This window comes from Microcebus murinus, chromosome 1 (assembly GCF_040939455.1).
Source record: "Microcebus murinus isolate Inina chromosome 1, M.murinus_Inina_mat1.0, whole genome shotgun sequence".
NCBI classification, from domain to species: Eukaryota; Metazoa; Chordata; class Mammalia; order Primates; family Cheirogaleidae; genus Microcebus; species Microcebus murinus.
The window spans coordinates 11,227,964-11,300,052 of NC_134104.1; the positions used below are offsets into that span (position 1 = coordinate 11,227,964).

Below are 72,089 nucleotides of genomic sequence, written 5' to 3' on the forward strand. Positions count from 1 at the left end.
GGGGAGAGGAGGTGAGGACACACACACACACACACACACACACACACACACACACACACACAGACCACGGGAAGGTTCGGAGTAGGTGGCCGCCTGCAAGCCAAAGAAAGAGACCTCAGAAGGAGGCAGTCCTGTTATCACCTTGATTCCAGACTACTGGTCCCCTGAACCAAGAGATAATACATTTCTGTTATTTAAGCCACCCAGTCTATGGTACTTTTTTAATGGCAGCCCTAGCACACTATTAATAATGTAATGGCCATCTTGTTGGGGGGGGGGAGGGTCTGTAGCTCCTTTTATATTAGGAAACGGCTCCCTCTGCAGGGTCTTTATGTTAAAAGCCAAATGGTGCCCTGAAAACAATGACTCACATTTGGAGAGTACACAATTAAGAACAAAGTACTTAGATTCTTCTTTATAGGATCCTTTATAGAATCTATATAGAATAAAGAATACGAAATCTTTCTAGAAATCTTTGTCCACTTCTTCACCTGTAATCGGGGTTGATATTACAAATATTTAGCCACCGGTGTGGCTCCCTCCTGCATGTAAGGCATTAACCTTCTAGATGCTGGACCGTGGGGAGCAGCTGGGCCGGCGCTGTGGGTGGGGCCAAGAGGGCAGGGCAGTGTGGGGCACACTGGGGTGGGGCATCCGGGGAAGTGACTGTGTACCAACTAGGTTGGAAGATACAGCCATAAGGTTGGGGACCGGTTTGTGATCACGTAAAAATAGTCTCTTGATACGTTCTTATAAAACTGCAAATCTTCAGCTTAGCCTGTTGCTCCTAGAAATAGCGCTCAAGCAAATATGCCTTCTCAGCAGGAAACTGCTGTCCTGCTGTGGTTTATGGCTAATTCAACACCTACTCCTCGTTAGTCGGATCGGTGCTCTTATCCTCACTCTCCTCCTGGCAGACAAGTCGTGCTGCCGAGGTTGCAAGATAATTCTGGAGACCAAGGTTAGTGCGTTTCGGTTAGAATGCTAAACGTGGCACCACTTTCAGCCTCGTGTTACTGCTATGAAACGGTGGACCGTCTGAGCAATTTGTGTTCCAAAAAGCTCTCATGAGAATGGGAAAATCCCTAGAATAGTGCTTGGCGTGTAGTCGGTGTCCATAAAATGTTTTTGAATGAGTAACTGGCGACGGGACACCATGAAATGGAAGCATGGGCAGCTCCGTGTTCTAATGGGATCGCCTTTACTAAACGAGGATGTTTCTTCTATGGTACAGTCTGGGGAGGATGACGGCACGTTTTTGTAAGGTGCACAGAGCATGCCTCTTCCGGACACAAATGGGAAAAGTCAGGGTGAAGGCAGAGGACAGACTACCCTGTCCAGCCTCAGCCTCCAGGCGTCGATCTGATAATAGGAACCCAGCTATGGAATTAGGGACGTCCTGGCACGTCCAGGCTGCGTGGAGGGGAAAGAGTGTGGTCTGAACACATCGTCTTTAGAAGGACGAGGCAGCTTTCAGTTCCTTCTAACTTGAGCCCTTCGTTCGTCCCATCGTTCGCGCTATTCAGGAAGCACTTGCTGAGCGCGTGCCATGCACACGCCACTTGCAGGGCTAACAGCAGCGGACTTGAGGGACCTGCTTTCTGGTAGCTCAGACACTCATGGGGAACAAAGGACAATTTCACAAATGTTTGCAAGTGTGATAGTGTAATGACAGAGGTGTACTGGTGACAAGGCAACCGGAGAGGGGAAAGCTCAGCAACTTCCAGGTGAAGGAGTTGGAAGGCTTCCTCGTGACAGTCACCTCTAAGGTAGAACTTGAAGGAGGAACGGGGGGGGGGGGGTATGAAGCAGCATTAAGTCCTGCAGCCTGGTCCATTTGAGGAACTGAAAGTATGCCCAGGAGCTAAAGCCTCTCTCCCAGTTACTGGTCACTCTTGGTAGGTAGCTGTCTTCATCTTTACCCGTTTGATCACCTATACTAGTGGCTCCATTCCGGTAAAACTACTCTGCATCCATCCCTGGCAGATTAGTCGACTCTGTCCCTTAAGAAGAGGTCACTTATCTCCCAGCATAAACTCTTGTCTCCTCTGGATCCAACCAAATGCCTCCTCTGCTTACAATTTGTTAGTATCACTCAAGACCTTGGTTTGTCACGATTACCACTCTGTGCCCAGTGTGTGGCACATAGTAGATGCGCAATGAAATGTGTAGTTGAATGAACATGCTTTCAAAAACATGGGGACCTCCCTATGTAAGCACCTCTCTATTCTGCCTGAATCCAGCCCTCATTGTAACGCCATTGGGCACTCAATTCCATGTGTGTTGTCTGTCACCACCAAAGGTGATGCATACTCTTAATCTCTAACATCCCACCTCCCTGGAGCAACACCAGCCCCCCAGATGCCACCAAGAACAAAAGACAGCAGCTTCAGAAAACAATGCACTGAGGATCATGTTCTTGACATTGCAGAAGCAACCCTCAGTACTCTGTTCCAGCTTATTGACTCTTATTCTGCACACAATGATAACTATGTTTTGATTCTCTGTTGTCCTAGACTCCTGCAGATTAGAAATTGTAAAAAAGGAGGCATGGTTAATTGAGGGTGGAGTAGAAAGAAGGAAAAGGGGAGGCCAGCAGGATAGAAACGTGGATGATATTGACACATGACAATAGATTGCTAATCTACCATCATCATTATTGGAGCTTGAGACGGGTCTTACCAGGTTCCAATTAGGATTAGCTCAGCCACTGCTGCAGCTGTTAGGGCTAGATGCACAACACTCTTTCAGGAACATGTGTGTGGATGGTTCTACTTTTCTGCTCCAATTTACCCTTAGTAGTTGCCTTTTTGGTGTGACAAGGCTGGCTCCTTCCCTTCCCCGCCTCAATCTTAGCTTCTGAGATACCACAGAACCAGCAATACCAGTTCTGGTAAAAAACTGGATTACAACTGCCAAGTTTTCTTTTCCAACTTCTAATTAGCTGTGATTTAGTGATAATTCGATCTTGAATAACATAATCTCACCTCAATGCTTAAAATTGAGAAATTTCTTGCTTACACAATATGTGATTTTCCTTTCTCTGGCACCTGCCTTGTGGTTCAGATTTCATACCTTTACTTCCCCTTCCCCAAAGGGTCAACCCAACTCTGGTGTGTTGCCCCATCTAGGTCTTTTCCTACTTCCGTCCATAATCTAAAGGTCCCCAGAAACTTCCCACCCCCCTCTCAACCAGGTTCCTTCCTTGGCCTCTGCCCTAGAATAACTCAGCTGATCCATCAAATATGTCTGATCACACCAGTTTACATAATTCCTGTTGTCTGTATATAGACTATATATTCTTTTGCAAGATACCAGCAAATATTTAGTAATTTTATATTTATGTGCCTGTATTTTCTAAAGGACAGTGAAGGATGCAAAGAATGGAAAACTGTATTGTTTGAGCCGGAATCTGCAGGACCACAGGACAGAGAGACAGAGTCACTGAGGCTGTAATTATCAAAAGGAGTTTTATTGTCTAGCTTAGGCTAGGATCCAAGCCTAAGAGCGCCAGCGCCGTGGCCTCTTGTTCGGGCAGGGACCCCGCACAGTGTGGGAGTGAGCTTTTTATACTTAACGCGCACAAGCTGTTCACACGCTGATCATGCATCTGCCCTCTACAGTGATTGGCGTTCATGCGCTGATCATGCATCTGCCCTCTACAGTGATTGGCGTTCATGCGCTGATCATGCATCTGCCCTCTACAGTGATTGGCGTTCATGCGCTGATCATGCATCTGCCCTCTACAGTGATTGGCGTTCATGCGCTGACCATGCATCTGCCCTCTACAGTGATTGGCGTTCATGCGCTGATCATGCATCTGCCCTCTACAGTGATTGGCGTTTACGCGCTGATCATGAATCTGCCCTCTACAGTGATTGGCGTTCACGTGCCGATCATGCATCTGCCCTCTACAGTGATTGGTGAGCCCCCTACCTGCCATCTTTCCCAGCCTCTTATTTCACCCTGCCCCTGATTGGTTCTAACCTATTCCGGGTCCTAGGCGAGAGGCTCCCTTCTCAGTGCTTTTCCTCTGCATCTTATTCCAACCCATAATGCACCCATAATGCCCTGCGATTAGCTGCGGTCAGCAAGCAAGCAATAAACAGAAGCTAGAAGATGCCATTAGCCTAATAGCCCAGGATCTTACATTCGTATCTTACAGTATCTCACCAACCAGAGTCATCTAAGCATATGTAGGTTCAGGAAAGAGGGATACGCAGCCCTGGGCCCTCCCAATGCTCCCCAGCTCGCTCCTCTATGGTGCACAGGAAACATGTTTCCAGATGCAAGGCATTCCCTTGGGCTAGCAGCTGCTCTGCCCTTTCTCAACCAAGAAAGGCTATTATGGAATTTAGTGAGTGGTAAGATGTGACCAAAGGGATAATCTTAAATATTCTCTGCTCTATTTCTAAGAAGGATCAGCATTTAGACACTTAGTAACAAATTACTGTATCAGTGGCTTAGGGAGCTGTTGCTGAGGATGGCTGGCAAAGATAGGGCCTTTTTCTGAGTACAGATCACACATCAAGGAAATAAACTAAATTCTCAAACTGCCTTTGCCTCCACACTGCCGATTGCAATTGGTAGATCCACACTGTGCTGAGAGATAAGATCTTGTGGAGGGGCAGTTACTGTCCTGTTCTCCAAGGAGGGCTGTGTGAATGTCTGTGTTTGTACATTCAAGCTTCTTGCCAGCTCCGCTATGTCTGGGCCCCTCAGATTCTCAGTTGCCTTGTGTTGGTGAAATTTTCAACACCATTCCCTTGCGTTGCAATATGAGGATATTAACTCCTACCTTACAAGGGCTGTTGTGAAAATCCAACAAATGTTATTTTGTGAGAGCCCTTAGCACTGAGCTGGCATTAAGAGGTTGCTCAGTAAATATTTGCTGGGTGACGAAATGGACATTTGCTTAACAGTCTGCTTGATAAAAGTGTATCCAAGTAGATATAGTGGTAAAATGAGAACAGGTGGAAAGTGTCTTAAGTGGGATTGCCTAAAGTAGAGGTGTGTCCGTTAACATTGTTTTATAGGCTTCAGGTCATCCAGTGTATTCCTTGTTTCTTTTTCTTCTTTAGATAGTTTCACAAGGAATTATTCTGTGGGTGAACTCTGTTAGCTAGGGGTTGTGATAATTAGGCCAAGGTCATGCATCTGTCCCCTGTGGGCCAGTTAGCTCAGCTTGGCTCCATGTCCACACACATTGATCTTAACCCAGCTGGCAGACTCACAAGTGTGTGACCGCCTCCCAGAGGACACGGGGGAGGGTTTCTGTGGCTCAAGGCAAATCGCTCCTGTCTCTTGGAGAAGCACCTCCACTGATCGCTGTGTTATGGCCATCATGACCTGAAGGTGGCGCTGTTTCTCAAGGAAAAGAGACTTCGGGCTGCTGACGTCCTGTTTTAAAGTGTGTGTGAAATGATAGAGAATCAGCGTTGGAGAAGAAATCTGCGAGGTAATCTCTATCTGTTTCCTCACTTTCCAGGTACGGAAACAGACCAGAGAAACAAAACTCACAGAAGTCACACCAGAGGTTCACAACAGAGGCAAGGCTAGAGATGTGTGAGCCTTCCAGAGCATACATTTTTGCAATTTTCACTACACTAAGCGTTTCCTGGTATTATTATAAATGGCACGGAGCAGTTAATACTCTTTAAAAAATGGGATGAATCACTGATACCTAAACTGGTGATGTTTTAAAGGAATCAAGTTATCACTGAATTTCAAATGTCTGTTTGTTTTCTAATCACAGGCCTGATTCAAGTTGGTTTTGGCTTTTATTACACAAAGCATCTTTATACATCTCTGGGATTTAATGGATAATTTACTTTCCCTTTCCAATCATCTGAAAGAAGAAAAATAATTGGTATGGATGGAATCCAATTCTATACTGACTTCTTTGGACATGTTAGGTAAGCATTATTTCTATTTAAATGATCACCATGGAGACAACACGTGGGTTTTTAAAAGGCGCATGTGGGTAGCAGCCAGGTGATGAAAATACCTCCATGGTAGCTATTTTTAACGGCTTTTTAATTCATAGAGAGTAGAGTGTGTCGTGAGTGGATGTGGTAAGTACATCCCATAGATGTCTGAATGGTGAATACAGAACCTGAATTCATCTTTCAGAAGGTTTCTGCTCTGAGAACAAATTGTTTTTTTGAAAGTAAGCTTTTATTTGCTGTCTGGGTAGGATGAGTATTTGGGAACATGAGAGAGTGTTTCCTACTCTCTCAAGGTGGGAATTGTCACGATGTGGTCAGCGAGGGTTGGAGCCGTCTTAGAGAATTCAAGGTCACCAAAAAAGGCGGGGCTTGTAGCTCTGCCCTAGGCACGAGTTAAAATTTTTCTTGGGATCCTGATCAAATCCAGTGGCAGCCACCATCTCAGGGACAGCAGTGCTCTTTCCCCTGGTCACCTTGGCAGGGTGGTTTTTATTATCCTTATATTTGTTTTTTTTTTTTTTTCTTTCTTTCTTTCTCTCAGAGCTAAGGGAGACTCATGAGAATTGATAGTTTCTGAAATAGAGGTCTATTCAGGATGCAGGAAGATAGAACTTTTGTTCTCTAAACAATATTGCTTATCCTGTGACTTTTTTCATTGCACTGTCCTGCGATGTGACAGAGCTGCAGACTTTTCCGGCTGTGACCTGCTCTCTCTGTTCACCTCTATCCGGGTTCTGTTCTGTGACTCTTTTGCTACATCAACATGGCCTAGGAACATGTTAGGGACGCAGGGTCCCAGGCCCCACCTCGGACCTCCCCAACCGCGATCTGATTTGTTGGGGTTCCCCAGGCCAGCCTTGCGCTGGCTGGAACACGCAGATCTACTGGGCTAGCTGGAACGACCAGAAACGTTTCCCTTAGTTCAGGATTTGCATTTCAGTGTTTTATTCTTTCCCGTTCATGCAGTTGCACAGATATTAACGCTTACTAAGGCCCGATGTTTGGCAGGCATTATACTAAGGGCTGAGAAAAAAGATGAAAGTCTTTTACTTAAAGTACGCGGTATGCCTATAGTGGGGAGCGATGCAGGAAAATCAGGCAGGCTAAGGGGGCCGGGAGTGTGGGGAAGGCGCAGCGGTGCATGGGATGGTCATCATCATCAAAGGCCTCTCCCCTGAGGGGCTCTGAGCAGAGAAGGGGAGGAAGGAGGAGAGGTGGGGTGGGGCAGGGGTGTGGGGCTCAGGGACATCCCCGCCCACCCTCCGAAGTCACTAGCGGGTCACTGTGTGCCAGGGTTGCCACATTTAGCAAACAAAAACACAGGTTGCCTAGTTGAATCTGAATTTTAGATCAACAATGAATGAGTTTGGGCTATGATATACTAACTTTTAATATTATAATATACTTACATATAATTTAGTGCATACACTAGTACATAGCACATATACCAAATTACAGTATAATTTTTTTTAGTGTGTCTCATGCAATGTTAGGGACATATTTATACCAAAAAAGGATTCATTATTTATCCGAAATTAAAATTTAACTAAGTGTCTTGTATTTTTTTGGTGACCCTTTGTGTGACCCAATGGCCTCTGGACCAGGCCGTGGCTGAGGGAAGTGGCCTTCTTAGCAGGATCACTGTTTCCCTTCTGGGTCAACCTTCATCTCGTTCCTAGGCAGGGGCACCTGGGAGGCAAGTGGCAGTCTGTGGCCTTGTGTTAACTCCACAGGTGACACCTGGATTTGGTTCCCCTGCACCTGTCTTCTCTAGTCAGATTAGCATTTCCTAAACTAAATAGTCCTAAGAAGTCTTTCCTGGTAAATAAAACACATCTTAGAATACCTCCAGGAATGCATTGCATTGTGAATGGATTGCACATCACCCACTGGGGAAAAAAGTGAATTGTTCCTTTGTCTGTCTAATGTGTTTGGGAGAAAGTCACGACTTGTTTTTGCAGGCAACCTCCACACAATCCCGTTTGCAGTTTTCCAAATGCAGTGTTGATGTGGAATGTGGGCCCCCCGCCCCCCCCCCCCCCCCCCCCGCCTCTTCCCCGTAGAGTCTGTGGCGTGACATCTGTGTGTCTATGCTCAGAGTCAAGCCGTCAACCTTCCACATTTAAATAAGGGGAAATCCTCCTCCTTCTCCCTTTTATTAATTTTAAAACCCATGCCCAGTGGTGAGAATGTGGCTATTGAAATAACAACAGCGAGGTGTTACCTGTTGCAATGCCCAAGCTTGAAAGTAAAGATTTCTAATTAGGGGAGCGATTGCTGTAAACAAAGTGCCAGACTTAGTCAAGATAGCCTGGTGGGTTGGTTTGTCACCTTCTCTTGTACTTCCAAACGCTTGTGATCACAAGCTAAAAAAAAATCAGCGATGCTCAAGAAAGCAAACTTTAGATGGGTTTCATAATAATAAGAAGACTGCCAGTGGGAGGTTACAGCTGGCTTTAGGGGAGAGAGTCCCCTTTGATGACTTGAGACCCCCACCCCCTCTCCACCCTTTGGCCGCAGAGACAGCTGGCCTGTTGCAATGAGTTTGTGGGTCCTGGACTGAAAGCGTGACAGGCTTCTAGGGTGGGGCTACAGTGGGCCAAACAATAGGGTGCCTTTTGCAGAAATATTTTGTATAAGTGAAAATTAACACTGTGAACTCAGCTTCAAAACTGTTTCATTTTTTATATTTTGCATGCTAAATTTTTTTTTATTAGTTTCTTCTCAGCTTTCTTGAGGTTATGACAAGTAAAAATTGTATGTATTTAAAGCATAGACCGTGATTTGATACAGCCATACATCGTGAAATGATTATCACACTCAAGCTAATTAACATAGCCATCACCTCCTGTGGCTACCTCGGCCCCAGTGAAAATACATCAGATCTACTCTCAGCAAATTTCAAGTATACAGTGCATTGTCATTAACATTAACTATAGCCTCCACGCTGTACATTAGGTTTCCAGACAAAACGGTTTTAAATACATTATTCCAAAGTATCCTTGGAGCTGTTTTGCCCAAGCATCTAGGAATACACTTTGTCTTTGTTTCCTATGTTCTATTTTCAGTAAAAAGAAATAGTTGCTGCTTAAGTTCATTTGTGGCTTTATCGAGGTATAAAAGAAGACTTTAGACTCATTTTCTGCTGTCCAGTAGAAGCATATTTTGTTGAACTAGCTGGACTGCAATTTTAAAAACTGTTTTTGAAATTTGGGATCATAAAATAAATTGTAGTGTGTGTATGTGTTGTGCTTGTTATTTTTCACATTCTCTGGGCTTTCCTACTCATCAGCTATGATTTGGATTTGCAAAACTGGTGTCCTGTGTTGGAAACCGCCGATAATAATAATAATAATAAATTAAATGCTCATCAAAGTGAAAAGTAAGGAAAGCTACTGCCAAAGTGCAAATGGAGCCAACAAAACCAATCAATAAATAAATTTAAAAAAGAAAGAACTGTTGCGTTGTAATTACTCACTGGGATTTAGCAGAATGAACCTGAAAAAATTTAACATAAAAGTGAATTCTTTAAATATAAAACTTAGGTAAATCCTAATGGTGATATTAATTTTTTATTTATATAGTTTTCACATTAAAATATCAGAAGTAAAATTATATATAATTTGCACATGAAGTAAGTCATGCTACTTATTTATAGCTGTTGTATTTTTTTTGTATAATTGTTTTCCTATTACCAAAATCATCCATATACATCGAAGGAAATTTAGGACATAGAGATTAGTAAAAAAAAAAAAAAAAAAAAGAAAGCAAATAAAAGAAAAGAAAATGAAGAAAAACACAGGTAACCATACCAGGCATGGAATATAGGTGAATTTTATTGTACATTTTCCTAGTCCTTTTATGTATGTGTATTTACTTATTTTTTTTTAAATGATTTTGCCTTGGTTCTTTTAAACTGTCATTTAATTTGTTTATAATACAAGCAAGGAAGGAAACCAGAAGAGAGAGGAAGGAAGATGAGATTTGGCAATGACTCTGATGATAACATACAAAACAAAGAATTGCTGGACAAATTAGAAAGCAGAGTGACATCGTTCTCCACTGCTGTTATTGTATTTATGCCAGACTAATAGCCCATGCCTCCCTGAAATTCTCATCATCAGAGTCATATATATATTTTTTGTGGGAGTTAAAAGCACATTTCTGTATGATTGAAGAATACATGTAGAGGATTACATATTCTTTTTTAGCTGCGGTCAATTTCAGAAACATTGGAAATTTCCATTCTCATATTTGAATTTTGCAACTTGATCAATGGGGATTTGGTAGTTAAGACTCTCGCACGTTTTCCTCTCTGGTTTCAGCAGGGGAAAGCACTTGTCAGGAAGGGGCTTCAAACCTTCTGTGTCGGAGGCACGCACGGCTAAGCAGAAAACCGAGGAGACAACTGCAATGATTTCACACCCGAGCCAGAGGCCACTGTGCAAGTCTGCCAGGTTAAAAGCCAGTTAAAACTAATTATGCAGAAAAAGAAGGTTAAAAAAGAAAACTCACACATTTTCACAACTTCTGAAAATAAATAACAAACGTCCTTATGCTTCATTATCAGAAAGATTTGCAACGGGCACAGACAGGAGCCAGCATTAAAATCAGAACAAAAATAGCTGTGTGTTTCAGCAGGGTGTGTTACCATATTGTACTCAACATGAGGATATTAATTTCACAGTTTTCACAGATAAGTTTAAACATAGGAACATGTCACAAATAAGCAGCAATCTCAGTGAGGATACATCAGCTGGGATTTCACAGTTTGCAATTTTTAAATTCAGCCGCGTCCCCGAGGGCCAATCAATATTGGTGGCAATTATTCTTAGTACACAGTCCAAATGAAATGGGTGTGTTTTTTTTCTTTTTTATCAAGGTGGGAGATTGTGATATAGAAATAAGCAAATTCCCTTGTGGATGGCAATTGGGCTACCTAACAGCTGCAGCTAGTCTGCTATGGGGCCCTTTTGCTGTTCCTCGGGAATAGTCCAATAATGACCCCATTATTTTAACCCTTAAATGTGAGCAATGTTTGGTAGCTAGCTAGGAAAAACCCAGCGTGTGTCAAACAAAGAAAGGATGAAAAAATAAACAAACCGAGAGAACCTCCCAAAGCAGCTGCCGAAAGCATTACTTTATACACAGGTTTTATTTACACTCTTGGGTTTGGTTTCTAAGCCACAAACTCTCGAGGGCCAATGTTTGGGACACAGGTATGTTCTCACGAGGCAGAGTCAGTTTACATTCTAGAGAGTGAAACCTTTTTTTTTTTTTTTCCTTTTTAAAAAATTTCTGAAAGGCAGATACCGAATTATGCAAATCCTTAGATTTTTATTGTTTAGAAAGTCCGTTTTTCTTTTTTTTTAATTTTTGTTCATTTTGGGGGGTGAGGGGGTGGAGATTGGGAGGTGGTGAAGTGGGTGAATGAGGAACAGAAAATCAGGGGAGAATCGAAACTGAAAACGACAGTTCAAGTTCCTTTTCCTGTTGGGGCCCAAGTTTAAGTTAGTTGACATTAACCTTGGGGGATCCAGCTAGCGACACTAACAAAACTCAAGGCATCGGGCAGAGAAGGGACAAGAAAATACACTTAGTGACAATAAATTAGGATTGATGTGTGTTTGAGTTTCCTAATCCTTGGAGTGGGGCCTCTTTTGTCTCCAGCCCGGTTCCTAAATTGGGCTTTTCATCCAATGTCACTTTTGTCTAATTAATCACTTAAAATGTCAGGTTGCTAGGAATCTAAAATTACTCCAATGCCATTTTATGTTAACTAATAACAACACAAATCGAAACCGTGTGCTCTGTTTCTACTTGTGTTTTCAAACCACCAGTTCTCCTACATCGATGCTGCTAGAAATGACAAATTTTGGAAAACGGCCAAAGATGCGAGCAGAAAAGGCCCATCCTAAAAACAGCCTATTGGTTTTATAAGCACACTACTCCATTTAACCGTGGGACTGTGGACTTTTCCTCGTGTAATTTGGTTATGTTTCTCTCACTTTGAAATCAAAACTGAAATGAATCAAAGGGAAATTTGAGAAGAGTTCTGAGGTCATAAAAATCTATTTGACCTTTGCAAGTTGCAGGTCCATGTGGATCAACACTTATAAACTCTTATAAACTGGAGGAGAGGGGTGAGGCAGAATGTGTGAACAGAACTGACCGCTACCGAATTTACGATAGTATTTAATTATTTCTCACCTAAAAACACTGGGTATGAATGAAGTAGTTATTCACTTATAATTCTGAACTGCCTTTCTGTTAATCACAATTCTTTCAGTTTCTTTGAGAGAATGGATCAAAGTTGCCTGAAATTAGTGGTTGCAAGTCAGTATTCTAAAGCTCAAAAACACTTTGTTTTCTACCCCTCCTCCCCAACTTTGAAAATGGTTTAGAATAAAGGTTCCTGATGGCAGTGGTGACTTGTGGTTAATATCATTAGGCTTCTGGTTTGGATTAATGCTGCTAATTAGTTTCTGTCCTTGACTTTTTCCAATTAAAGCAGAGAGGCCTTGGTGCTAAACACCTGGGCAGATTACCTAATTAGATGAAAGAAACATACACAGTCATTCACAGGTAATTATTTAAACTTTCACTGCTTGTTTTGTATTAAACGTGTGATGAAAAGGGCATCCTTCTTACCCCACTATCTGCAAACTATCAGCTCCTGGGCAGGGAAGTTGCTACTGGCACCACCTTCTGCACAGACAGTGCTGGGTCCCTCTGTTGTGCAAGTGTGCAGAAGGTGACAGATTTGTTTTTTTCCCCGATAGACACAGGATAAAACACACACGATCGAGGTTCCCACTCTGCCCTCCACATGTTCCTTTGAGAAGGCAATGCCCTTTGTTCCGCTTGGCTCTCTTCGGGTGCACAGTGCTCTTGGGCATTCTTGGAAACGTGCTCGTTTGTGTCAGTACTAAGCCATGGTCGGGAGCCTTCAGGCTCTGCAGGTAGGACATTATCTTCAGAATTCAGAATTAAAAAATCCAACCTCTGTGCTTGCTGTTCTTAAAAAGGGGAAGGAATGAAAGTCACTAGCATCCTTTTTGGGAGTGGCAGCATGGGTCCTTCCTGGCTTGCATGGCACAGGAAGAGTCAGGCCCAGGTGGACATGAGCAGGAGGTACCTGCGCTGAATCCATCTGGGACCTGCAGAATGTTCTACCCTTGGAGGCGCATGCTATAACAACGGTCTCAGCCAGTGTATGTGATCTCAGCCCCGTCCAGTCCCTGCGGACCAGTCCAAGAGCGTCCTGGAGGTTTCCTAAGCACTCTCCGGCTTCCTTCCTTGGGTCTTTGCTCTTACTAATTCTCCCTCAGCCACATGCTCCACATCACAACCTCCTCTCCTGAAATTTCTTTTTCCCTCTGAGGCCCGTCTGCGCTGGTGGCCTTTCACCAAAGCCTTGCCCAGAATGCTCAGCTGATCGGATTTATTTCTCTTTCCTTGGAAGCCCTGTAGCTTTGTGTAGCCCTCCTACAAGCCTTACTGTATTGTTTTGCATTAGTGTTATTAGTTCTGTGACGATATTGTCGGCCTCCTCATTCATTTGCTCAGCGAGCATTTGCTGAGAACGTGATTCGTGATTCGTGCTGCACACTCTTCTAGTGTGATTCAGAAGATTCAGAAACGTCCTTCCCGCATCGAGCTTACAAGCCACCGGGAAGGAGGGCAGACAGCAAACAAGGGACACATAAATACATTTGATAAGGTCACATAGTCGTGACAGCTGTGATGGAAAGAATATTCCAGACGGGAAGTGACAGAGCAGATGTAGAAAAGCACAGCGCAAGCTCACTGGGCAAGCGCTGTTCTCGTCATTTCTGTTCATTTGTCTCACCCTCACGACGGCCCTGTGCACAACGAACCCCTGATGATTCTGCTTTAGAGAAGAGAAATCGAGGCCCAGAGTGGGTAGGAAGCTGGCCCAAGGTCACACAGCTGGCCAAGAGCAGAGCTCGTGCTCGCTCACCACAACCACAACAGTGACAGCACGGCCAAAGTTCTGGTGCTGACTGCAGTGTCCGGCACCGTGGTGTGCAGTATGGGGGTCTCGGGGGTGGCACAGGGACTCTCCCTGCTGCACTCCTGCAGCGCAGTTTGGGTGGGGCTTGCAGCTGCAGAGCTGATGTTCTGGGTATCTGTTACTGTCTGAGCCACCACACTGAAACTTAGGGGCTTAAACCAATGGCAATGTCAACATTGCTTACCAATCTGCAATTTGGACAGAGCTTGGCAGGGTTAATCCTTTCTGTTTCACTCAGCATTGGCGAGGTGCCTAGAAGGCTGGGACCATGTGGACCCTGCTTACCTACATGGCTAGGGCTTGATGCTGGCTCCTGGGTGGGGCCTTAGCTGGGGCAATGGCCAGACACCTGCACGTGATTTTCCCAGTGGCCTCCTGGCTTCCTCACATCATGGCGGTGAGGTTCCTAGGGTGAGCATCAAGAGAGGGGGGAAGAGAGGGAGAAAGAGAGGGAGGGAGAGAGAGATGTGCAGAGACGGAGGCGGTATCATCTGGCTTCACACAGCGTCTCTCCTACCATATTTCATTCATTAAGAGAGAGTCACTAAGGCCAGCCAATATCCAAGGGGGAACAATTAGACTCCACCTTTGATGAGACGTCTAAGAAGTTTTGGCCATGTTCTAGAACCAAAGTTGGTATGTCCCGTTCCCTACCTTTTCTAGAGCTTCTATGAGCTAACTAATATTTTAATGTAAGTTCCTTTTAGGGTAAAACTGGCCTGAGTGGTTTCTATTGCCTTCTATGAATAATAGAAGGGGCCAGGCTGCTCACCCAAGCCTGGCTGATTCCAAAGTCTGATCTCCAAGTCCTGCATTTTCTACCTCCTGGAGGGCACAAGAGTAGAGCTCTCATGGCCAATTCATTCATTCATTCATTCAACCAACCAAAGCTCAAAAGTGTAATGAGCACCTGCCATTAGTCAGGCCCTGAGGGAACCACAGTGAACGCATTTCCTTGCGTCCTGCTTACAGCCTGGTGAGAGGGACAGCAGGTAGTGAGGTCATTACGACGCAGTGTGATGGCGGCTAAATAAGGAAACTGCTGGGGCTGCAGGAGGCTCATCTAACCCAAAGGACTTAGGGGATTGGGAACGGTGCTCCAGGGGAGTGACATCTAATCTGCAACTTGGAGAGTGAGTTTGAATGAGTTGGGCTAGTGAGGATGGTGGAAGAATGCTTCAGCACCCAGAGCAGGATGTGCAAAGGCCCTGGGGCAAGAAGAAGCCTGCCCCTTTACAGGAGTGGAGGAAATTGTGTTTGGCTGGAGCACTGTGGGCAGAGGAGGGAGGAAACATAGAGACTCGAGGCCAAAGAGGTGAGTTGGGGGCAGGTCCTGCAGTGCTTTCAGGAGCCTGGTCACTTAATTTAAGGACAACCACAGTGTTGGACATTGGAAGTACTTGAGGGGAAAATTAAAGTTATTGGACAAAATCAGGGGCCCACACTTAAACTTTGAGCATCCCAATAATTGTATCAGAATGTTATTGAGAAACTACCTTTACTGATATCCATTCAGTCATTCCATGAATAATTGTCAAGTGGTGACTATATTCCAGGCAAATCCTAGCACAGTTTGATAAGAAGAATAGACATCCTGGCAGTGTTTATTTTCCTGTGACCTATAAGGAGAATGTTGCTCACTTCAAGATCACCCTGTGGTCAGGAGGGGGTCCCCGGTTAGTGCCAACAGTGCAGTGACAAATGCTAACTGGCCAGAGATACAGGTGTGGCGTCATCCAGCTACTCACACGACGTAACCTTGGCTATGAATGGACAATACCGGCAGGCTGCCTTCCTGCGTGGAAGTACAAGAGCAACAGGCATTTCTTTATCCTGGAAGGGAACAGCTAAGTGTCCTGTTGCCTCTTTAGATCGAGAGTTTGAAGGCAGCAGACGTAGATTAAATCTCCGCTTGATCGAAGGCATATGAGAAACAGGGAGGGGTTAATGCATGTAGACCTGCAGCCAGAGCACCTCTCATGGTGGTCTCTTTCAGCATCTATGCGGTCAGTACTGGGAACATCGGTAAGTTACTGCACTCGGGGAACCGTAAGGGAGGACTGGGCAATTCTACGCTGGTTTGCACAGTTGTGTGCATTGGTTCCATCAACAGTTTCAGAAATAAGCTAAAATCTAAAGCAAAAGCTCTGGAGTTTCACTGATCTAGACCTACATGGCTAGTGACTTTCTGTTCCAACACTTGGGGACAAGGCAAGTGAGTGGGACAGTGAGAGGCTGAGATACTGGGGCATCTCCACCACAAAGGAGCTGATGTCCTCACATCTCATCTTGGCACTCACCTGGGCCCCCACTGTGGTCATTTCCAATGGGTGCAAAGTGGATCATTAACCTGTGACTTGCATGATGTAGTGCAAAGGCATCATTGTAACAGGCAATGAACTTGAGATAAGATCACAAGCCTACATCAAGGTCAATGCTCTTACAATCTCTTTTCATATCTGACCAATCATCAGAGAGTTAGAAGGGACAAGGCAGAATGTGGGAATGCATAGATTTTGCTTTGCTGGGTTCAAGAAACTGGATCTTTTTCATGAAGATGAATTCAGAGATTGTAAAAGGAACAAGCAAAAAGCAAGCTGACATTTAAATATTATAAGATTTCACATAAAATTCTAGATTTACAACTTCTCACGAAATGTTGCAAGATCTAGCCCAGTTACAATATGCGACAATGGGTGAGACAGCAGCTGCCTACTCCCTGGTCATCGTCAGCCCTGCTCGTAGGTGGGGTCCCCTGAGATGGGGATTTACAGTCAGGGTTTTTTTGGGGTGGTCTCAAGATCAACACTGATAAGGGGATGAAGGAAGGAGGACTGGATAGGGAAGCTGAATTGCAGTGTGGTGAACTGGTCACGCCATGCATGGGCTTTGCTCATCCCACAGGAGCTAGGATGACCTTTCCAAGTCATCCTGTCCCAAAGAGGAAGCCATAGTAATCACTACTGGACGCGGGCTACCCCAGGGGAGGGGCATAACCATGAGCAAGGTGGCTATTTTCAGCTGAGGGCAATTCCCACAGAGTGACCTTGCGAACGCTCTCAGCATGCACGCTCTGGGAATGATGTGCCAAGCGAATGACGCCCCGTTCTGTCGGGATGTGGGCAGCACACCACTGCTCCACTCCCGATTGCCACCAAGCCTGAAGCCACATGTCACTTGCCATTTGTAGGTGCCCTTGCATGGTTGTTCGTCTGATAGTAGAGATCATTTTTTTTTTTTTACTTACTCCCATGTCTAGCAAAAGTGAGAATGAAACACCCAGAAAGGGCTGCTTGTCTAAAAAAAAAAAAAAAAAAAGAGGGAAATACGGTTCCTTTTGGAACTTGTTCACATATGCTTGCCTAGCCTCTGTAAGTATCTGAGTGTGTGACCCTGGGGAAGGACTGGGTGGAGGCGGGAGCCACGGGTGCTGTCTTATTTGGGGCTGCTGTAATAGCACCACAGAGCAGGCGGACTAGAAGCGCCAGAAATTGATCTCTCACAGTCCTGGATGCTGGAAGTCCCAGATCAGGTGCCAGCAGGGGAGGATCTGGTGACAGCCTCTTCTGAGATGCAGACTTATCTTCTCATAGCGAAAGAGGGTGAGAGAGCTCATGGGGTCCCTTTTATAAGGGCACTAATCCCATGCATGAGGGCTCTCCACTCATGGCCTAATCACTCCCAAAGGCCCTATCTCCAAATACTATCACATTGGGGGTGAAGATTTCAACATATGAATTTTAGAGGGACACTAAATATTCTCATATTAAGGACCACTTAGCTCCTGGTCTTCTCTGGGGAGGAGCCTCCCCAGCAAGAACCAGGGTTCCTTTGACTACACTGTCCTCCACATCTACCCCCAAGATAGACAGGCCTGGCCGCAGGGAATGTCTATGTCCTCTATAGGGATGGATCCTAGAGTCCCTAGGTGGATTCTCTCAGTTTCCTGTTGGCTGCAACAGAGCAATTATGTGTTAGATATTTCTGCATAACATACCGCCCCAAAACTTAGTGGCTTAAAACAATAACAATGTACTCTTCCTCTGAATTCTGTGGTGAAGGAGGTGAGGCAGGGCTCAGCCAGGCTGTTTTCTGCTTGCACGTGATGCCAGCTGGGATCCCGGGTGTCACTGCATTCAGCTGGGAGCTCAATTGAGGGGTGACATCTCCAAGATGGCCACTCATCCCCTAGGTCCCTCCCTGCACGGCCTCTCGCCTGGTGGCCCAGATGTCTATGGGACAGTAGCTGAAGCGGAAGCTGGGAGACCATTCAAAGTCCAGATCTGGAACCGGCACTAGTCACTTCTGCCACATTCTATTGGTCAAAGCAACTCATAAGACCCGCTCAGCGTCAGGGGCAGCCAACTCTAGCTCTCCATGGAGGAGCACCAAAAATGTTGGCTGTCTTAACCGCACCACATCAGCATGCCCACACTTTTGCAGATTTCTGACGAATCGCTATTAGAAGCAGATATAAAAGGGCACATAGACATCCCTTCTCTGCTCCCCTGGATCTGGCAGCACTCAGAAACATTTTTGGAGTTTTAGTGGTACTGGGTATATATATCAGTAGCGTAGATTGCCATATAAGGCAAAAAGGAAGATCTACATATAAACAATGCAACCAACTATCCAAATGTCATGCCAAATAAACCACCAAATAAACCTTGAACAGTCAAATATAAAAGATTTCTACCCTGCTGGTGGTGCTTACTTACTGTGTGTGCTGGTTGTGGGAGACCTACTGTATACAATAAACAGGATAACTAGGCAATCGATATCATAAGTGTTATGGGGTAAAATGCCACAGGGTTAGAAAGATGGGAGTGCTGGGTGGAGGAGGTCACAATTTTAAATAGGGAGGTGAAGGCAGATCTCATTGAGAAGGTGACATCTGAGCAAAGACTTGGGGAAGGCAGAGAGTGAGCCCTGGGGTTATCCAGGGATGCTCCAGGGACAGGAAACAGTGCAAAGGCCCTGCGTGTTTGGAAGAACGTGGGTGGGTGGCGGTCAGCATGGAGTGGGGTCAGCCAGGGGGAGAGTGGAAGGTCCGAGATGAGGTCCAGGGACCAGGGGTGGGGTCTGGACAGGGGCAGATGATGTGGGGGCTCTGAGCACTGGAGAGACTTTGGCTTTGACTCTAAGTGTGACAGAGCAGCCCGGGAGGGTGTGAAGCAGAGAGCTGCCTTGGCCTGACTGAGGGTTTTAAGAGACCATCTTGACCACTGTGTTAAGAGGACACTGCGTGAGTCAGGGAGACCAGGTGAGGCCACCATGAGACTCCAGGCACAGCATGACACAGCCCTGCTGGAGGTGGTGGCAGTGGAGTGTGAGAAGTGGTCATATTCTATATCTTTATAAGTTTAGGTTTTGCTAACAGATTGGATGTGAGGTGAGAGAGAGAGAGAGAGAGAGAGAGAGAGAGAGAGAGAGAGAGGAGTCAAAGATGCCACCAAGGTTTAGTCCTGAGCCATGCAGCCACTCGGGGAGGTGAGAAAGACTACAGTGACTTTTTGGTGCCATCTGCTAGTCCTGCAAAGTCCCGGCCTGCCTGGTCATCTGCAGGTTGGTTTATCACTTTTCCTTTCTACCAAAACAGCCCTGTCTGTTCCAGCCTGTGGTGGAACTTTCCATGGAAAGCCCTGGCTTTAACCCTGCAGGTAATCAGCTGCTCTTGGCCCTTCCAGCTTACCTGAAGTATAATTGGCAAACAAAAATGTTATATTCATTTTTTTAATACATGTGATATTTTGATATATATTATGAAGTCATTATTAGCACCATCAAGCTATCCAGTACCTTGTATAGTTACTTTGTGTGTATATGTGTGTATGCATGTGTGCATGTGTGTATGTGTGTGGGTGTATGCATGAGTGTGTGTGTGTATGGTGAGAACACTTACGATCTAATCTCAGCAAATTGCAAGTATACAATACGTTACTGTTAACTATAGTCACCATGCTGTATATTAGGTCTCCAGATCTTATTCATCTTAGAACTGCAAATTTGTACTCTCTGGCCAACAACTTCTCATTTACCCCACCCCAGACCCCTGGCAATCTACTCTCTGCTTCTATGTATTCAGCTGTTGTAGATCTCACACGTAAGTGAAATCAGGCAGTATTTTCCTTTCTGCATCTGGCTAAGTCACTTAGCATAACGTCCTTCAGGTTCATTCATGTTGTCACAAATTACGGGATCCCCTTTATTAAGGCTGAATAATATTCTTGTGTGTGTGTGTGTGTGTGTGTGTGTGTACGTACATACCGCAATTTATGGAAAGAGTATGAAGGTTCCCTGCAAATAGAAAAGAGAACTCCCATATGAGCCAGCAATCCCTCTTCTGGCGTATACCCAAAGGGCATGAAATCGGCACCTTGTCGAGACACCTGTGCTCCCGTGATTGCTGCTGTGTTGTTCACAGTAGCCAAGATATGGAAACACTCAGCTGCTTTCGGTAAAAAGAATAGTTGGCTTGTCCATGAAGGTCTCCCCTAGAGCTCATTCATTGTGAGCACTTGTTTAGGAAATGGGGAAACTATTTTTAGAAAACGGTGTGAAATCACGGATGAACACTTTCAAACTCACAACTAGATTTAGATTCTTCCAAAACCAATGCTGGGGAAACCACTATTTATAGTCATGAGCCTTCAATAAAGTAGATCACTGTAAATCGAGAGATGGGGGGGGTCCCGATGAGTATGGCCTTGATCACATGATGTATCTTCCCAGGCATAAGTTTCTATCGCCTTAAAGTGGGAACATTACCAGTGACTGAGAGAGCAGAGATAAGGATTATATGATCATTCATGTTTGTACTCAATGAATGGTGACTATAGTTGGCAAAATAAGAATGCTTATTATTTTGTGTGGCTTTTTCCACCTTCTCCTGGAAAATGAGAAATGAATGTCCCATTTTATATATATTTATACACACATATGTACACATGCACATACATAAATGTATGAATATGTACCTATGTTTTTTAATGTGGGGGTAATTAAATACTGCTTTTAATTTTAGGTATATCCTTTGGAATTGAGCTCTCTCTTCTTACATCACTTCTGTTTCAGTGATATAAAAATACTAATGTACTCTTTTTTTTTTAATTCCAGCCTCCTCCACTCCAAAATTATTATACTCATTGCATTGAATTTCCAAGGTCATTTAAAAATGCCTTTGGAAATACAGTCCCAGCATTTGTGGAATGGCTTTGTTTGCTCAAATCCCTGGCTAAAGATGGCTTAGGTGACATTCAGTGTGCTCCCTTTTGGAAATCCTAGAAATCCACTGCTGATCTGACAGGGCGGCTTGATCTTTCTGGAAGCATTTGGGAGCCCATTAAAACATCCAAGAGTGCCGGCTTCCTTTACTGCTCAGATGAATGGCACTTATTTGAATAATACTTAGATATTCAATACTTAGTTGTCTTTTGAAGTTAGAATCAAGGTTTAAATTTCCAGGTACTTAAAATTGCTTTTACAACCAAATTTCCAAATTGCTCAGGAAAAACTTAGACTGAAAACCTTAACAAGTGGTTAAAACTAAAAGCATCCTACAAACCCAGACATGGAAGATGCTAAAACAACATCATCAGAAAAGTAATGGGTACTTACCCCCTCAGCCTCACATTTTGTGTAAGACTATTTGAAATATTGGAACTTTGATAGAAATTTCTTGTTAATGTCTTTTCTCACTTTCTGAAAAAGGTTTCCCTGCAAGCCACATACTGAAACATTGTCTTTAGGATTGTTTACTAGTTTTTTTTCTTCTTAATCAGTTTCCATTGAAAAAGTCACTGAAGTGGTGGTATAATTTACTGTCACCTCTACTATCCATTTTGGCAGCTTAGCATGTATATTTGTAGAGCAACAAGGTATCGGCCAAGAAAGTCCTTGAACATAGGTTCTGTGAGCATCCTGTCCCTCCAACCAGACTCACTGGGGCCGTAGGTGGGCAGCGTGCCCTAAGCAGGCATGGTACTAATGTTGTGAGTTGTTAGCTTAATTTTTTCTAAAATTTCTGGTTCATTTCAATTACATTTTTCCTAGGACAGGGGTAATAAAAACCTTTCATAATGAAAAATTTCAAGCATATTTTTGAAATTTAATTGCAAAATTAAAATAGTTTTACGAATTCTCATGTCCCCACCATCCAGATCCAACAATTATCCATAGGTAGCCAGTCTTGTCTCATCTATAATCCCAGTTTCCTAAGGTATTTTGAAACAAATCCAGACTTTATATTATTTTATCTATACATATTTTAGAAGATAAAAGAGAAGGACTTAAAAATCATAACAGCATAGAATGAAGGCCATTTATTTTGAGTCCTGGCTTGTGGACTGGTGCTAATTCCAGCATTATTTTGTCACTGTTGACTTGCTCCTTGGGACATGCTTGTCTGATTCAACAAAAAAGCATAAATTACATTTTTGTTTCTACGACCTGGGACTGCATTTTGAAAAGAGGATTTATTTATTCAACAAATATTTGCTAATTCCTACTATGAGCCAGAAATATGCTCTGCAGTGGAGATTCAGAGATAAAACACCCTAAACTGGGAGAGATGCAGGCAAGTCAGCTTTGATACAAACACAAATATAAATATAGCTCGATACACTTTATGGCAGAGGTGTGTATGGGTTGCTCTATGTCGCAGAGAGATTTCTTTCTCTTATCCATAGTTTCAAAAAGCACCTTGATCCTGGTCAACTTCCAACTGTTGATTATGCATTAATGTAGGATATATAATTACCATGCATATTAGGTCTCTATAGGCTTATCACAAAACAAACTAAAGGAGATGCCTTTCTGGGTTCATGCAACTTGAATGAAACGGCTTGAATTGTTTCCCTTCAATTTCCTCCCCAACACTGCACACAGTTCTCTGTCGTGGTAGCAGAAACACTTAAAATGATTTCTGTGCTTAGAAGTGGGGGAAGGACGAGAGAGAGAGAGGACACAGGAGGAAAAGCAGGAGGAGGAGGGCAGACACTCACAGGGATTCAACGGTGGCTAGGTCCCCGTGGGCTCCCTGACTGGTGGGAGGTGCCACCAGCTGCCTGGGTTTGGAGATAAAGTGAGGGAAAATCTGTCAAATGCGTGTGACACACACATGCACACACAGCCACTCTCAACCCCGATCTCTGAGAGTTTCAAGTTTATCACCTGGGGTCCGGTTGGCCTGGGGCGGGTGGGTGGTGGGTGCAGCCTCCTTGGGCAGGGGTCCCTCATCCTCCCACCCTCTGTCCCTCTCTTCCTCTCCTTGGGTCCCTGGCACCTGCTAGTGGGAAGCCCAGCTCAGGGTTGGGAGCTGCTGTTCCCTGGCGGGGGATGGGCAGTGGCTTCTGGATTGGGATGGACAGATGGCTGTTCCCAGGATTACCCTTTTCCCTCTCTGCCTCCCTCTCTGGGGCCGGGGTCCCTGGGCTGGACCCCTGGCTGGGTGAGCCCTGCCTGTGAACTGCTGGGAGTGCTCAACACCCCCTCCCCGGGGGCCTGAAAGTGCTATGCTAGGTGGGGCCCAGGAAGCCCCATCTGTTCCCAACCCCTCACCTCCCTGACCCCCCAACAGAGTCTTCACCCTCACCCCTCCTGCCCTGCTGTCCCTGGAGAGGTGCCCTCCCTGAGTGCTCGTCATGGGGCCATAAGGCAGTTGTCACAAGTCTAGGTAAATCGTACTCTCTACTGGTAGGGGCAGGTGGGGGGCCTTGGGGAGAGAAAGCTCCCACTGGTCACCACTGGACCCTCCACTTATTGGCCACAAACCCTGGGGCCACTTCCCTCCTTTGTCCAGAGCAGGGACAGCCCCCATGTGGATATTTTTTATGGTGATCCTAGAATCTCAGTTGGGTTTTCCTGAATTTGGAGCCTGAGACAAGGGCTTGGGGGGGCAAGGAGGGAGGGATGTTACTTGGGAGGGGGTCCAGGAAACAGGAGGGAGGGAGAAGGAGGTGAGAAAGAGAGAGGGAGGTAAAAGTTCATTACTAAGACTGCTGCTAGAGCCAACAGGGGTCTTGCAGGCGAGAAAAATGTCCTTGAGAGAGTAGCTGCCCAGGTGGTTCAGAATGTGTGAAGCGTTTGCAGTCAGGCCTTTCCCCCGCCAAGCAGACAGACAAGGGCTGGAGGGACTAGGGAAGCCCCAAGTTGCAGTGAAATGTGTTCTAATCCACGTAGTGGGTCCAGATTCCCCCTCCTGCTTAAAATGACTTACACTCATCCAATTTGGCAAATATTGGTTGAACACCTTCTACTGTGTTTAATGGAATCTGAAATATCATCGACTATAAGGCATGCTGTTATTTTAAGAAGCTCTAAGAAAAAAGCTGCCTAATCAACTGTGACACAGCACGAAATGCAAGACACTTCGCCAGGTCAGAGACGTGCAAGTGTAAGAAGAATGTGGGCCTTGGGATGGGCACAGAAAGCGCTACAGCCTGCTGGGCATGCTGGGGGTGGGGAAGGGGATCAGGATCAGGGTATAGAAACCATCTGTGTTCCCCCAAGAGGAGTAAAGCTGTGCAGAGAGACGCCATGATGACACGCCAGGACAGGAGGGAAGAACAGATCAAACACCTTCAGGCTCCAGAGGAGGAGAGATGACTCCTGGTAGGGAGGAGGCAGGGAGGCCTTCCTGGACCAAGTGGTGGTATCTAATCTAAGCTGGGCTTAGAGGATGACAGGGTTTGGGCTCTAGAGGGTAAAGGGAAAGGCATTCCAGGTGGCAGGAACAGCACAGGCAAAGCCTCTGAGCAGTCCTGGAAATGGTCATTGTACTTGCTTGGGATGTAGGATTTGGGGGTGAGCATCAGGAAGCAATCAAGAATTAGGAAAGCAATGAACATGGCCTTTGACCCAGAAACCCCGCTCCTAAGTACACGACCAAGAGCAACTCACCCTCAAGGGCACTGGAGAAGACACCTGGACGTTCCCAGCAGCACTGGGGAGGGTACAAAGGTGGGGACAGCTTCTTCACAAGGGAAGGGCAGGGCAGGGGTAGGGCGCAGCTGCTCAGAGTGTTTCTTTACAACAACCCAATTGGATGGGGAGCGGCAGGGGAGACTGAGGCAGGACAGGCCAGACGGGAGGCGGTGAGAGTGGAGAAGTGGCTGAGAATGGCTCTGTAGGGGAAGGGCCGACAGGACTTGGTGACAGGGAAGGTGATGGCAAGAGTGGAGCCTGGGAACTTAGGACAGGGAGCAGGGTGCTTTTTTTTTTTTTTTTTCTAAGAAGGAGGGAAGCAGGGGTGATTTATTTGCTCTTGTTCACGGCATGCTCCGGGTGCTATGCCTGCGTTTAAATCATCTGGCTTCTGTGACGTGAATCTCTTCCCGTTCTCATCCTCCTTCCTCAGCTCCTCTGCTCTGTGGCATGCCAGCTCCTTGGGCCCTGTCTTTGGGTCACGAGGCTCCTCTGGACCTCACCTGAGGGGCTCAGTCCTCTGAGCTGAGTTATTTCCCACATGAAATGCCCACATCTTTGGGACTCTCTTCTTTCCCACATGCTCCCTGTGTGTGAACAGGGCACCACTGTCCGCACGACCCCCCGGTCCCAAAAGCCACCATCTGTCCTCCTCTCACTTCATCTCCACTGCCAGCTTCTTTTGCCTGTCCCCCTCATGCCCCGTCTCAGGTTGTCCTGACTCCCATTTGGCTCCGGGTGTTGCCATGACAACCTGCTCTCCAGGTGTGGGTGTCTCTTGCTTTCCATCCAGGCCTGCGGGTGTTGCTGGCCATGAACCTAGAAGTTCAAGGGAGGTAGCATTTTTTGGGCAAAGCTTGACCAACGGGGGAGGGAGCTGATCAGTTCCTCTTCCTTCCCCTATGTAGACAATTCTGAGGCACCTTCTAGAGGCTTCCTCGGGGGTCTCCAGCCCCAGCCAACCACTGGGGTAACCAGACCAATGACACCGCCTAGGGGTGCTTCCTCCTCCTCCTTCCACTCCTCGTAGTTCCATTGCTGTTCTTTGGGATCAATTCCTAAACCGCCTACACGTAAGCCCTTGTCATAGGCCCTGCTTATCTGAGACCCCAAGCTAAGAAGCCTCTAGAACACCCCTCAGAGCTCTTCCCTCCAGCCATGCTCCACTTTCCTAATTCACACCTGCACCCCTCATGTCTGGGCTGCTCACAGCAGCTCACCTAGCCGGTTTGCCTCTTATCTTGTCCTATTTTAACTCACCGACTGCATTTTAGCCAGGATGAGCTATAAGTGAATATCTATATCTCTTCTCTGCTTTAAGTCCTTGAGAAGCATCTCATCACCTACAGGATAAATTCCAAGCTCCATAGCATGGAACACAAAACGTCCTGTCGCTTGGCCCCAATCTATGTCTCCCTGAAGCCTCCTGGGCTGTTTTCTGCCTCTTGTCCAACAGCCTGGGAACTGCAAGTTGCATTCAGTTTGCTGGCCTGCACCATATGCATTCATTTGCTGGCCTGCACCTGTGGTTTCATCGCTCATGCCCTGGTGCTTTGGGTCATACTCTTGCCTGAATGTGGCCACCTTCGGCCAATCTTCATATGTTCTTTAAGAATTAACTTGGGTGTAACCTGTGGCCATCCTGACGGACCCCTGCAGGCCACCCACCTCTGCCTGACCCTGTGCCACACCAGGTCCTGTTTATCTGTGTTCCTCCAGGAGAGGGTCCACACCCAGTAACCTCTAAATCTCCACCACTAACACTGTACCTGGCATACAGCAGGTGCCCAGGAAACATACTTGTGGACTAAATTCTAAATTAAATCTCCGTTGATAAAAACTCTCTGTTGGCTGCATCTCTGATGGTTGGTGGTCCCATGGGGTAGCACGCCGCTGAGACGCACCGGAGAGGAAGGGCTGAGGAATTTGTCCTCAGCTGCCAGGGGGATTAGACCGCACCTCTGGGTGGCTTTGCGTCAGCACTGCCCTCCTGGCTGACCCTTGTCTAGCCACTCCTCTCTTTTTCTTCAAAAACATGCACCCCACTTTCTAGTACCAAAATCTGCATTAGTTTCTCAGGGCTGCCATAACAAGGTACCCCAAACTAGCTGGCTTAAAACAACAGAAATTTAGCATCTCACATTTCTGGAGGACAGAAGTCCAAGATCAAGGTGTTGGCACAGCCATGCACCTTCCAAAGACTCTAGGGGAGAATCCTTCGCTCCCTCTTCCGGCCTCTGCTGGTGGCCAGCGCCCCTCGAATTCCTTGGCTGTGGTTTCATCGCTCCAGTTTCTGACTCTGTTGTCACATGGCCATCTTCCCTCTCTGTGTCCTCAAATTTCCTTTTCCTTACAAGGGCACCCATCATCAGATTTAGGGCCCATCCTAATCCAGTGGGCCCTCATTTTAACTTGATGACATCTCCCAAGACACTATTTCTAAAGAAGGTCACAGTCACAGAGGCCATGGGTCAGGACTTTGCTGTATCTCTTTTTTGGTGTGACACAATTCAACCCCAACAACGATTCACGGAACACCTTCTGTGTGTCAGGGATTGTGTTCGGTCTGATGCACACAGAATCATGTTTAATTTTCTCCCCAACCCTGCCAGGTAGGGAATACTATCACTTTGATTTTACGTGCAAGGGTACAGAGAGGCCACACAGCTGGTTAGGAAATAGGAGTCCTCTGTGCTACGTGTCGCGCACCGTCTCCCGTGACCCTGTGAGCAGGACAGTTTCAGGGTGGTACAAAAGGCCCTTACCTTCTGCAAGCTGAAATATTTTTATTGTCATTTTCTTTTTATCCCTCACAGGTAGAGTCCGCATCAAAATCTCTAAAGAAAAAGTAAGAATCTGTATAAGGAAAATCGATATGCGATGATGAACAAGAGCATCTCGGAATCAGAAGTCGAGCAAGACGTGGGCTACTGTTATTTTCTGAAAGTCCTGAAATAGTAGGGGAAAAAAGAGAAAAAAGAAAAAAGAAGGAATGCCCAAACAGGGCTACGGAAATAAAGTATGAGGTATTTTACTGTGTTTACAGTGAACAAGTAAACACTTTGGCATGTCAAAAACGCCAAGTATGTCAGCATTTAGCCTCAGTTGGAGATAACATGAAAAGGCTGAAAGGTGAAGCCTTCTGAGAACAGGAGCTCTGGTTCTGGGCTGGACCCCAAAGCCCAGAGCAGGGCAGAGCGAGCAGCTCGTGGTGGTCTGCGCCGCTGGGCTCCGTTCTGCGGGAAGGACCAGACTGTCTGCACAATAGCCAGTGCAGGTGGGCTGTTGGACATGAGGCCCAGGGAGGGGAGGGCCTGGCCCAGAGCAGGCTAATGGAGCAGTTGGTGACCCCGTTTCCCTGGCTTTTAGCTAAAGACACCCCAGATGTCCTGGGAGAGCCGTTGGATGCTCTCAGCCATGGATTTTCATGCCCCTACTAGGATTAGCCCCAGAGTAGTGGTTTTCATTCAACAAAAATCTTTTTAGAGAAAACCTTTTCCTGGAGGACCTAAAGCCTGTGGTTTCAGAATGAATCCAGAAAAAAACACCCTGGGTGAGGGGAGTGGGAGCTGCCAGCCTCAGTACAACTCCTGGAGCAGACGTTTGAGGCTTGGACTCAAGCCAGTCTGGTGCATTCCATTCTGCATTCTGATCTTCTTGGACTGAATTTCTCCATCTGCAATCAGAGCTACCTGGCTCCCAACTAAACCTGTTGAACCAGAATCTGGGTAGAGTTAGGGAGGGGATAGAGGTGTCATAGATGATTTTTATATGCACCAAGGCTGAGGACCATCATTCTAAGCCTTGGGGTGGAGGTAGGCTGTAGAAGATGGTGGTAAGTTGCCATTTCATGGGTGTGGATTCTTGAGAGCCGGAGAGTCAGTTCAAGTGACTGGGAAGGAGGAGGCCTAATGCTGGGCTGGGCAGAGGGTGTGCCATTGTGCTAACTGAGGAAAGAAGCTGCTGGCGGCTGCTAAGGGAAGACTGAGCCAGGCAGCATGCCCTGAGCCTCAGCTACTAAACAATTCTGGCCCTCGTATCAACCTGCTGCCTTGCCATTTATTCCAGTTACCATTGCTGTGCAACAAATCACCCCAAAATTTAGTGGCTTAAACAACAATAATCATTTTATTATCTCTGACACTTTCTGTGGGTCATGAGTTCAGGGAAGGTTCAGCAGAGCAGTTCTGTCTTGGCATCTCTCATGTGGTTATAGTTAGATGGTGGTTAGAGATAGAAATCAAGGATCTGGAACAACTGGGGGCTGGCTGTATGTCTCGTCCTCTCTCTCTGTGTATTCTCGCCTGCCTCTCCAGGAGGTCTTGCTGCATGAAGTGGTTTGGGCTTCCTCACAACATGGCCGCCCTGGGCCCTTTCATAGCACGGTGTCTTGGGGCCCTGCATGAATGTTCCAGTGAACAGGGTGGAAGCTGCACCTCCTCTTACAACTCAGCCTGAGAAGTCACACAGTGTCATTTCCATCACAGTGAGTTATAAGGCTGCCTGAGCAGAGCCCTGACTCTCAACAGAAGGAGTATCAAAGTCCCATAACAGAAGATCAAGTGAGATGGGAGATATTCTTGGAGCCACCTTTGGGAATTATATATATATATATATTATTAATATATTTGGATATTTATGTATATAATATGCCACACCCTAAGTCAAAACATTATTTTAAGGACACAGTTCCTCTGCTGATCACCCAGTGATGGGGGAAGTTCTCAAGGAGTTGGAGCTTTTCATTTTGAAACTGAGGAACTGGAAAGTCTCTCTTTTTCCGAAAATACGTCAAGTGATTTTTGAGGACTAAGGCCTACATAGCATTCCCACAGACATCACTTATAAAAAAAACAAAAACTGCCTGCTTGTGCTTGGCAGGGTACATGACAAATACTTCTTCCCACTTGATTGATGAGGAAACTGAGGTTCAGAGGAGAGATCCAAAGCCCAGAATAATAACAGAACTGGGACCAGCCAAGGTTGAATATTTCTGGTTTCCATACTAATGGCAGGTGGTTCCCACGGATGTGCGAGCCTGTTCACAGCTTTCAGGGGTCATTTTACGATGCAGGGGAGCTGCGATGCCCAAAACTCATACAAAACTGACAGCTCTTCAGCTGTCAGTTTGCTCCCTTGCTGAGAGACCTTCAGTGGCTTCCCAGTACCAATGGGATCAGGTCTGAATCTCTCTGCAGGGTGTTCGAGGCCCTCCATGACGGGATGTGAATATATGATCTTTATACGCAGGTATATTCCATTCCTCAAAGCTAATTCCTACCTGCTGGAGGCTGATAGGCATTTTTTCCTTTTCTTTTTTTTTTTGAGACAGAGTCTCACTCTGTTGCCCAGGCTAGAGTGAGTGCCCTGGCGTCAGCCTAGCTCACAGCAACCTCAATCTCCTGGGCTCAAGCGATCCTCCTGCCTCAGCCTCCTGAGTAGCTGGGACTACAGGCATGCACCACCATGCCCGGCTAATTTTTTGTATGTATATTTTTAGTTGGTCAATTCATTTCTTTCTATTTTTGGTAGAGACGGGTTCTCGCTCAGGCTGGTTTCGAACTCCTGACCCAGAGCGATCCGCCCGCCTCGGCCTCCCAGATTGCTAGGATGGATAGGCATTTGATGAAGATAGCAGTTTCTGCAAAGACCACTGCCCCTCTGCTCCCCCACCCCAACGCCCACCCTCTCTTCCTTGAACAGCTCTTGCAGGTTTTAACAAAGGAGAGAGATCCACTGTGAAAAGTCCTTTGTTCGAAGCTTGAAGCCAAAAGAGAATAGGCTTCGCTGTCTGAGCTGCCAAGAGGAGTGATGGGAGTGGACCGGAGGGGTCTTGGGGAAGTTTCCATATGCTGAAGAGTTGCCGAGAGAACTGGAAGCCGACTGCGCTCTCTTGGACAGCGCTTGTTCCGTGCCCATCCAATGTGTCTCAAGTGGCCCATAAAAATTTCACTACATTGTGTCCACCCATGGATACTGTGACCTAGCGTGACCCAGTCAGAAATCTGTTTTGGCAATGTTCTCAGAGGGGACCGCAGCGGCCCGGGCTGTGGCCGCACTGACAGTGTTTGCTGTAATCGGGAATGATGGCTTCTGGTGGGAATTGGAGGCAGGTGGTGCGGGGAGCCGTGAACTTTGTCACAGAGCAGTGACTCCTGTAAGATTCACAGCGGTTCCTTACGATCCTGTCGGAATGAGCTGCAGTCACTACAAATGTGTCCTGTAGGCTGCAAGGAGCCGTATTTCAATCCCAAACTCACGGGGGACAGCTTACATGGGTGAAACGCCGATTGTTTTCATTGTTTGAAAGTATTTTACCCTATTTTCTTATTTTAATAACTCAGATTTAAAGAAATAGAGATAAATGAAGGTATGGACCCTATTTTTCCAGCCTATTACTTTACTTTAATCTATTTGGGAGATGTGTCTTAACTGTCATTCAGTCTCTTGTGGTTGGGTCAGTTGGCCCCAAGAAACACAGGATCCACGCAAACAATGCCTAGCTTCCAAAATGATGGTTCATTCTGAAGCCCCTAGAAACCTTGTGATTTTTCTGAGTGGTTTCTAAATGTGGGCCACTATCAACAAGTTCCTCTCCATTATTCTTCATTTGACTCAACCCTGGGATGCCTTTGAGGCAGCATTTGATGGTGTGTTTTTATGACCGTTCTGCTGTTGCATCGTCAACCATTCTAAAGTTCATGCTTCTTACACTCTGTCAATTTCTTCTTAATTTTCTGAGGAATTGGGGGCTCAGGAGTTACAGCCACATTATTAAGACTGTTTCTGGCAACCGTAACACCATCTTGCTGAATTCTACCTAATTTGGGGTGGGTCTATGTCACCTTGATAGAAATGGAAGCAAATAAAAAATTTTGTGATTTTGATGATACTAGATTACATCAAAAGCTCAAAGTGGCGAAAGTGCTTTGCAGACATAAGGGTATCTGAAAGCAACAAGGGACTGCCCTCCACGACAACCACCACAACCGTCATGGGAACCCTGTGAGCCACAGCCATGTGGAAATATTGACCTTACCACGAGCAAGGACGCTACGGCAGCTCTGACTACCCACGTGGTGCCTTTTTGTTGGTCCCGATTCTGCCATTTTTGCAGAGCCGCAGCTTTCGTAAGTGTGGCTCTTCTGAGACTTTCTTCTGACTTTATTACATTTTCTTCTACCCTACAGGCAAAATCAGACTAGTGACTGAATCAAAATTCACAAAAATCAAAAGTCAAAACGGCCAACGGAAATTTTAAATGCGAAGATTTGATTTGGTAAGGCTTGTGGGATTTGCACGAGTGACCAAAACGAACTTTGCTGTCCCCTGGAGCGTGGTTCCCACCATTGTGGAGTTGCGACCCTCACTATTGATTATTTGGTTTTGTAACATTCCCTCATTTCTAAAAGTGCTATAAGATATATATTTATATAAGGCATGTATGTGTATGTGTGTGTTTCAATTTAAGCAACATTGATTAATTGCCTTTTGAACATATTTTATTGATCTTGCTATGCTGTTTAAGGAATTGGGGGGGGTCTCATCTAAAAGTGGTATGCATATTAAAAAAGAAAAGGAATTGGGGGTCATTTGGGATTTATACAGTCAAGGTCTGAGAACAGCCATTCCAGATGAATCAGCTGCACTATTAGGCACTTGTCAAATACCTTTCCTCCAATTCCAGAATGCAGGAGACACTCAGTGACTTATGCTTGCTGTGGTGAGCAAGAAGTATGATTTAGAGAGTAAGGGCTGAGCTGTCACACCGTCCAGACATTTTAATGGCCCCTCCTTTAAGCCTCACCAGACATATTCTCGGCCCCTGGACAGAGGTTGTTAGCTGTGTCACTCAAAACACCTTTCTTTTCCTGACACCTAGCAGGTACATGACTGCCTGGAATTAAGACTACAGTTTCCAAGGGCTGGTGCGGTGGCTCACACCTGTAATCCTTGCACTTTGGGAGGCCGAGGTGAGAGGATTGCTAGAGGCTAAGAGTTCAAGACCAGAATGGGCAAAACAGTGAGACCTTGTCTCTACAAAACACAGAAAAATTAGGCGGGCATGGTGGTGTGCACCTGTAGTCCCAGCTACTTGGGAGGCTGAGGCAAGAAGATCACTTGAGCCCAGGAGTCTGAGGTTGCAGTGAGCTATGATCATGCCACTGTACTCCAGTATGGGTGACAGAGTGAGACCCTGTTTCCAAAAAAAAAAAAAAAAAAAAAGACTACATTTTCCAGCCTCCTTTGCAGATAGCTGTGGTCGTGTGACTAATTTCTGGTCATTGGTCAGAACGGAAGCCTGACAGCTTCTAAAGACCTTCCTTAAGAGGTTACTGGCTTAGGCCCTCATGCGTCTTCCCCCTTCCTCTCACCTGCTGCTTGGAATGTGGATTAGAGCTTCATTTTGGACCAGGAAGGTGGGGGCCATACCCTGGAAATGGCGAGTAGGAAATTGGAAACAGCCTTGATCCCGGGTGATGGTGAAGAAGCCCCACTTCCACTGGGATGCCTGAATCCAGAGTCTCACAGGACAGAAATAAACATATCTTCTGCAAGCTGTTTTCTCAGGTCTCTTACCGGGAACCAAACCTAATTTTAATTTGCAAATTTCCCTTTTTCCTTCAAAGTTTACCTGCTTGTATTAGTTCCCCCAGGCTGGAGCCGTTCTTCCTACCAGGTGGTAGTTGTTCAGTGTGTTCACTTAATCCAGTGTATGCAGTGGTTATTTTGTGCTTCCTTTCTCAAGTATCATAGTTACCTTTTAACAGGAGCCTTCAGAATATTGCATCCTAAGCCAGGAGTTTGAGAATTTGTTTTCAAAATAAATCCAGTCCCCTCTCATCGTTTCTGGGGATTTGTCGTGTGGGTGAATGTGCTGGAGTGGAGGTAGCTTATGTTCTAGTGGTCAGTGCCTGTCACTTCCTCCCCCATCCTGGCTCCTGGCTTCGCTCTCCCTTTCTGAGGGTTTCCTCATTGCTATGCTGTCTGCCGCCTCTTCCCAAGTGGACATGACCCTATTCCTTCATTTCTCAACCATCTCTAACATAACACTAATGAATTTTTACTGTGCAATGGATTCTTATTGAAGCTTTGGGAATACCATAGTGTAGTTACAGCACAGAAAAATTAAAACCTTACGACTAGGTTTCTATCATCACTGTTGAAGTTCATCACTTATGCCCACTCATTGTTGATTAGGATGTCTTGAAGGCTGAGGGCTGGCATCCTCTGAACACTCACTCGCTGGTGTGTTTGCAGTGGGTGCTAATTGTTGGCTGAGATCTTAGCAGGGGCTGTCAGCTGGCACACCTCCACAGGAACTCTCCGTGTCACCTGGGCTTCCTCACAACATGGCGGCCAAGTTTGAAAGGCGAGCATCCTTGCAGGGAGTGAGCCGGGCATAAGCTGTGTTACCTTTTATTACCTAGCCTCGAAAATCACGCAGCATCACTTCCACCCTGCATTCTACTTGTCAAGGCAGTCACAAAGTCCTGCCCGAGCTCAAGGTGTCTATTTCTACTCCTCACCACCTGATGGAGAGTGACAAGTTTCTAGAAGAGCTTGTGGGTATGGAAAAACTGTTATGGCCATTTGGGGAAAACACAATCTGCCACATTTGTCATGGGGCATCCTCTACTGGCCACCACTTCCTTTGGCCCCAGCCTGCTCCTGGGTTCCTGGGATTGTCCTCTTTCAATGGAGTTCCTGTTCACCTTTGCCATTCTCAGGGTATTCCTCTCAGCAAAACTCCAAGCTTTTGTGCCAACCCAAAGAAAACTGAAAGCACCCACTTTTTACATCATTATGTAGAGCTATTTGGCTCTCTTTGTCTCACCCCTCCCATTCCCAGCTCTGCCCTTGACCTTACCTTTCACAACTTATGCTACCTTTTATAACAAAAGAAAAAGACCCATTTATAACAAATGAAAAGACCCATTCTCTTTTAAAGTATAATGGGCATAAACAGCAGACACTTTAAAAACATAGGATTTTTCTCTCTCTCTTATACATAGCTGGTCCTTTTAGGCACCGATCCATGCTCCATGCTCAGTCAATGACTTTTGGGAGGTGGTGGGGGAGTAGAAGGGAGTTTGGAGTCAGGACTAGCTGGTTTTGCCTTTGTTTCCTTATCTGTAAGAATAAGATGAACGTCACCCACATCACAGAGTGACTGTGAGGGCTGATGTGATAATGTGTGACCAAGCCTTAGTGCCTTAGAGGGTGCTCAAAAGTGACAGCTGTTTCTCTTATTAAGGCTGAGGTGGAGGTTGGGAGAAGGGGATAAAAAAGTTTTGTAAGTTGTTAATTTATAATAAATCCCCAAAGAGATGTTCTTTCAACACCTTACTTTAGAAAACTTTATCAACAAGGGAAAATTTCTCAGGAGAGAGAAAAAAATCTAGCATTAAGCTGATTTCCTAATATTTGAGCAAAACTTAGTAGAAAGAGTGGTCGGTATAAAACAGTCCTAATCCCTGGGCACTCCCTGAGGTGCCATACACCTAGACATCTGTGCCTTTTATTTTTATTTAAATTTTGTTTAGAGACAGGGTGTCGCTATGCCACCCAGGCTGGAGTGAGTGGCATGATCATAGCTCACTATAACCTCGAACTCCTGGTCTCAGGTCATCCTCCTGCCTCAGCCTCCCAAAGTTCTGGGATTATAGGCATGAGCCACTGTGCCCAGCTAATTTTTAAAGTATTTTGTAAAGATAAGGGTCTCGATATGCTGCCCAGGCTCACCTTGAACTTTGGGTCTCAAGCAGTCCTCCTGCCTCAGCCTCCCAAAGTGCCAGGATTAGAGGTCTGATCCACTGTGCCTGGCCTGTATTTTATTTTATAGCATATATAAAAACATTTCAGTGGGCTTAGTACAGATTATATTTAAGATATATAAATTAATTAAAATATTAATATAATTACAACAAATATAATTAATTAAATATATAAAAATATATATTTTTTGCCTGAAAGTCATCACTGGAGTTATGTTTGGGATGGGATACTTCTCTTGGTGGGGCTGGTTTTCTTGGTGGTCTTTACACCAGAACTGTCATTTATAAGAGGATGGACGGTCTCTGGCAGTTTCCACAAGCATAGGAGGTGTCCTTGGTGCTGAATTACAGGCAGGGAGTCTGGCTGTCAACACCAGGGATGGGATAAACATCTCAGCTTTTGATGAAAAGAGAAGGAGGTGGGGGAGGAGGGGGCAGAGGGAGAGGAGGGGGGAGGAGAAAAAGGAAGAAGAGGAGGAGGGGAAGGAAGGAGAGGAGGGGGAGGAGAAAAAGAAGGAGGGAGGAGGAGGGGGAGGGAGAGGAGAGGAGAAGTGGGAGGAGAAGAAGGAGGAGGAAGAGGAGAGGGGAGGAGAAGTGGGAGGAGGTGGGGGAGGAGAGGGGAGGAGAAAAAGAAGGAGGGAGGAGGAGGAAGAGGGAGAGGAGAGGAGAAGTGGGAGGAGGAGGGGGAGGAGGGAGAGGAGAGGGGAGGAGTGGGAGGAGGAGGGAGGAGGAGGGGGAGGAGGGAGAGGAGAAGTGGGATGAGGAGGGAGGAGGAGGGGGAGGAGAAGGAGCAGCCATCACCACTGCCAGATTCCCGCGTGGTTGTCATTATTTGTCTTATTCTTTTGAGGGAGTCGGTGGGGGAATGTGCTGATCAGAGGAAGCCTAGAAAGAACAAGATTCTTAAAAATAAAATGGTGGTGCTGCCCAGGGGTGGGCACTGCCCAGAGCTTTCCAGGCTTCCCCGTGTTGTTGTGGGGATTAATTAGTCAATGTTTGGAGTCAGTTTGAGTAACGCCACGTGCAGGGAGCTGTGCGCATGAGATGCTAAATTCTTTTCAAATGGGGATGTGTGTGTTAGGGCTTCTCGGTAGTGGGGCTCCACACGTATCATTTCACACCCAGAAAGCCTTTTGAACTATGGAAGTGATATCTTGGCAAAATACCTTTGCTATTTTCTTGCTAAAACATTTTAGGTTATTAAATTTGAAAAGTGACATCTCAGAAGAATACACTGGAAATCTAGGAAGACTTGGAGTCAACAGGGTCCTTAGCAGACTTCCCTTCCTTCTTTCCTTTATCCCTTAATTCCTACCCTCTCCTTTTCTTTCTTATACTGTGTCTGTGTGAGAAAAATAGGCCTTGCTATGATGTAAGGTCTTTCTTGGTAGATTAAGCAGTTCAAGTTTACTCAACCATTGTTTATTCCATATCTTTTCCCTCCAAATCACTAAGGAATAAGGAATAAGGAATCATGCCTTATTTATCTCCATAGTCATCAGAGCAGCTAGAATTTCATTCATTCAGTCATTCAACAAACATTCATGAGCACATTCTCTTTGCCAGGCCCTGGGCATGGAGTGTGTCTTGTGGAGCTTCAGTGCCTTCCATTGTAATCGGGACCCCCCTGCCACCACAATACCAGTGGAACTGTTTTCTTAAATAATCACCTACCAGGAAATGTATTAACCACATCCTTAGATTCTTAGATAGACACCAGATATATGTATATGTTTTTATCAACTCAAAGTAAATGTTCATGACCATGAGTGATTTCTGATCATTTATACATCATATAAATTATCTCACCCTTGCTCTTAGCTCAACTCTGCTTTTTAGCTTAATCCTTTTCGGGTGAAAAGACATGTCCTGATCCTTGTCCTGCTTGGAAGAAGCAGGCTTGGTGGCTGGTCCAGGCTGACCTGCCTCCAGGTAACCTCGTGTGTGTCCCAGCTTAGTCGTCAAGAGACCCCTCGGGTCTGAAGGAACATCCAGGGCTTGAAAATAATACTTGCATAGAGTATTTAAAATTATTTCCAAATCCTATTATGCCTAAAGAAAAGAAAAAAAAAAGAAGAAAAAAAGAAGAAAAAAAATAAAATTACCCTTATTGATATGCTCTTATTTGCAAAACGACTTAATATAAAGTTAATATAGTTAGATATAATTAGAAAAATATAATAAAGATAATTCTATTATCATACTCTAATATTACATTGATTTGTATAAACTCAAACTTACCAACCCATATACCTCTTTAATTCACAAAGAGCACTGAGTAGACACTTTGCATATACTCCGTGCCTAATACATATTCAATTTGAATATTGGGATTATCAATACAGTTTTCTCTTTGGATCTTTTGTTTCCTGTAGAATCTTGGGATTATCAATACAGTTTTGGATATTTTGTTTCCTGGGGAATCTTGAAGGACGAACTGTGGCAAAGTATATGTGTGTACTTGACATAGGTATGTAGGTAGCTGCCAAGTTACAGATGAGCTGCTTTTCAAAACTGCATTTGCTAAATGGCCACATGCCATTCACAGTGTATATTTCTTAATCAAATACCATTACACCCATATCTCCTACAAGCGCCAGAAACTACATGGGGACAGGGACTGAGTCCTGTTCAATCTGAGTCTCCAGCACCTGGAACTGTATCTGGCTGTGATTTGCACTTGGCAGTGGAAAGAATGACAGTGTCCTCTCTTTCTGGATGTCCCCTTCTATCTCATCACCTCTTGTTTTTCTTGGAATCCTTTAAGATTCGGCTCAAATGTCACAGCCTCAGACAAACCGTCCCCCCTGTCCCCTGGCAGAATTTATTTGCCCCGTGTACCACTCACCACATTGCATTTTGATGAATCAATTGGCGCCAATCTCCCTGGTATTCCTGTGAACTTCTCGAGGGCAGGGAATCCAATTCATTTACCCCAATTCATATCCCTGAGACCCAGCTGAATATATTTACTAGAGCTCTAGGCCAGCCCAGAAAAACTTAGTATAGCTTGTGATGGGCTGGACTCAGTGCCCATAGAACCTGCCACGCAGGTAATATACTTTCTGTGTGGCAAAAACTCATTCTGAAGCTCAATTTTGGAGAGAGAAGTGTCCAATAACAGGGGGTAGGGGTGGCGGAAGGGGTCTGTGGGGTGGGGAAAGGTGAGAAGGGGAGCGATTCCCAGGCATTCCCAGCAGCAATTACTGCCCTTGAGAGCAAGCGTTCCAGGACCCGTGACGAGGACCTGAGTCCTCAGCAAGGACAGCCATCAACATGTGAGGGCCGGCCATCACATTTGGAAACCAGAGACGGCTTGTCAGCAAAAACTCACCTTGTCTCCCTCTCTGGCCAAAGGTGCGGTGTTCTGGGAGCCGGTTGCTGGCTTTGCTCGGAGGCCCGGCTCCCTGGGGCTGCAGGGCAGGGTTGTGAGTGGGGCAGCCGTCGGCACTTGGTCTGCCACATACCCCGGACAAGCATTTGTTTGGCCCCTGGGACAAATAAACTCCCTTCTGTGTGCTCTGGCGGGGATGTCCAGACATCACTTCCATGTGAGTCCCGGGCCTTGGGGTCACCGAGAGAAAGGAAGGTGGCCACCGTGGCGGAGGATGACTTACTTGAAAGACAAACTCAAAACCTGTTTTGCTGGCATTTAAGCGACGGCTGTGGACTGCTAACCCTGCTCTCTCCCGGCCTCCAACTTCCAGCAAAACAGGTCGATTTTACTAAAACGGTTAAGTGCCGGCATTTAAACTTGGTCCTGTGATGTGGATATACCGAACAACCATGGTGACATTTCAAACAGGAAGTCGGTGTGGAAACGGAGTTGGGGTGACCGTGGGCCTGACCCGTGAGCACTCCGTGTCGTCCCTTGCATGGCAGGAATCAAAGTCCTGGTTGGCCTTTTATTCCACTTTGTTCTACTGCGTCTGACTTTAAAAGGAGAATATACCCCTTCTGGCCATGTGGGGCAGGGAGTGGGGACAGGGAGGGGGTGGGGGCAGGAAGCCACTGAAAGACAAGGTGGCGGAGACAGATGAAGCCCAGTGACGGGCCAGGGGCTCTGTCTTGCTGCCGGCCGGCGGCAGAAGGCCGGGAGGAGAGGAGCATAAACAGAGGCATCTGGTCCCCAGCATGGAGCGGCGGGTCCGTGAACCGTGGCAGATGCAGCCTCAGCTGTGATTGGGCACGAGGCCTCGGTGTCCAAGCCTGGGTCACGCGCAGGGCCCGTTTTAGCGGTGACAGTGCAGTGTCAAACTGCCATTCTTTCTTTCTCCTGCGGTTTTTTTTTTTCCTCTGAAATCTGCCAGCTCTGGGAAGCAGCCTAGACTAGGCCCCTCGGGTTCACAGGCTGGAGGAAGCAAGCGAGCGGGGCGAGAGCCGTGAGTGACATCCAGGAGGGACGCTGAGGAGGGGGAGCCAGAAGCCAGCAGCAAGCGGGCGGGATGTGGAAAGAAGGGCTCTTTGGGTTTTGCGTCGTGCGTGGGCAGAATTAAGTTTCGACGAGGCACAGGTGCCGGGCTTGGAGAATGACGCGGAAGGACGGTGGCAGGCTTTGCTCGCAGGGACCCGCTCGGGCTCTGGGAAGACGTACTGTGCTCTCCATCAGAACTCAGGGAGAATCCAGTGGCATCGAGTTTCTTAAAAATCACCTGACACATTTAAGTGGCAGAAAACAGAGCACAGGAGCGTTTGCACAAGAGGCAACGTGCTCTGGGAAAAGGTGACTGTGTCGTCTCGGCAGTCTGGGCTTTAATCCAGGCCACCGCCCCGCGCCCTGGCGTCCGTTGTCTGCGGGGAAGTTTGGCGGAAACGGTGCTTTTCTGAAGCTGGCGGCTCTGGTCACCAGCGGTGTTGAAACCCCTTCCGGAAGCGATTCACAACACCCTGCCTTTCCCAGTTTGGGGTTTCCTCAGTTTCCCGCTCTCCCCTCCTCTCTTTGTCTCTCTCTGTTAGAAAGGATTGAATTAATTTCAGAACTTGATTTATTAAAAAAAAAATACCCCACACTACCAGCTTAGGTTTTTACTTTCCGTTTGTTTTGGATAATTTCTAGAAGCCTGGAGGTGGGGCAGGGAGGAGAGAATGCTACAACCCGGAGCAGAGGAATATTTTTATCCATCGGCTGAGTCTGTGGTGACAAAGGCCACGTGTCTCCCTAACCTGGAATTCCACACTCAAGGCCTTTTGTATTTAGCATTTATTTTTTTTACCTGTTTCTGTTTCTTTGGTGCCACGTACCGTGTAGGATTCCTTCCAGGTTTTTCTTACTTCCTTTCCTTTCCCTCACCCAGGGGAAAGGACTAAATACATAGACATGGATTAGCAATCTCCAGGAAAATAATACCTCCCAGTTCTGGGCGGAGAGACCTGACAAGTACCCTGGTCACGGGGCATCCTGAGAGCATCGGGCCGCAGAATCCCAGGGAAGTGTGCTGGGGTTGGGCTTATAGTTAAAAAAAAAACAACAAAAAAACAAAAACAAAAACAAAACCAAAAGAAACCCCAAAATGAATCATATTACTTGCTGACATCTGATTTCCATTACGTCCAGATTGAATCCCTACAGGTGCGCTCCTGAGCCCCTAAACCCGGTCATTTCCCACGCTGATAGACGCTTCCTCTTCCCTCTTGCCCTCACTTTCTCTCTCTTTATTGGTATTTAGTCCTCGCAGCCTACGTCTTAGGATTTGTTTCCATTTCTCAGTAGATATGTGTTCTAGACCTACACCAAAGCCCCTTCCAACTCCATAGGCTTCCCTCCACCCCTATCACTTACCTGTCGCTGTGTTTGACTTTCTCTGTCCCTGGCATTCGGGGGGCTCCTCCCCCACCTCCCTGTCTGTTCCCGAGGGGCTGGTCAGCTCTGGGCACTCACCTCTGTACCTTTTCCTACTCAAACTCCTTTGAAACAGGGCATGGGCCAGGGCTCTGACACTAGACACGTCTCGGTCTCCCCGAAGGAGAAGTTAAACCAATGCACGCTCCAGCTGTGCGTGGGCAAGTGGCGCCATTTCTCTATGACGTGCAACCCGGGTCTCGGAGCCATTTGTTTTCCGATGAGTTTGTCCCTGTCCAGATGAAGCCTTTCGTCCGCCCGATGTATAAAGTGGCACCAGAGGGTGTGATAAATGGCAAACTTTTCCCACTGACGTGTGCACGAGGTGCCTTTCCTCTCCAAGCATCTGGCCCCTTGGTACACAGTGCCGCCCGTTGCTCCTCGGGCCCCGCTCCCTGGGCCATCGCGGGGCCTGCACGCCCTGCTCGGGGTCTGTTCTCAAGTTGTTGCGGGGATCCCGCCGTATGATGACAATTAGGAGCAGTTAGTGTGCAGATGAGGCCAGCGAGTGGCAGGTGGCGGGAATGGGCCTCAATTAACTAACAGGCACCAAATCCCTTCCTAATGAGGCTGGGCCACCCAGATGAGCCAGGAAGCATGTGTCACTGACAGCGGCAGAGGATTTGAACTGGAGAGGGGGGAGGCCGGTCAACAGGTACCAGGCTCAGCAGCAGACACGGCCCTTTCCGTCTCCTGGCTCGGAAAGACAAGCTGGTGTAGCCAGCAAAGGGTAGGGAGGCAGAGGGCAGGAGCTGAAGGCTCCGTGTGTGTCGCCCGGTTTTGCACGGCATCTCGTCTCCATGGGTGGTTCCCTTTGGTCAGTTCACCTTCCTAGTGTGTTTGGGTGAAGAGTTAGAATGTCTCCTAGCATAAGCAGTCAATGAGATGTGCAAGGTAACGAATGTCAGCAACTTAATAAAGGACCATTGTCTTGAGTGGAATCTGAATTCCAAATCTGACACTGTAATGACACTCACTGCAGGTGTCACGTCGGGCTCTGTAGTTTAGGGCCAGTGGCCACTCCCATTGCAAATCTTTGCAATGGGGTCTTTGTGTGGATTTGTCACTTGAGTTTATAAGGGATTGAAACTTGTTTGGCTCAGGGTGGGCTTTTAAGAATTAGAAAACTTTACAAAAGGCACCAAGTGTTAGCAGAGAGGCACCCATGGGAGAATTCCCCGAAATCCCTTCACCCCAAACAACTCGCCGGAGAGCTTTGAGACTTGCAGGAGCAAGATCCCTTGCCCTGCAGAGTAAGCTCTTCGGTTTTACTAGAAGTTGAGATGGAATTGGGGTCTCTTACTAGCTGCAGTGCAAGGGAGGGCGGGGCAGCCGTGTCACATGCACCTTCCCAGGCCACAGCTTTGCGCTGTGCGCAGGGCTTTAATTACAAGCCACATCCTGGCGTGTGTGTTAGAGGCCTGTTTGTTTGAAACTGGTTATTTACATTTTTTTCCTTCTTCTCTTACAGCACAAAAATCATGCGGAAAGAGGTCTAAAGCCTCAAAAATAAGGCACAGAGCAGGGATTGGGGATGTGGCCGTCCCTTTGTCCACATGCGTGTGACAGTGTTTGGATAATGCTATGTACCGCATGTGTCAGGCTGCAGAGCTCAGAAACAATGGGGTAAACCGAGAGCCCACCGGGGACCACCGCATATTTCTCTCCTTTTGTCATTTTCTAATCCAAAGAGTATTTAATTGGACATTTTTGTCCTTTCCCTAATGTTGCTGTTATAAAAACAAATGTTGAAAAAGAGGATTCTCCTTTACAAAGGGGGAAGTTTGCCAACCTGTATACACCCAGTCATTTTTATCTTTGCCTATTTGTGCCTCTGTGATTTGGAAAATTGAAGACTGTCTCTGTTTAATTCTCCAGTTTAAGTTGTGCCATTCTTTTTCTTGAGTATCATGTCTTTAGTTGTTCTGGAAATCTTTTAGGGACAGTCCAGAAGCACTAGTGACTCTGTAAAACTGGAAGTTAACACACATTTCATTTTCTTTTTCCTTCCTTTCTTCCCCCCTTCTTTCCCTCCCTTCTTCCTTCCTCCTTCCTGCCTACCTTTCTTTCTTTCTTTTTCTTGGGCAAGACCAACTCCCAAAGCACTTTAGGTCAAATAAGTCTTTGCTTTCCCAGAAGCTCTACAGGGGAATGAAGCCCACATTTCTCAGAGACGTCTAATGACCACCGTCTTCCAGACCAACCTACGCAGTCTACCCAGAGGACGCTTGGCCTCGCTCAGGCCCTGAAGCAGCCCTGTCTCACCCCACCTCTCTTTGCTGTGAGAAAGGGAAGGGCAAGTCTTACGGGAGCTCACTTTATGGAGGAGAAAGCAAGCCTCAGACAGATCAGCAGTTTTCTTAAAGCTTCATAGAACATGTCTAGCATCCTGATGTTTTCATTTGGATTCTTCCAGAAGCCCACTCTGAGACAAAGATTCTGACACATACAGTTTATTTGGGAGGTGATTCCAGGAAACGTTGGCAAGGCAGTGAGGAATGGAAATGGGGAAGGGGAAGAAGCCAATAAAAATTGGGTTATCACACTGGTGACTGCTGTTGGAAATGAGCTCAGCCCTCGGAGGGACTCTGGGGGACAGAGAAGGACAGGGGGCCAGGAAGCCGGGCTCATCAACTCCCCAGCCCTGGCCAAAGCTGCTTCCAAGGCCAGGCACACTGCACCCCTTCCATGGTTCGTTGTGCTTGCAGGCCAGCCGTGGCCTCAAAAAGGACCAGAAAAAGCCCTTGATTAAAGAAGCGTCTGGAATGAAGGACTCTTTGGGGGTGTAGGGCGTGTTGATGGGACACTGGTGGCATCTGCTGCACTTGATTTGATTCTTAGCCTGTTTCGTTCTGCTCTTACCTACGTTTCGGAGGCACGGGGCAGGGGAGCAGAGAGGCGGAGGTGCTGGGGAGGGAAGGAGTGTTGGCAAAGTTTCTTAATACCACATGCAATGCTTAGGAAGAGAGGTGGTGTTGTATCACAGCAGGTGTCAAAATTAATTTGAATTTGACAAACTAATAAATCCAAGTCATTTTTGTTATCCACATTTGTGGATAGGACCAGTGATGTGGCTTGTGGATTTCCTCGGATATTGCTAGTTAGCTTTCCATGTGCAAGTGTGTGTCGTTAGAATCCTAGACCTTAACATTAGAAGGGAACTGAAAAAGTCGCCTGGCCCAGCAATAAGATAGGAATATCTTTTATTTTGCAGATAGGACTCTGAGGACTAGAAAAGTTACCTGCTTAAGAACCCATTGCATATGGCGCACAGAGATGGCCTCAATGGCTCACTTCCTCATGGCCACCATGCACCACTGCCAGGTTCCCGACAGACAGAGGCAAGGGGGACTTCCAGCCAAATGCTCGCTCTGCCCCGAGCTCTGCCTTCCTGTCTAGGTCTTAGCTTCTATGTTAGCTCCCTTCTCTTGCCCTCTGGACCCTAACTTGATTGGCCTGGAGCTCACTAATCAAGGATTTCCAAGCTCAAAATTCCTTCCAGCCAGTAGTGTGAGGTGAAGGGTTAACAACTGGCTCTCCCAAGGTGGGGATGGGAAGAGCCCTGAGTTTTAGCATTAACCGATTTCTGTGGTGTGAATACCCCATCCTAGCTGATTCGGAGCCTCCAACGGAATGGCGCTAAACACAGAGTTCAGAAGACACTTGCACGCTCGGTGCTGGTAAAAATCGGCCCCATTGTACCACCATCTCCAGTTCCAGAAACCTCCAGAGCTCATGGAGCCTAGAGCTGAAATGCCGAGAAACCCTCTCTCAGCCCCAAACATCTGCAGTCCTGCAGCTTCTCACCATCCAAATCTCCTTCCTTGCAACCTCGCCCTCCCTGGTCCCTCATTTCCTCCAACATTTCCAGGTGGGGGCTTGGCCCTTTTGAAGTGCTCGCTTAGGACAGCTGCCCCTGGGGACAGGGAGAAGACGGGCTTCTCTGTAGGGCAATGTCCGCCACAGTGAGGCCACCTCCTTTCCAGGGAAGTGCCACCTACGTCTGCACTGGCAGGGAGTGAGTCTCAGGTGACAACCTGCCTGGGCCCCACCCCTGGTCCCACCCTCTTTACTCACTGCCTCTCCCCCTCCTTTCCAACATCTCCAATGTTTTCTGTCTCCCTGATGTTTTCTCTCCAGTGTTTTCTGATCTCTCCCTTTGCGCAGGTCCCACTTCCACTTGCTCTAACGAGTTGAGAACTCCACAAAGAACCCAGACCCTTGCCAAGCAAACATCCTGCCCTTAAACTTCTGGTGCATTCCGTCTCCCACTCTTATTACATACTTCTCTGATGGCAGCAGGCAGTCATTTCTAAGTCTCTTTTGGAAAGAGATAGACATAAATAAATTCAATGTGGGTGCCTCTGCTCTGGCTCTTGGTTTCCTGGAATCTCTTCAATACCCAAATTTCAGCAAAAGGTTTCCCATTTGGCCCACTTCTGGCATCTAGAAAACACCCCTCATAAGATGTGAGGTGTGGAACAGTTTCTGATAATGCTTCTTAAGCTGCGCCCTCAAGAGACTAAATTTCACTCATTCATTCAACAAATGTTCACTGAGCACCTACTGTGTGCCAAGGACTAAGTCTGACCGTCCCACTGAGCCAGGTGAAGAGCAGGGTCTTAGTGACACACAGCTCACTCCATTGCCCGGTTCTGACACTTGTTAGTTGAGTTATCTTGGGTGAGTCACTGCCTCTCTGGGAACCCCAGCTTCCTCGTCTGTGAAGTGAGGGGCCTGGAACCTACCTCAGAGACAAGGGGACCTACTCGAGCGAGGCTCTTATCACACAGAAGTGGGTGACTCAGGGTGACAGTGCCCGTGAACCTCTCCTGTTCACAGACGCAGCCTTGAAGGGGGCGTTCTTTCCATTCTTTCCTGTGAGGTCTTGGAAGTGGATCTGAGAGGAACCGCAAATGTCCTCCTACCCACTTCTCTCTCCCTCAAACGGCTTTGGTGTTCAGTACTTCAATCTTCTTTCCTGGGCTCTTGGGACACGAGGGGTCCCATTCTCTTGGAGGGTGGGCAGGGAGTGGCCTTGTGGTTTGTCCCACCCCTGGCCTGGAGTGTTGGCTGGACACTGGGGGAAGTCACACAACTCTGTGTGACGTCACACAACAGCAGGCCACGTAAGTCTGTAAGTCTGCTGCAGAGGAAGCCCCACCTGACACCTCTCTGAGCCACCAGAAGGGCCCGTTTTGATTGGCGACAAGGCTCTGGTACTGCAAATACTGCGGTGATTTGTGCTCTCCATCTGGAATCAAATTCAAAATTTCAGTTACAGGTTAGTGAGAATAAGGGTGTGATTTCTCCCCGTCTGAGTTGGGTTTCAGCATGCGTGCTGCAGAGGGGGTCGCTAGCTAGCCTGCAGGGAACCAAGGTTCCAAGGGTAGAGTCACAGGAGCTGGCTTCAAATCCCATCCCTGCCACTGGCTGCTGTATGGGCGAATAACAGCCTCTCTGGCCTTGGTTTACCTGTTAGTAAAATAGAGACAGTAAGAGCAACTACCTAAGAGGATTGCTGGGAGCCAGGAATGTGTGGCGAAGCGCTTTGCAAGCAGGAAGAGCACTGTGTGAATGTTCTCTGCTCTTCATTACAAAAGAGAGTTCGCACCTTAAGTTTCGAGAAAGACTAAAAATCAAATTAGTTCTTTTCGATGCATTGACCCCAAATTTTCTGCCAAAGAAGTTTGAGTTCCTCACGGATATCTTCTTTTCTCCCATGCTAAAACTATCATTCATGTACACAATGGATTCCTAGGAAGCCCACACTCACCACAATTTTTAAAAACATCCATGAGGGAGTTATAAAATTCTTGGCACCGGAAAAAAAGACATTGCGCTTAATTGCTGGGCTCAGGCATGGTTTTGACAGTTACAATACCTGGTTCAACGTTGCTGCTAGCCAAAAGTCACCCGTTAAACATGTTTTCTTAAACAGTGACTGATAAGTTGTTATCTTCCAGCTTCTCCTGCTAATTAGACATCATGAGTCAAAGTTAATTTGGTGGAAAACATTTCTCAACTTAATGACATTTATGGGCAATTAGGCACGTTGTGGAAGGGAACACACATTTACATTTCAGCCTATTTCCAGGGCTTAACAAGAATCTCCTCTTTCCCGGTTGGAGATTTCTCATTCTCTGAGGAATATGTTCGATACAGACACCACGGGCCTCCTTGTTATGCTAGAAACCAGCAATTGTTTGCACGAAACAAGCTACCACACAGTAATGAGGTGCAGACGGAGATAAAATTAGGCTCAGTGAAGGCTTTTGTGTTGTTTAGACCCGTGTCTAAAAACCACAGCCGGACTCAGAGCGCCGATAAATGTGTGCCGAACACAGATTCCCAGCCAGCCCGGTGTCAGAAATGGCTCCTGTTCTTGACGTCGGCCCATTTGAAAAAAAAATAAAACAGCTCACTAGCTAAAAGACAGCAGCATTCTTAACTTACACAATTATGCACCTTTTGTTCTTGGGCATTTTTTGTGGGCCAGCACATTCTTGATGTGCCATTTGTGTCATTTGGTCATAATGAACCGACACAGCCTCGTGCCTGCACCCACCACATGGGGATGCAGCCAGATCGGGGTGCAGGCAGCGGCACCCTGGGTGCTCAGCCCTGCTGGGCTCCTGCGACAGTGTCCTGCCGCCTGCTCCTCACTTTGCCAGCGCTGGATTCTGGGCTATGCAATTCTTTACTCTCAGCTGACTTCTGTCTCCTCTCTAGCAATGCTTTTACTGAGTGCACTCGAACTTTCTAGTTCTTTTCTTTCGGAAGGTGAGATTTGCATTTATGCATATACACATGCACACACACGCGCACACACACACACACGCCCTGATAATAAGTGGTAGTGATTCTTCCCCTCACCCCACTGCCAGGATGGTTTCTGGGCATAAAGAATGAAGATTGAAGCTGAATGTCCTGTTCCAGAAATTCCAAAGCAATTCCACGGGCAAAGGTGCTGGACTGAGACTTCTTATAATTAACCAAATCCCCAGCCCTGGAAGCAACGGCCAAGCATCCTCCAGAGGACACCAGGAAGTCACAGTTTTGTAAAACCAGGATTATGAGACATGCCCCGGTGTCTGAAGATTTGCAAAAATTCTCATATACTGGTTATTTAAAAAATTAATTTTGTTCAATGTACAACACATGTACACATTATATGCACAAAAATTTATCATTTTCTGAGTGGATGAAGGGTAGAAGAAAACTTTACATAAATAATGGTAAGTTTAGAGAATGTTTACTCTATAATTTAGGTGTTATAAACAGATGTTTCTTAAGGTAAAAAGAAAGAAACTGTCTAAGTATTATAATAATTTGTTATATGTAAATACTGTAAATAATATGTGTAAGCATATATTATAAATAATACATAAATAGTAAAATCAGAGGAATGTACAAAACAAAATAATGGTCAGGTTAAAGCTCCTAACATCAGCAAAATAAATAAATATGGAGAAATTGGAACCCTTGCGGACTATTGGTAGGACTGTAAAATGGTGTAGCCGCTGTGGAAAACAGGATGGTGGTTTCTCCAATAATGACAAATAGAATTAGCATATCATGCAAACAGTCCACTCCTAGGTATATACCCAAAAGAATTGAAAGCAAGGACTTGGGCCCAAACTGCCAAATAAATAACACTCTCTTTTAATAAAACTTTCCAGGAGACAAAAGTGATTTCCTGATTGCTCGAAGAGCAATGGAGAAAGTTACAGTTCAGTTAGACCCCAATGTCCCCCCCCACCAATGCAATGATGGGATTGGCCCCATCTCAGGGGGAAAAGTCCACCCAGAAATCCCAGAGCAGGCTGGGGACCTAGTCTTGGTGACCTTGGGTACTGGTATACAGCCATATCCTGGAAGCTGTGACACCAAAGAGTGGGACATGGGGTGTCTCATCTAGACTGCCAGGCGCTCGCTGACAGCTTGCTGGTTGTGTGGTTGGGGGCAGGTTACTAATTCTATCTGTGCCCCTCATTTCTTCATCTGTAAAATGAAGGTAATAATTATACCCGTGTAGTATTGTTGCTATGAAGATTTAATGAGCTCATCATATATGCAAACTTCTTACCACAGTGCCTGGCACAGCGTAACAGTTGTAGTTATAATAATGGCATCGGCCATCCCTTCTGGTGGTGCTACCTGTTGGCTCTTCGTGGCAGTCCGCAGGCGCCAGTCACGCTACCAGTGCTGACTGGGGAAACCGGAGACCTGGACTCCAGCCCTCACTAGATGCTTGGTGCTCCACAGAAGCCACTTAGCCACCTTGGGTTTCAGCTTCCTGCCTGGAAAATGGAGCTAACAATACCTGACTTTCGAAGCCATTGCAAGAATCAAGCAGACGGAGCGTACGGCGGGCTGTGACGTGCCCTCTGTGGGCGGCGCCGGAGCAGGTGGTCAAGAGAGACGCACAGCTTTGACCTGGGCTTTTCCTCTTGCCTGGGGAGCCCACGGCAGCCTCCATCTGGGCATCGCCCCCGGCCCACATGCCGCGCTCCTGGCCTTTCCCACCCCTCTCCCCCAGGACAATATGCTCACCGGTGTCCTTTTCTATGGGACCCTGCTTCCTGCCAGGTGACAGCAGATAATCCAGCCACACACGCCTTGCTAATGGGGATTAGGGTGCTAATGGCTTCTCCCTCTAGGTTAACATATGTACTTCTACACAGGCGCCTTCTGGAGATGACGCTTTTGCCAGAGAAATAACTCCGATGAGCCAAGTTTGGAGGCAGTTTGGGCCCAGGTCCTTGCTTTCAATTCTTTTGGGTATATACCTAGAAGTGGAATGTTTGCATGATATGCTAATTCTATTTGTCATTATTGGAGAAACCACCATACTGTTTTCCATATCGGCTATCCCATTTTACAGTCCTACCAATAGTCCGCAAGGGTTCCAATTTCTCCATATCCTCACCAGCACCTGTTATTTTCTGGTTTTTGATTTGGTCTGGTTCTGATGAGCATGGAGGAGACAAGCTTTTGGCTGGATGCTAACGGGCTACAAAGCCGTCTTGTCCTCCTGAGCTCGTGAAGTAGTTACAGAGCTGGCTGTGCTAATACTCTTATGCAGAGAACAATAAGTGGTTGCAAATAAATAAAGTCCAGGTGGTGCGTCCAGAGCACAGTAGCAAGGAACAAGTGAGGACTCCAGGGGGCATTGTGGGACCCAGTGCAGGCCTTGTGGGAAGGGTGGGGTGGAGGCGGGGGTGTGCTCTGGGAGAGGGAGCACCAAGCGCAAAGGTGTGCAGATGGCAATTAGCCCAGTGACCCAACTAAGAGGCACCAAGAGGAAAACAGGAGAGACGGGTGTGTGGCAAGTAAAGCCCATTTTTCTAGAACTTTCTTGCTGGATTCTAGCCTTTATTAAAGCCCTGACAACAGCAGAGACGTTTGGTTGTGCAATGTATGGTGAAGGAGAATCCAGACACAATTTTAACCCAAGAACGAAACAGAGTGATGCCAGCCAGGGGTTGATCTTAGCAGTGTGACGCTCTCTGGGAGAGGCCTTAGGAGGATGTGACCCGGTGGCGGGGTGTCAGAGCGCCTCTGCAGGCTACGACAGGTATAGCAGTCGCTGTTGTCTACACACAGGAAGACAGGCCATACAAACAAATACAGGATGTCTGTAGAGTCTGGAAGCATAGAAAATAATATTATGACTATTATTTTACTGATCAAAGATGTCTTCGATGACATTCTGTGCATTCAACTCTGTCTCCGGACCTTAGGGACTCCATATGTTAAGGCCAATAAGGGAACCAGGTTTCTCACTGTTGAAGAAGGGAGTTATACACGTGGAAAGGGAAAACCTAGAATAAGCCCTTTGGTGTTGGGGTGGAGTTGGAGGTTTCAGTGTAAACTCACATATAAATAGATCCTAGCTCTGTCCACTGGGAGGGCCTGGGAGCAGTGACACCCAGTGGCAGAACACACATCAGTGCTCAGATCTTGGTTTCTAAAGTCCCTACTGAAAGGAACTTGAGCTCTTGGAGAAATGGCTGATTCCAATGCTGGGGGTGGGGGGTCAGTAAAAGTACAAGATGAAGCTAGAACATCTTGTGCCAGAAAGTAAAGGAGATCTCAAAGAAGGATGGGCACACATCCAGAGAACCCAGAGGCCAGTATGAAGGAGTTCCTACTAGCCAAATCTGGGACAATTTGGGCATAAGAATAAATAATAGTAGGAGAATAGTGTCACCTGTTCTATAAAATAGGAACCCTTGAGTTACTACTGAGATAAATAAACAGGTGAATCCATAAATGGAAAAAGTAAAAGCTTCTTAAAGTAGAATTGCAACTAATAAATATAGGGGGAATGATGGAATTAGAAAATCATCAATTGGGAACCATCACAGTAATTATTAATCCAACCAAGAAAAATCAATGGATATTAAAAACAGTGAGCAACGTCTTATGAGGAATGGGATATATGTATAGTCTCAAAGACCTCTCCACAAAATCCTTATAAATTACAAAAAAGTAACTTTCCAGTGGAGACACATGGAAAACATCACTTTCACCATTGGATTTATAAGAAAGTCACCAGTATTGGGGTAAATTAAAATCATGTGCCATTTGGACACATACATTATGAGCCCAGCATCACTTCTGGGATGATGTTTCTGGCAAAGGTGCATAACCTGAACTGAATGACAAGGAATCATCTGAAAAACCCGCACTAATGAATATTGTACAAAATAATTGGCCTGTAGTTCATCAAAAGTGTCAAGGTCATGAAAGACAGAAACCGTCCCAGATTGGAGGGAACCAAAGATATGTGAAAACTCAGTGTGATAAGTCATCCTGGGTGGGACCTTTTGCTGTAAAAGGCATTATTGGAACAATTGGAGAAACTGGATGGCATTTGAGGATTAGATGATAGTGTGTAGCAATGTTAATTTCCTCATTTTGATGGTTGTTTTTGAACCATTTTGATGGCTGTAGTGCATAGGAAATACACAGTAAAGTATTTTAGGGTGATGGGACATCATGCCAACAACTTGCCTCTCAAATGAATTAAGAGAAAAAGTCTTTGTATTCTTTGTGCAACTTTTCTATAATTTTAAAATTGTTTTAAAAAAGGGAAATGTTTGGTAAAAATCTACATGTTAACATGTAACATCAGAATCTGGGCCAAATAACGAATTGAGCCAAGGTACATCCCCTAGAGCCGGGGTCCCCAACCTTTTTGGCACCAGGGACTGGTTCCATGGAAGACAATCTGTCCAGGGATGGGGGCCAGGGAGATGGTTTCAGGGATGACACAAGCGCATTACGTTTATTGTGCAGTTAAACCTCTCTGCTAATGATAATCTGTATTTGCAGTTGCTCAGCTCCACCTCAGATCATCAACTATTAGATTCTCATAAGGAGCTTGCAACCTAGATCATTCTCATGCACAGTTAGTTTATAGTAGGTTTCCTTCTCTTATGAGAATCTAATGCCGCTGCTGATCTGACAGGAGGCGGAGCTTAGGCGGTGATGTGAGTGATGGGGAGCAGCTGCAAATACAGATGAAGCTTCGCTTGCCCACCCTGCACCTCCTGCTGCCCAGGGGCTGGGGACCGCAGCCCTAGAGAACATGACAATCCTGAATGCTCCAGACTGGTATTGAAGGACAATCCTCCTCTGCTTTATTTCTAAGTGCTGGGTGTGTTTTAAGAACAGGGAGTGTGGTTTTGTCTTCTTCTTATGTGGGTGACTGTATGGTGCTCAAGAGTCTAGAACTGAAGTTATGTCCATACCTACTGGAGGAGCAGGAGCAAGTTGCCTGGGAAAGCCACTCCTACGTCTTTACCTACCTGCAGACTCCGTATGCGTTGGAAAATACCAAAGTTGAAGTAAAGGCAGCGCGTATATTCTATGGGGTGCAGTGTCTTGCCAGACAATAGCAAGAGTGATTAGAAAGTACAGCTCCCTTTTCATCCGGGATACTAGGCCCACTACTGGGGTTATACATTTGTTTGGAGAAGTGGGGATGCAGCTGGAAGAATAGAGGGTGGAGAGCTTATAAAGAGAGTCATAAAAGGCTTTTTGAGCAAGGCAGAGGTAATCAGACTTGACAAAGCAGGCGTGGAAAATCATGGCCGATTCTGTGACAATATATTGACAATGGCATTGGGCGAGATTAGGAAGCCTGACTCAGAGCAGTCAGCCAGGCTAGCCCCTGTCTTCCAAGGGAGAGGGGGTGGGTGCTATAAAATTCTTTTGATTCAACACATGTGGATTCAGAATTAATTAACAATAAATGTTAAACACACAAATACATAACAAGCCTTCAAACAAGAGCTGGGCCTTTGAGAAGTAGCCTCCCTAAATTGCTAAAAACCTTAGCTAAAACCCAAGAATCTGAACGTAGAGCGTTGGCCATTCTTCTCTACAACCGCTAGTGTTGTGACCTCTTTATTTTATTTGCGAAGGCGCTTTCTCCCCAAGGAATTCCAAGGTTCTTTACAAACTTTAAATTACCCAGGGGAAATGAATCCTCACAAGCCAGAAAGCAAAATAAAGCACCTCAACCAAAATAAACTCCCTCCACCTCTCTTTCTCCCTCTGTGCCAATCCCCTTACCTAAAATAACCCAGGCCAGCCCTGCCCACCTGCCCAGGGCCACCTCTGCCAGCCACGGCCTCACTCCTGGGATCAGCTGACCCAACGCAATTGCGAGTGAAGCTTGTACTCTTTAATCAATGGGGTTTCTTTGGAGAACTCCAGAAAGGTGTTTGTTTGAAAAAAACCTGGCACCTCTTTGCTTTAATAACGACTGCCCTGTGACATCAACCACTTAGAGTTCAAATCCATTCTGTTCTCAGGGAGTGGTCTGATGAAGGCTTCTAGGCACTGTGGATCTGCTAGGAACACACAGTGTATTTGCGGTTATTGGTCTCTTGGGAGAAGCAGCCCCCTGAGGATAAGACTCCTGCAGAGAAACCTGACTTTGTCGAGACCAGAGTTGAAGACAGAGGGGCGACCAGGACCCTCGAGCTGGGATCTGCAAGAGCTGCTATTCCCGGTGTGTTCAAAATTCTGTAACTAGAAATGGAGCAGATTTGCGGATTTCCAGGTTGCCAACGGTGATGCGAGAAGCCCCGGAACCCTCTGGGTTTACATCCCACTGGCCAGTAAGGGGCGCTGTTGATTGAGGGACTGTGGCTGGTAGATTGGGGGAAAGAAGTGACCAGCAGATGTCCGTGTTCTTGGTTCCTTGGAGGCTTCCCTCTTTGGGGGCAGCCTCCGTCTGCATTAGAGCTGGGAAACTCAAACGCGTGGCTTCCACCTGGGCAGCACCACTCCGTTGTGCACTCTCTGAACAGAAACTCGTCCCCACTGCCGTCTGTCCCCCTGCGGTGTCCCCCTCTCGCCCATCAGCTCTCCCTCCTCCCAGACAGCTCGGAGGGCTCCAGGCCGCCACAGAAGGGATTGCTGTCATCAGATCAGGCTGCAGACTGCAGCTTGCTCCTTCTACTTCCCTTTACTCTTGCCTTCACGTTTACTATCCCTGACGACGATTCAATAATCGTGGCTGCATCCCATCCTTTCTTGCACTCACGGTCACTGAAATCTACCAGGCACTGGGCACTCGGTTGTTGACCAAAGTCCTGAAAGTGTGTGTGTGTGTGTGTGTGTGTGTGTGTGTGTGTGTGTGCATGGGAGGGAGATAGAAAAATCATAAAAAGAAAAGAATCTGAAGATATTGCATTGCATATTTATCATACCTGTGATGAGATTCTATACATACGTGCACACGCACATAAATACATATCTTTTTAAAAAAAAGAACCAGAACTTCCCCAGGCCTCATTTAGCCCTGGTTTTACAGGCAGGAGCCGGGGGCACTGTGCCCGAGGGCAGGAGGCTCCTTCCTTGCAGGCGAGGCCTGTGCTCGTGAGAGGGCACTTAGAGACCCGCTGAAGAAAGGGCCATAGAAGTGCAAATTATTAATAGACATGATTCCAGTGATGCTCACTTAAAACCTCATTGGCAGCAGATGAAACACTGGAGGCCTCTTGCCATTTTACTTGGGTTTCTCCTGCTGTTCCCCCTCGACTGAGGACTGCACCAAACATTACATGTTTGAAAACTTAGGATATTTGCATTTTTGTGTTTTTATGGGTCAAGTGAGGGAACCCTGGTTTGGAGGGAAAGGTGCACTTTCTTGAGCTGGCAGTGAACAAGTTAAATGAATACCGCCCCTCTTTTCTTCCTTCTTCTTCTTCTTCTTTTTTTGAGGTTATATTTAAAGATAACAGTGTCCCTATTTACATGCAGATTTGGATATCCATTTGCAAAGAACAGAGTTATTTCAGATGCTGTATGGGAATCCTTCTTTGTATTTGTATCTTTGGGGGTGGAAAGTCCAGCTGCCTCTTCTAAGATTGCCCATAACTCTTCAGATGTCAACAAATCATTGAAAGGTGTCAGAATGAGGGAAATGAAAGATAATTATTCCAGCCGTGGAGAGCTACTTTGAAAGTGAATAGAATCTGTCAGATCGTCTTTTGAAAACAGCAGTTGGCTGCTTGTCCTGGCCATATTAAATGGATATATCTAGAGCCCAGTGAGGTTGTTTGAGATGGCGGTAATCAGCTTAAGTTGGTTTTTGGTGGAGGGGAAAAAAAAAAAAGGCACTAGAAACGGGGCAATTACTGAGTTGGCGTGGAACAGCCGCCCTGATATGGTGACGAGGGGATTTCTATTCAGTTCTTAAAAAAACGGAATCTTGCATTCTTTGTGAATGAATAAAGAGCAAAGTCCATAAGGACTTGGTAATTTCCAGATGGGGTGGGTGTGGGGTGTCGGGGGTGGGGGTGGCCTTCGAGGGGATCCTTATGGCCGGGGCGAGTGCTCAGCCTCCAGTTCTTCTCTGGAACTGAACCAGGGATCCAAGGCTGGGTGAGGTGCATGGGGGGGGGGGTGCTTATGGCAAAAATGAAGACTCGTTCAGACTTGGGTCATGTCCTCAAGTGGCAAAGCAACAAGGTGGCAATTTTGGATGAAGTTCAGCTTAATGTAAGAAGCCAGAGTCATTCCTGTTTCCCCAATGCCAAAGCTAGATTCTGGGGAACTTGAACTTACTACTTGTGGAAGTAATATCAGATCTAATACATTGAGGGACAGGAGAGGCATGCCCTCACTTATCCCAGACCTCAGACGTGGACTTTGGTGCTGTCTCGGAACAAAGCTGTGCCTCAGGTCTCCAGAAGGATGGCCAACTGCGGAAGAAAGAGGCAGCTTGCACCGGGCCCCAAAGCCAGGCCAGACCGAAGTGCACTATGAAAGAAAATGTTGCGAGCCCTGTAGTTATTCTGTGAATAATATAACTGGATTTTTATTAAGTTTCTGTGTTAGAAGTGAATCGTTAAAATAGATGACAATTTGCTTACCCCTGTTTCAGCATTCCCTTGTAATGGCAGGCCCCTGTGGTCCGGGCTGCTGGCTCTGGGGGAACAGGGCAAAGCCGGCTCATAGGTCGTAGGAGCTTGGGCCAGATGGCTGGGTGGCTTTGCAGTCCAAGGCACGAGTCTCCATGCCTCCTGACCACAGACACTTGTCTGCCACCAAAACAGGAAGAGCTGTCCTGCCCCACCCCTTTTCTCACAATTGGGGCCAGTGGAGTGGGAGGATGTGGACTGTGCTCTGGTCTGGTGGGGCTGCAGGACTCTGTCGTGCGTGGGGCCAAGCACCAGTGTCCCCTGCCCTGGCGTTTTTATTTGCAGAAAGATTGCCCCAACAGGCAGCTCTCTTCCAGACAAAGACCCTGCCCACTGCGAGGAAGGAGGGGCTTGCCCTTCTACTGTGTTTTTGCAGGTACCCTGCCCTTCTGCTGTGTTTTTTCTTTCTTTTTTTATTATATTTATGGATGGGTCATTAGCTTTATTTATTTATTTTTTTTTTTGAGACAGAGTCTCACTCTGTTCCCCAAGATAGAGTGCTGTGGCATCAGCCTAGCTCACAGCAACCTCCAACTCCTAGGCTCAAGCAATCCTCCTGCCTCAGCCTCCCGAGTAGCTGGGACTACAGGCATACACCACCATGCCCGGCTAAGTTTTTTCTATATATTTTTTTGTTGGCCAATTAATTTCTTTCTATTTTTAGTAGAGACTGGGTCTCGCTCTTGCTCAGGCTGGTTTCGAACTCCTGACCTTGAGCTATCCGCTGGCCTCGGCTTCCCAGAGTGCTGGGATTACAGGCGTGAGCCACCGCGCCCGGCTTCTGCTGTGTTTTTGCAGAAATATCTCACCACCTTTAGAGTTTTGGCCAGAGACTATCAACCTCTTGTTGGCCCCGTGACCACTGTCACAGCAGAAGCAACTTCTCAGAAGTGCAGGGGCCCGGCACGAGGGTTGTCCTGTTCTCCCTGCTTTGCCAACAGACCGCTCACTGTCCTCTGTCCTCCTTTTCTATGGGGGTGGGGCAGCACAAAACATGTGGATTCCAACTTAATTCTCTTGCACACATTTCTGAGCCCATGACTGGCTCCGACACATTGGCCTTATCCCATTAGATATGGGATACGATTGGTTGGCTCATTGGCCCACTTATACATTCATTTGCTTACCTGCCAGGGTGTTTCTCTGGAGGGCTCAGGTTTCAGAAGGAGGAGCAAAGAGGGCTCTGAGTGCTAGTGCTCCTCCTTGGGAAGGTGAGAGCCCTCTGGGAATTTCTATACTTGGGCTTGGTTTTCACTGGCCAAGGCTGACATCATCTGGAGTGAGCTAATGCTTTGACGGTGGCTTCCTCATGGTACTGGGCCTTGCTCGAGTGTCCCGAGGCCCTGATTCTATTTGGCCTGGCCTCTCTCAGCAGTTAGCCCTTTGCCCTTGGGCAAGTCCTTTGCCTTGAATGGCTTCAGGGTAATTTTGAATAATAAAAAAAAAATCCCTTTGCTTTTTCCCTTTAGTCACAGAAAATACAGCCAAGGTTTCCCCTGGTGAAGCAGTTTGTTCACAGGGCAAATCTGGCCCCTTCTGCTCATTCTCTGGCAAAATGCCACCCAGCGATAATTTTCAGAGCCATGGAAATGTGGCCAAGAGTAAGGAATGTGGCCTCAGACTGTCACAAGGGCCCCCATGTGCAAGGCACAGAAGAGCTTCTACCATTTTTGGGACACACGAGAGGACAGAGCCCAAAGGCAGCTTGTCCACTTGGGTCACTCATCTCTGCTCAGAGGCCAAGAAGGAGCAGACGCCTTCCATTAGGAAAAGGGGAGGCAGGAGGGGAGTTCCAGAGCCCTGTCCCAGGCTGGGGAGGGATCAGAGACCCGGTCCACGGGGCACTAACTCTGCACAAGGCATAAAGCATGCGTCAATGCCCCCCTCTCTGCTGTAATGACTGCGCATTCCTTCATAGAGGAGAATTTCTGGGGGCCACTTCTCACTTCCTGCCAAGCCCATCTCATGAGTTTCACTGATGGATCCATGTATCTGTCCTCAATTTTTCTGATTATTATTATTACTGCAACAAAATAACAACAGCTAAATTCATGGTGTGTACAAGGGTCTGTGTTGAGCGCTTTACATCAACCCTGTGAATTATTATAGACAATACGATTATCCCCATTTTACAGAGAAGGAAACTGGGGCTCAGAGACACCAAGTAGCAAAGTTTCACAGCCAGTAAGTGGCAGAGCTGACATTGGACCCAAGTCCGGACTCTTGGGCAGTACATTATGGCCTGTCTTGCTGTTGCAGAATCAGCAATGGTTAACCACAAATCATTAAAATCCCACAGATGGGGTAAGTCAAACCATCCAGTTCTTCATATCATATTTTTATATTATATTATATTAATATGTATTTATATTATATTTATAAATAAAAAATATATTTATATATTATATTATATTTTTTAGCCACAGATTTATTATGCCATTGTAAGTCCCTTGGGGAAAGGGATTAGTTTTTCTTTTTGGCCGTCATTCCCTCAGCCTTTGGCATTGACCCTTTCTCACAGTGGGCATCCGGGAAGTTTTACCGGTCAACCCTCCCTTCCTTCTCCCCTATAAAGTTCACGTCCCCTGTGCCAAGGAGCATGGGCAGCCTGACAATGTGACAATGATCAGTTACTGGGAAACGTATTTTTTATTTGTGTTATTTTTAAAGTACAAAAGGGTCATATGTTTTTGGTTTTTAAAAATGTAAATACCACCAAAAAGAATGCTGTAGAAATGCAAAGCCTGCTCTTTTCACCTTCTGGATGGCTTGGCCGGCATTCTCGTAGGAAATTTTATGTGTAGGCAGATACAGTTGTAGACAGAGAGCATGCTACACACACGCTCCCAGCATTCTTCTTAATGGATACACCGTGAGTTATTTACACAGTCCCCTGTTGAGGGACACTGAGCTTATCTCCAGTTTTTCACTTTTGCCAATAATATTATGACCTTCCCCCTTGTACATATGTTTTTGCACACTTGGAAAGACTAGCTCAGGAGGATATAGTCCCAGAAGTGGGATTTCTGGGTCACAGGATGTAAACATTTTACATATTGGTAGAGACTGCCGAATTACTCTCCAAAAAGGTAGTTCCAACCCTTATACTGTTGCCATTAACAGTATATGAGAGGATTTGCCCCGCCCTCCCATCCCAAAGGTGTATTTTTAAGTTTAATTGCCTTCGTATATGTCCTTAACTGGACTTCTATTAGGTCCTCGGATACCTAGGCACTGTTTGTTTGCCTGGTTGCCTGTTACCCTGGAAGCAGTTTTCCTACTGAAATTCACCAGGATTCCTAGAAATAATGCCACCTGTACCATAGCTTTCACATTTAAGCTTTAAAAATAAAAACGAAACAAAAGAACCTAACAAAACAGAGGTGGAGATTTGTGTGTATGTATTGAATATTTTGCCTTCTACCAAAGGTACAAAGTCTGGAAGTTTTTTCATATGGAAATTTCTATTAGCTTTGATATTCTGGGAACATTTTACATTTCTACTGCAAAAGTCTGGAGGAGTTTTTACAGATGGTAATCAAAGCCATGCCATCATGTCCTGCTAAGTTGATTTACAGACCTGTCACAAAGTTTGGGGGGTAAAGGGCCCAAAACTCAGTTTATAGTTGGTTAAATATGGCATCTATGGTATTTTTACAAAGAATTATTCCCCAGGTGCTGGGTCCAGATTGTGTCCTCTCAACGAACTGACTCTGAGAAAAATCAGCTTTCATAACCTCAGCCAGACAGCTTCATTTCTAGAAATCAACATGTTGTAAGGAATTGCAAAGAATTGTTCTTAAATTAATTGCAAGCAATTAAAATCTTGGGATTGATTGGAGCTAACACAAAAGTAAAATAAATAAGTCATTTTAGATATCAAGCCGGTACCTATGACTTTACACTTAAGATATGGCAATTGTACTTGCAGCTTCTCCTTTGTTTAAAAAATATGACTGTCACAAGAATGACCTAACCTACAATTCTGGCCAGTTTCATGCTGCATGGAGAAAGTTCTATCTCAGAAATAAGATCGAGGACAAGCCAACTAATAGTACAGTTTTTAATCCAACTTTGACAAATAATTTGGGTTTATGCTAAATATGAATGATAATATTAATGTCACTATTACCAAGAGTCTATGTTTATTGAAATGGGTGACTGGTATCCTGGAAGTTGTTTTCCTACCGAAATCCCAGGGGTCACAGAAGCAATGTTACCGTTATCTGTAATCTTTATTGGCAGAGCTACTGTTTATGAAACCCTTACTATACGCCAAGCATGATGCTAAGAATTTCTCACCTATCTTCCAAATATAGTACCTGTAGGAAAGGAAATATCCCTTTTTACAACTGAGTTTAGGCACGGAGCAGTTCAGAGTTTGTGTGCAATGGTAGAACTGGAAAACATGCATGGAGGAATTCACCCTCCTCCTTCAGCACGATAGTCTCATCACTGGGCCATATGCATCATCGCTTCAGGTGGCTCTGCCTGCAAAATGGCCCAGTGCCTCCTTGCATTCACAAAGCATTTAGAGATCTTATTTTACAAGGCATTCTACGTGCAAAATAGTTTATGCACAGGGGTGGGTCAGGTTTTCTGTCTCTGAGAAACGAAACGCGGAGGAGCTGGAACAGGTGGAATACTTAAGCCAAGCCAGCTTTTGGCTCTGCTCTTCATCAAGTCTCAATTTCTGCAATGAAATTTTCCCACCAACCAGTCACACAAATGCCTTGGTCGTGGAGACTGAACTGGGTCTCTTCCGGGGAATGACACTTCTTCCATTGAAATGGCCCCTTTCTTGGACAGCGTGAGTGTGTGTGTGCGTGTGTGCACTTGTTTGCCTCGTGAAGCAGGCATTCAGGTGGCTCAAGGCTGCAAGGGACTTGTTCGGCTATTTGTGAAGAAGCTGGCAAACTTGGGCCTTCTCCCTGGCAGGGAGGAGAAAGGGCTGCTTGTTCGGGAAATATCAGCGAAAAGCCTGGTGCAGGTGGGGCCTCCATCAGTGGAAAGTTGTTGGAAGCAGAGGCTGCAGGTGCTGCCTCTGGAACATGGACGTGTGCTTCCTGGGCCGGGCGCGGGAGAAAGAGGACTGCCAACCCCCAAATAGAACCGCACTGTTGTCCCAAGGGTGAATGAAAAAGATGTTTCAGTGCTGTGGACGGATCTCGATGGTTTGCCACGGAGGACAAAAAGTCTCCTATAAAATTCCATTTACATAGTCCTATCTCACTTGGGCTTTTGGTGACCAGATTCAATTGTGCTGGTGTCCCCTGTGCAGTATGATATCATAGCTTCAGAGGAAGGCTTTATTTAGAGGTCACACTAGTTTGTCCTGGGGATGTAGTCATTTTTTGTGTCACGGACAATGTTTTACTGTGGAGATATGAGCCAGATGGCTCAGCCACTTGCAGTCCGGAGCTAAACAGTGTCTGTATTGTCGGCGAATAAACAGAACCTATTGTTCGCTGCTCATGAAACTCTAGTGCCTACCACTGTTTAGAGATGAAGTATTTAATAAATTGTTAGGTCTCGCTTAAATAATCTGTAAAACAACATCTCAGAAGGATGCGGGCCTCCAAAAATATAAATCTCATGTGATCTTAAAAACAACCACCACCACCGATTTATCCCGCTTCCCTCCCCGCCCCCTCCCAGCTCTCGAGCCATTCACTCTTACAGTGGCGATGGAGAAGGATCTGATTTTTGTTTCTTTCCCACAGCAATCCATATGCTAATATGATCTGTACCCCTTGTCCTGGGTGGGGGTGGGAGTCGGGGGGACAACAAGACGCTTGTGCTCGGGTCCCCTCCAACTTTCTCACCCCATCCAGGCCATGGCCACCTATTTGACAACCCGGAATGGCACAGTGGAGCCTTACAGCGGGGCGTGTGTGCTGCGGAAATGCGGTTTGGGGATTTGCTTCCTCCCTTCTGCCCGGCATTATTCCTGATGCTCTGAAGATAAAAGGTGCAGTGTCTGGAGGCCTCTTCTCACACGCTGAATCGGCCTAACTCATGGCAGGAGTCTGCCCAGTTACCCAAACAACACCACCACCAGCATGGCACAGCAACCTGGAAGCCCTGCAAAATATTTGTTTCCTTTTGCAGAATGAGTTTAGAGTGTCACTTTCTGAGCATTTACTACTATGTTTGTTTCCTTCCTTTTTCTTTCTTTTTTTTTTTTTTGTCTTTTCTTTCTCAAGCACGCATCTTGTCTTTCGAAATGAAGCACACTTTCCCATTTAACTTCGCCCAGCTGTGGCTGGGTATATTGCAATGTCAGAAGTATTCGTTTCCTGCCTTAATTGCAGCCAAAGCCAACCTTGACTGGCAAGGAGAAAGCCACTGACAGGTTTGGGCTGTGTCCAGACCTCCTCAGACTTTCTGTCAGCCAACTGTTTGACAGTATATGCAAATGCTATGCAAATGCAGGGACACTGGCCGAACACCTGCAGAAAGTGACCAGCCCCACTCAGGCTTGGCCTCCCCTGTAACTGGGGGTTTTGAAATGCGGCTTGGTCGCTTTCTGTCAGTTTATTATGCATTTGTCAGCAGAACGTTGGGCTGATAAAAACACTCCTCTTTGTCCTGAAGAGCCGCGGAGCTCCATGTGGAGCTGCAAGTGCCAGGGATAGTGGCATGGCTCCTGGCCAGCCCTTGTGAATCCTCCCCTCTGTCCCCAGGACCCGAGTGGCGGCAGCATCCGAACCCTTGTGGGCTTGCCCGCGTGGAGGAAGGCCTTCTGTTTCCCTGGGTATAAAGACGTGGCGTTGCCCGTGGGGCCGCAGAGCGAGAGGCTGGCTCTCCCGAGCAGCTGGAACTTGGTGACTTTGAGGAATCATGTGTCCTGGATTTTAAAAAGCCAAAGGAAAATCTGCCCAGGCTGTCAGGGAATTGGAAAGGGGGAGAGGGCCTGCCACCTCGAGCGGGAATGGAGTCGCCAGCCACACACCCCCCTCCAGACTGTGGGAAGACGGCCAGGTGGCGTGACTCCGGCAGCCACTTGCTGCCCGGCCATCTCGGCTCCCATCTGCTCCAGCCTTCGCTGGCTTCCCACAACCCCTCTCTTTAAGAGACGCAGGGACCGGCAGTCAGCTGTTATTGGAAAGTTGTGCGTGAGACTGGCGTAGTGTCGAGTTTGGCCTTTTCGAAGGCAAGGCGGGTGCCCTGACTATCACGGCCCCCGAGACTGTGGACAAGACCTGCATTCTGGGGCCTCCCTCGAGCCAGAGCTGGGGGAGGAGTAAGGCAGGGACACTGCCGAAAGATGTCCCGCGCAGTCCTTAAACACTGACCGCTAGAACTGGGGAAAGCGTTTTTCATTTTTTTTTGTGCAGCTGGGCTTTGATTCTCCAGAAGAACAAGTCATTCTGGGAACGGTTGTGCAAAACAGAACTTCTAAATCCCCGGACTCCTTCTACTTACAGATTGGAAGGGGCTTGCAATCTGGTCATCCTCTTGCATAATTGTGGGTACCTGAATATACACCATGGTGTCCTGGGCATAGATCTAGAACCAACTCTGGCAACATCTGGGGAGTAAGTGGGTAAATTGCTTATAATGAACAATTTAGCTGATGTCAGTGTAGACAGCTAATCCAAGTAATTCATACTGCAAAATGGATTTTTTTTGGTCTAAAGAATCATTTTGCCATTCATACAACTTAAGTCAATCAAATAATTGCTCACTCTTTCTTGTACATTAAGAGAAATGAAAAGTCATGGTGAACACTCTTGAAATGTTTGACCATCCAGTCTTTTCCCTCTCTAGAAGGAGAAAGCTTACCTTTGGGCTTTCCCGAAGCTACTGTTTTGGGACCTGGTGGAAAATTTGAGTGCATGGGTTCTAAGCAGGTGTGATGGCTCTCCACTGAGACCGGGTGTGTGCAAACATTCCTGAGCAGCCCCTGAGTCCTGGTGCCTCACGAACGGGCATCTGGGCTTCGTAATTGCTGAAAACCACGGTATTAAATAGCAGTGCAATGATGGTACCAAGTGCTTGTGCAGCCAGTAGGTTGTCCAATTACTGATTTATTGCAGGGGAAGAAAGAGGGCGAGTTAACCACAGAAACGTACATTAGGTGCCTGCTAAGTACCCAGCATTGAGCATCTGCTGTTATGGATAAACTGAGGCACAAAGGCATGGATAAGAGCTTACTTGGGGTCATGCAGTAGACCAAGGTCATTATTAGCAATAGGACCCGAAAGCTCAGTTCTCACCCCCATCCAAATGTCTCCTCTGAATTATATCATACAGTGTGTACAATAAGAAAAACTCTCAGATCAAATATCCACAAAGAACCAGGGGGATGTGCAGATGAATGATAAAGGTGATTTGAATTAGAAATACAACAAAATTCAAAAAGGGACCAAGGGACCGAGACCTTAGTGGGGTGGGAGTTCGGGGTGTGGGGGGCAGGCCTGTAGCCAGGTCCTTAGTTCCTTTGAGTATCCGTGAGGCTGACATTGTTTGTGGTTGTCATAACATCAGCAAGGAACGAAAGTGGGAATTTCATTGGCAAGTACATTGTAGATGAATTCTCCCAGCCCCAAAGTCTGGCATAAAGGTGACAAGATTTCTCTCCTCTGACCAGAAGGCCAGTGCCAAGGCATCTTCCATGGGTACAAGTTTTACTGATGGGAAAGTGAGTGTTATCATAGTAGCTGTAATTTGCAATGCACGGAAATCTCTCATGTAAATGAGCCCACTTTTTGCCTTTTTTTAAAAAAAGAAAGGCCTGAAAGAAATAAAATGCTACATGAGCGAGACTGCTCCGTCTCTCTCGCTCATTCTCTTTCCTTCTTGCGTGCACTCTGTCTTTTAAAAAATAAACCCAAGGTAGTTGTATTTAAGCAGCTTTCATGTCCTTTCAGGGCTGCGCGCGGGGTTGTGGTCACTCAGGCAGCAGTAACTTTGAAAAAATGACCCGTCTACACCCAAACAATAACAGAATCCCCCTTTTTATGTTGGAAACGCCCACGGCTTTCTGTGCATCTCCAGACTCCCCACGTAGATGCAACTGTTTGACCAGCCTTCTACTGAACAACTTAATTAAGCAAAAGAAAACGTGTCAGTTTCTGCCAACCTCACAAAAACAGAGCTGTGGGGGTAAAAAGGGTCGGCGAATTAACCCACATTCCTGAACGGGTTCACTAAAGCGAGGCCTGGCTTTGCAGCGGTGCCAGGGCGAACCGTGTGCGGAGTTGCCATTCAGATTTATCAAGACATATTGTTCTGCAGATCATACCGAACACAATTAAAGCCGCAGTACCTTGGGGGGCTGCAGCTCGAGGGTGAGCTTAGCTTAACTTTAAAAAAAAAGAAAAAATCTTGTCACGACACAGTGCCCACCGTTGACATTCCACACAGTTACGGAGACAAAACAGTTCTACCCGACCATATGAAAACAGCAAGTTGTTTTTAGTTTTTTCCCCCCCTGTCTTTAGTATCCCTGCCCACCCCATTCCCCCCTTTTCCCTCTCCATGAAAGCACATGCAATATGCAAAGCAACTGTATACTCTGCATGCAATTTGTCCCAGCCAGACCAAACCCCAATTTAATCCCCCCTTTTTTTTTTTGTCCTTAGGGCGGGGAAGTGTCCCAGCCTAAATCCTTCTCTGGAAGCTGGAAAAGCATAGGCCCCAGGAATCCTTTTTCCTAGCCAATTAAATTTAGTTTTTTTTTTTTTTTTCAGCCTTGGGTTTTGATTTTGCTTCCTTTATGTGAAGCCAGGAGGGAGCTTAGCGCCCAGCACTCTGTGCCCCACCCCCACCCTGTCGGAGCCGGGAAAAGCAGGGGCTTTCAGTGGCAGCCAAAGGGAATTCAGAGACATCATAGTGCATTTGGGGAAGAATTGGATCAGCACCAGTTTTGTGTGGAGGCCATGAGAGTGTGGCATTTTTATTCCCAATTATCCTTGCCCTCCCGAATATGTGTGTGTGTGTGTGTGTGTGTGTGTGTGTGTAGCAAGTCATCCTATAGCATTATGTCACACAGAAAGCATCCCACAGTTAGAATTACATTGTCCCTCATTCTGGACTGGCAGACACTGACTGAAGTCAACCTGCAGTTGCTGAATTTTGCAGGGAAGCAGCTAGGCTGATGCCTGCAGTTTGGAAGCCTCCAAGTCACACGTTGAGAAGTGAGTTCTCCAATGCCAGAGGAGCTAAAGCACAAATGCCTTCCTGTGGGGACATTAAGGGGTCCTATCCTTTTGGCCTTCTAAGATGCAAGGAACCAGTGGACTAAGAGGCATTTGTGCTTGTTGTCTATTGCTGGTGTTCTTTGGTGTGGAGATATTTTTCCACGAAAGATTCAGAAGTGGCTCAATTATCAGAAGACCAAATAGGCAGCTTTTGTTTGCTCTGCCATTCGGGAAAAATATATACAAACTTGGCTGGATGTGCTGGGCAAAGAGTAGCCTGTTTTGAAATGTCGGAAAGACAGACAGACAAGTGAGGGAAGCTGGCAGAAGCTTAGCCTGGAAGATGAATAAAGCTCCGTGCAGAATGCAATCTACAGGCCAAAAAATGACTTTTTCTTCTGGCTTCTCTTTTGAGCTTGGGACATCCCACAGAAAACGGGTCCTCTCGAGAGTCTTGGAAAATGCAGTTTTACCACCAACTCGTTGAATTATGCATAAAACACGCATAAAGCAGGAACATCAGTGATTAAATGCAACCTGGAGCTTCTATCCTATAATTATCCAGATAGTTCATCTCAAAAGAATTACTCTACGCTAAGTATACAGGTGTTGCAGGCGAAAGCCATCAAAATACAGAACCTGTGACAAGAAGGATGGTTTATGCTTTTAAGGGTTCCTTATTATCTACAGAAAATGGTCATGTCTCATGGGGGTTCTCTGTGACTTGGGACTATTTTATATATGTCTATCTTTTTTTCCCCCCTAAATAATTCAGGCTGCACAGGAGATTTTTCTTTCTGGTCTGACGGGTGAAGCTAGTCTGGTCGGCACATTTTGCAAACTACAGCTGCTCGGTGGAGCCCATCCCCCAGAGGTCTCTGTGCCGTCCAAAAAGGGTTCTTCTGGGGCCTGATGGAAAATCTGAGCCAAGAGCTTTAAGTAGGCACAATGCCCCCGGGATCGGGCACGCCAGCCAGCTGGGCCCCGTGCCTGCCTGTGGCCCCACTCCTGGCCTCTGCTTCGGGCTTCCTGCTCTCCCCCATGCCTTGACTTGTCTCCCTCTGTCCCCAGGACAGGAAGTGTCGTCTCTGCCAAGAGCCCAAGGCCGCTCTCTGTGTCTCTCGCCACTTGCAGCCCAGCTTCAAGGCTTCTGTCTCCTTTCTGCCTCTGAACTGCAGTGTGATCTGCAGCAGATTATTTAACCGCCCCGTACCCCAGTGCACCCATCTGTACAACTAGGCTAATGATGGTACCCACCTCATGGGCTGGTGTCAGGCTTGAGTAAGTTCCTTTATTAACTTTTGAGGACTTAGAATCCCACCTGGTGCACGGTAGCAATTGCTATTATCTCCCCTGTTAGTCTTCAAACTGCTTCGGGGCTTGAGTGTTACTTTATTTATTGCAGCACTTCGGGAGGTGCTCAGAAAAACACACAGCACAAAGGCAGGTGTAGACTTGGCTTGCAGACCCTCCTTTTACCGGTATGAGCTGAATACCCTTGGCCTCCCAACCGAGTCAGGGTGCCAGCCCCCAGAAAGGGTTCCCGTGACAAATGGCAGCAGGACGAAGGCTGAATCCTCCTTTCACCGTGCTGGCGCTGCACAGAGAGGGGAGGAGGGGCAAGGACCAGAGGCCCTTAGAGCCCAAAGGGACTGAGAGTTCCCCCACGCTGACCCTCCAACTCCCTCACTGCACAGCGGAATGGGAAAGGATCATGCACAAGGGCTGGGCCTTGAACCCAAGTATTTAACCCCTCTGCTGTGTGTTTCTCCTGGAGACACTGAGATGGCAAGATATGGGAGGCAGCATTCACATGGGACACAGCATTCAACACTCTAGTCTTATTCCATTGTTTTTGTGAACATACGGCCTGAGCTGCAGGCTTAAAACGATCGAGATGGAGTTTAACACACCTTTCCAATGTAAAGAGAAACCCCGACACCCAGCCTCTCCCACACACCTGCTTGGGTGTGGGTTTTGTACACGCAAGGACCGGTTGTGACAGAGCCGGGCAATACCACAGAAGCAGAGTGACGCACACAAACATGGCAGTGAACACAAGGACCCCAACAGCCCTCAGGCAGCCTGCACCCTGCCAGCCCCGGGCCCTGCCTGGCCGGTGATTAGTGGCTGGGAGGTTTCCTAACAAGCCCCAGCTTGATGGGAGCCTCTTGTTGAGTGAAATTTATGACCCAGCACTTCCTCCGAGAGACTTCCCACGTTGAACTGTTGAGCACTTCTGACCTTACCGCCCCCAAACAAGGGAAGGGTGAGGAGGGGAGGGCGGGGAGGGCGGAGGCTGCAGGGAGCAGTGGGAGGCGCCACTTAGCCAGATGTCCCAGCAGGACACTGCAGAGGCTGGAACCCAGGACAACATGCATGGTGGGTCGGGGTGCCTGGCTCTCCGAGTGACAATCTGAGGCCTGGCCTGCCCTGCCTCGCAGATGGAGCCGAGCCTGGGTTGCAGGGCTGGTGCCCCCCAGGAAGAAAGGATAGCCGAACCTAGGAGAGACACAATAGTTTTGTTGGTTTATTGGTCCCTCGTGTGTTGTTTTGTAGATGCTCCTTCATCTGCACATTGCATTTGGACATTCTCCGCTGTCACCATCCACTCCTTTCTTTGGCTAAAAGAAAGCCCTGAACCCTTTGTGTGGACTGTCACTGCTACCCCTTCCTCCCTTCCTCCCTCCCACTTGGGGGAAGGATAGACTCTTCTAGAAGGGTCTCTTGGTTCACAGCTTCTCACACTTGGGTGCACATTGGAATCACCTGTGGAACTAAAAAAATACTGATGCCAGGGCCCACTCCCGGAAGAGTCTGATTTATTGATCTAGGGTGAGGCCTGGGCATCTGGGTTCTAGAAGATCTCCTGGTATTCTAGTGTGCAGCAAAACTGGAGAACTTCCGGCTCAGTCAGCCTAGCATGACATTTAGGGTGTCGCCTACTCAACATCGAACTTGTACTTACAGATTAATAAAACGAAATACTTTTTTGACTAGTGACTCACCTAAGCTGGACAACCATTTTACTAAAATAGAATGAGCTAACCAAAATGTTCTTTATTGCGGGGAGGGACAAGCTGTAATCCCCCATGACCCATGCACTCAAATTCATCACCTGGCATCTGGCTTCACCACTGTGGTCCCCTAGCTCTTGGGTTAGAGAGGCACGTGCTGAACTAGCCCCGCAATGTGTGGCCTCAGTCCCCTCCCCAGCTTTGTTTCAGACCCCATGGGACTACAGCTACGCCATGGGGGGCTCACACACACTTCATCTAGTTGACACCTCTCACTGTTTAGCATTTATGTTAGACATTCATTCCCCATGGCAGCCCATGTTAAATCTCCCTGTTATAAACACTCACCATCTAGGCCATTCTCCACCTAGCCATTATCACGTAGAAATTCAATAAAAATTAATTCTATAGCTAGTTTCTTAATATCTGTCCCCTTGCTGAGACGTGAGCTCCTTTCTTATTCATTGCTGCAGTTCTAGAGTCATAGGAGGACCAAAATAAATAGTGGTCAAATGGTAAAGATAGGCAACTCTTTTTTTTTTTTTTTTTTTTTTTAATATAAGCAGGAATACAGAATGCAACTCTTAACACTTTAAAAACATTGTTTGGATTTAGTCTCGTGTTCACTTGGATTATGTACGCTCAACCTTAGGGGCTGGTGCGTAGGTGTTCGGGCAAACAACTCTGGCTCAGAGAAGGGCACTGCTGCATGGTGGATGTTGTGTTGTTAACAATAGTGAGCCCTTCCCATGTCACTTTGTGCCTCTGTTTACTCAACTACGAAGCCAGCAGAGGTTAGAGAAAACCCACGGGACCCCAAGGAAGAGGCATGCTACAGTTGTGAAATGCTGTGAACATGAATAAATTTCATCTAAATAGCAGAAGTTTTGATGACTCCTTTTGTTGTGGGCATTTCTTAGCAAGTTATCAATGGTATATTTAAAATGTTTATGAGAAGGATGATCATTTAAGATCAGATACTATAATCAAAGTGAATGAAGTAAGGAAATTGAGATTTCTTGAATATTGACAATATGCCAAGTACTTTTGCATATGATGGCACTTAATCCTAACAATACACCTATGATTAGGTCTAATTATTACCATTTTACAGATGCAGAAACAAAAATTCAAAGAGACTCAGTAACTTGCTCGAGGTCACACAGCTAGTAAGGGGTGAAAATGAAATTTGCAAACAAGGATCCCAAGTTCCCTACCCCACATCACTTCCCTTTTAAAAAGAAAGAATCTTGAGTTGATGGAGTTGTAGATTATTTCTGATTTGGGGATGGGACCTACACTTTGGCTACCTCTCTGTGGTAGAGATAAAATAATTCTTGAACAATTTCCAAGGGAGATCCTAATGCTTGGACAAAACCTTGACAAAACACCCAAGTTTTCTTTTCCTTGAAATTCTTTGATCAACAAACTGAGGAACTCAGCACTTGGGTCCAAGCTGGAACAGAAGGTTTTTCCTTTGCAGCCGAGAGAGTAATCGAAGTCTTCAGACCAGAGCCACTTGAGATCAACAGACGTGACATAGGACAGCCTAGCACAGAACTGCACTCCTGGCATTTCCTGGAAAACGTTGACTAATTTATCTTTGCTCTGTGTGATACATGCGACACAAAATCAGAAGTGTAAATTTTATTCTATTATTCCATTTAGAATTAAGCTGACAGATACATTATTCTGTATCTACCTATAATCAGGCCTGATCATATCTTTTACTTTCTCTTTCTCTGGTGATACCTTTTCAAACAGATTTAAAAAAATACCCAAACCTAGGAAAATACTTAAATTTTCAAATATATTTAAATCACAAATTTCTTATTTTATTCTTTCTTTGGGATTCTATTTTATGTAACTCCTTGTTATTTTCTTACCCCCCAAAAATTCCTTTTTTCTTTTGTAACCATCATGTGGTCTACCACGGGCATCCTGGGTGT

General features: G+C 46.5%; 1 long non-coding RNA gene across 1 annotated transcript; it reads left to right on the forward strand.

Moving 5' to 3' along the window:
- Positions 1–685: 685 nt before the first annotated feature.
- LOC142871466 (uncharacterized) lies at positions 686–27,842 on the forward strand. The gene is made up of 3 exons (XR_012919724.1): positions 686–961; positions 5,756–5,915; positions 27,726–27,842. It is a non-coding gene; the product is annotated as an uncharacterized LOC142871466 (long non-coding RNA).
- Positions 27,843–72,089: the final 44,247 nt, after the last annotated feature.